This window comes from Halichoerus grypus, chromosome 1, assembly GCF_964656455.1.
Source record: "Halichoerus grypus chromosome 1, mHalGry1.hap1.1, whole genome shotgun sequence".
Taxonomy (NCBI): domain Eukaryota; kingdom Metazoa; phylum Chordata; class Mammalia; order Carnivora; family Phocidae; genus Halichoerus; species Halichoerus grypus.
The window spans coordinates 211,398,267-211,463,555 of record NC_135712.1 but is presented as its reverse complement, the minus strand read 5'-3'; the positions used below and the strand labels follow the sequence as shown (position 1 = coordinate 211,463,555).

General features: G+C 40.6%; 2 protein-coding genes and 1 long non-coding RNA gene across 3 annotated transcripts in view; 1 reads left to right on the top strand and 2 right to left on the bottom strand.

Moving 5' to 3' along the window:
• Positions 1–8,037: 8,037 nt before the first annotated feature.
• On the top strand, positions 8,038–15,709 carry LOC144380112 (uncharacterized). The gene is made up of 3 exons (XR_013443929.1): positions 8,038–10,594; positions 11,027–11,077; positions 15,460–15,709. It is a non-coding gene; the product is annotated as an uncharacterized LOC144380112 (long non-coding RNA).
• A 15,904-nt stretch (positions 15,710–31,613) lies between these two features.
• LOC118518961 (methyl-CpG-binding domain protein 3-like 2B) lies at positions 31,614–36,497 on the bottom strand. Its single transcript, XM_078059546.1, has 3 exons — positions 36,490–36,497; positions 33,817–33,949; positions 31,614–32,198 (listed from the first exon to the last, which is right to left on the bottom strand). Exons 1-3 carry the CDS (start codon positions 36,495–36,497, stop codon positions 31,614–31,616), a joined length of 726 nt encoding a protein of 241 aa, XP_077915672.1.
• Positions 36,498–65,016: 28,519 nt separating this feature from the next.
• OR2Z1 (olfactory receptor family 2 subfamily Z member 1) overlaps positions 65,017–65,289 on the bottom strand; it is a 938-nt gene continuing 665 nt past the window's right edge. The window contains 1 exon segment of the mRNA XM_036066094.2: positions 65,017–65,289. This exon segment is cut by the window's right edge and continues 443 nt beyond it. Coding sequence (XP_035921987.2) covers positions 65,017–65,289 — 273 coding nt within the window.

Here is a 65,289-nt window from a genome sequence, read left to right as displayed (position 1 = left end):
CTTTCCATCTCATCAAAAATGATACTGTTCCTTACAGACAGCTGGAGAATCTTCTGGCATCTTGTCGATATTCAAGGAGTGAAGACAAAGCTGATGCAGTAGCTGCTTTACTGGTCCCTCCACATCTGCTCTGATGTCTGTCATCAGCGTGGCATCCAGCCAGTGGGAACTGCCATCCTGATTTGCCCAGGACTAAAGAGTTTTCCCAGATGTGGGAACGTTGGTGCTAAAACTGGGACAGCCCCAGGCAAACTGGGATTGTGGATCACCTTAACTTACTTGATTATGAAGTCAGATCAGGTTCCTCCACTATTCAGAATCTTAGTTCCTATAATCACAATCCAGAGTCCTCTTGGAGTGTATCCACAAATCAGGCACTTCCCCACCCTTACTTCTGGGGTTCCACCTCCTGCTATTTTCCTTCTAGCTTCCTTCTACTTCTCTCTCCAGTTGAACAGCTCTCCTGGTCCTCCTCAACCAGAACAGGCCCACTCCTGCCTCAGAAGTGGCAGGGAGTTTGCTGTTCCCACTCAGAGTGCTCTTTACCCCTAATATCTGGATGACTTGCATACACTGCAAGTCTCTTTTCTCACACCACCTTGACAATGAAGCTATCCCCATCTCTATCACCTTTCCCTGCTTTATCATCCTCGATGTACTCAGCACTGTTGCACAGACGTTTACTTATTTGGATTATTTCTTGTGTTGTCACTGGAGTGTCTATACCACATGGGCAGGGGTTTTTGTCTGTTTTATTCACACTGTAATCTTGCTGTTTAGAATAACATCCAGCACATAGTAAGTGCTCGATAAATATTCTTGTTTTATGATGAACTTGCTGATTAGTCCTTCCTGTTCCTGGTTTAGTTCTTACACTCTCTGCTACTGTCTGTCTTGATCATTGTTTCTCATCCCCACACCTCTTTATATTTACGCTATATTTATGCATACACACAGATATACACTCAGATATGTATATATACGCTCGCCTATGTCTACAATTAGAAGACAGCATTAATCTCTACAACTAGTGTGTCAGCTTTCTTCCATGATACCTTTGCCTTTGGAGTAGAAGGTGCACCCCACATGCCACATAACTTTGTCCCTACTGGCCATCACTGATTGCAACAGTGTGGTCACCCAGGAGGGGTCAATTCATTCACTTGTCCTATAACCCATCAGATTTTCTCTCTTAAGCATTTGAACTAAGAGACCGGAATGGACCTGGCAGCTGTTCAAGAAAACATATTATTCAAACTCCTAGAGAAAAAGTCATTTAAGGACACTTGTTAGAGAACAGTAAGGCCGGCTTTATCCAAGAGGGGGAGCATCATGATGGGTATAGGGACCAGTGCAATAGGGTCTTGTAGTAAGGGAGGAGATTGGACTCAGTTCTGATTCCAACAGTGACAACTGGAGATTTATATCCAAGGAGCAGGGTAGGAGTCAGGGATATAAAATCACTAAGAGGAAATATCAGAACCAGGGGAATTCTTACTGAAGGCAAGCCAGTGTGGTAAGATATGGAGGGTGATCAGATACCAAGGGTGGGGGATTTTTGCTAAACTGATTTAGCAGGATTCTTACTCAAACTGGAATCTACAAGGATAGAGAGGAAAGTCCAAGGTTGAACCTAGTCCAGCAGAGTCCAAGGAGAGAGTCTTTGTCAGAGGTCCCATTGGGATGGCCATAAAGGACCCTGTTCACCAGCTAGAGAAAGTCAGTCTGCAGAGTGAAGAGGACAGACTGAACCAAGTTGTAGGAAGAAGGAGCAATAATTATGTGATTCTATAGCACAGAGGTTAATGGCTAGAGCTGAGGGTCAAAGGGACCCAAGTGGGGCTTGGGCACATGGCTCAACCTTCCCAACCCCCACCGTCCTGCCACAATGTGTGAGATATCTAGGTTCTTGCTGCTCCTCTTGGAATAGCACAGAGTTTCCTCAATATTGCTGTGAACTCTAAATTTACTATCTAGGAAATAGACAAGAAATTTAATCTCTACCCCAAATATGACATTGACTTTCTTTAGCTCATTGGGAGAATCATCCATTCTCCAGCCAGAAGTAGAAGCTGGCAGCATGGTGTCTCTAATGGGGAACTGGGCTGGGGAACAGGTGAGGTCAGACAGGGCAGTTCTAAGAAGTGAGCCCTTAGAGGCTAAGGAATGAGAAATAAGACAGCTGATATTTCTATGTCTGCTTGCAACAAGCAGGGTTAGGGTCAGGGTAAGGGAGAGGCTAAGAAAATCCACTTCAAAGTAATTTCTACATGGCAGAAATACCATAAAAAACGGGAAGAAAAGCACTTCTCCATCTCACAGATCAAATCCTAAAAGTCTGAAGTGTGGAACTGAAATGTTCCTATTTTACTATTATATGTTAACTCATTCCTTCATTTACTTACACTAAGTTGCACACGTTAATATTTAATATCTAGTTCTGTGGGTTTTTTTTTTAAAGATTTTTATTTATTTATTTAACAGAGATAGAAAGAGAGCACAAGTAGGCAGAGCGGCAGACAGAGGGAGAGGGAGAAGCAGGCTCTCCGCCAAGCAGGGAGCCCGATGTGGGGCTCGATCCCAGGACCCTGGGATCATGACCTGAGCTGAAGGCAACCGCTTAACTGACTGAGCCACTCAGGCGCCCCTAGTTCTGTGGTTTTGATTCTATTTATTTTCTCCCCCCACAACAAGTTTTAGAGATCAACAAAGTATGACTGACAAATAAATTTGTATGTATTGAAGGTGTACAATGCGATATTTTGATAGACGCAGACACTGTGAAATAATCACACAGTTAAGCTGATTAACACACCCATCCCCTCCCATAGTTACCATTTTTATTTTTGATGAGAACACTGAAGATGCACTGTCAGCATATTTCAGGATTACAAACCTGTATTGTTAGCTCTAGTCCCCATGCTGTACACCAGATCCCCCGAATTCATTCATCTTATACAACTGAAAGTTCACATCCTTTGACCAGTATCTCCCCATTTCTCCCTGCCCCCAGCTCCTGGCAATCACCATTCTACTCACTGCTGCTATACACTCAGCTTTCTTAGATTCCACATGTAAGTGAGATCATGCCATATGTGTCCTTCTGTGTCTGGCTTATTTCACTTAATATCACATCCTCCAGATTGATCCATGTTGTTGCAAATGTCAACATGTCTTTCTTCTTTCAGGCTGAATAATATATGTATCTATATATTTCTGGCATATCTTGTTTATCCATTCATGCTCTGATAGACACTTAGAATGTTTCCATATCTTGGCTATTGTAAGGAAAGCTGCAGTGCACAAGGGAACGCAGATATGTTTTATTTTTTTTAAGTTAATAAAATAAAATTTTATTTTATTATGTTAGTCACCATACAGTACACCATTAGTTTTTGATGTAGTGTTCCATGATTCATTGTTTTTGTGTAACACCCAGTGTTCTATGCAATACATGCCCTCCTTAATACCCATCGCTGGGCTAACCCATTTCTCCCACCCCCCACCCCTCTAAAACCCTCAGTTTCTCAGAGTCCATAGTCTCTCATGGCTCGTCTCCCCCTCCGATTTCCCCCCCTTCATTTTTCCCTTCCTTCTCCTAATGTCCTCCATGCTATTCCTTATGTTCCACAAATAAGTGAAACCATATGATAATTGACTTTCTCTGCTTGACTTATTTCACTTAACATAATCTCCTCCAGTCCCATCCATGTTGATGTAAAAGTTGGGTATTCATCCTTTCTGAGGGCTGAGTAATATTCCATTGTATATATGGACCACATCTTCTTTATCCATTCATCTGTTGAAGGGCATCTCAGCTCTTTCCACAGTTTGGCTACTGCAGACATTGCTATGAACACTGGGGTGCATAGGGCCCTTCTTTTCACTACATCTGTGTCTTTGGGGTAAATACCCAGGAGTGCAATTGCTGGGTCATACGGTAGCTCTATTTTTAATTTTTTGAGGCACCTCTGCACTGTTTCCCAAAGTGGCTGTACCAGCTTGCATTCCCACCAACAGCGTAAGAGGGTTCCCCTTTCTCCACAACCTCTCCAACATTTGTTGTTTCTTGCCTTGTCAATTTTTGCCATTATAATTGGTGTAAGGTGGTATCTCAGTGTGGTTTTGACTTGAATTTCCCTGATGGCTAATGATGATGAACATTTTTGCATGTGTCTATTAGCCATTTGTATGTCTTCTTTGGAGAAGTGTCTGTTCATGTCTTCTGCCCATTTTTTGACTTGATATTTGTTTTTTTGGGTGTTGAGTTTGAGAAGTTCTGATTCCATATAAATTTTAGGATTGTTTGTTCCAGCACTTTGAAAAATGTCATTGGAATTTTGATCAGGATGGCGTTGAAGGTATAGGTTGCTCTTTGTGGCACAGACATTTTAACAATGTTTATTCTGATCCATGAGCATGGAATGTTTTTCCATCTTTTTGTGTCTTCTTCAATTTCTTTCATGAGTGTTCTGTAGTTCCTAGAGTATAGATCCTTTACCTCTTTGGTTAGGTTTATTCTGAGGTATCTTATGGAAAGAATTAATAAGATCAATAAACCACTGGCCAGACATATCCAAAAGAAAAGAGAAAGGACCCAAATTAATAAAATTATGAATGAAAGGGGAGAGATCACGACTAACACCATGGAAATAGAAACAATTATTAGAAATTATTATCAACAACTATATGCCAATAAATTAAGCAACCTGGAAGAAATGGATGCCTTCCTGGAAACCTATAAACTAGCAAGATTGAAACAGGAAATAAATTGGCAACCTGAATAGGCCAATAACCAGTAACGTGATTGAAGCAGTGATCAAAAACCTCCCAAAAAACAAGAGTCCAGGGCCTGATGGATTCCCTGGGGAATTCCACCAAACATTCAAAGAAGAAATAATACCTATTCTTCTGAAGCTGTTTCAAAAAAATAGAAACAGAAAGAAAGCTTCCAAACTCATTCTATGAGGCCAGTATTACCTTGATCCCCAAACCACGCAAAGACCCCATCAAAAAGGAGAATTTCAGACTGATATCCCTGACGAATATGGATTCCAAAATCCTCAACAAAATCCTAGCTAATAGGATCCAACGGTACATTAAAAGGATCATCCACCACGACCAAGTGGGATTTATCCCTGGGATGCAAGGGTGGTTCAACATTCAAAAATCAATCAATGTGATAGAACACATTAATAAGAGAGAGAAGAACCATATGGTCCTCTCAATTGATGGAGAAAAAGCATTTGACAAAATACAGCATCCTTTCCTGATTTAAACTCTTCAGAGTATAGGGATAGAGGGAACATTCCTCAAGTTCATAAAATCCATCTATGAAAAACCCACAGTGCATATCATCCTCAATGGGGAAAAGCTTCCCTTAAGATCAGGAACGTGACAAGGATGCCCACTCTCGCCACTATTGTTCAACATAGTATTAGAAGTCCTAGCAACAGCAATTAGACAACAAAAAGAAATAAAATGTATTCAAATTGGCAAAGAAGAAGTCAAACTTTCTCTCTTCGCAGATAACATACTTTATGTGGAAAATCCAAAAGATTCCACCCCCAAATTACTAGAACTCATACAGCAATTCAGTAATGTGGCAGGATACAAAATCAATGCACAGAAATCAGTTGTTTTCCTATACACTAACAATGTAACTATAGAAAGAGAAATTAGAGAACTGATTCTATTTACAATAGCACCAAAAACCATAAGATACCTTGGAATAAACCTAACCAAACAGATACCTTTTAAAATGTTGTCAAGCATGCAGCATTGGCTGGGTGGTTGATGGCTTGGCTGATTAGAGCCCCAAATTCAGCGGTGTCTTACTTCCTTGGTCCTTATTTCTGTGTCCAATGAGTTACTAAGTGACCTGAGAATTCTACGGTAAGCATGATGTGGATATCTATGGCCTATAGAGGTTTGTATTCATGATGTTGCCTTTAATTAGACTTTGACTTGACCCGTGGAAATTACACCAACAGATTGTGGTCCTCTTGAAACTGCCAAGACTCCTTGAGAAATAGGAAATAAGACTCTACAATTCCCTCCCTGTTATCAGTTATCAGTTAGAAGCTGGGGGAGCTATGGCCAAGAGGACAAACTTTCTTCTGTGTGTTGAGTGTTCAACATCTTATTTTCTGGTTCTAGAACACCTATAGTATTCAGTTGAGCTGGTGGAGGGCTGGCCTGAGGGGCATCTCTTGAGAGGGGCATGTCTGGATTTCAAAGTGTGTGTTAACTTAGATAGAGCCAATATTTCAATGGTTTTTATTTGCTTTCAGATACCATGTCTAATGTCCTTGGAAGTAAAAACAACATTGAAAGTAGTGGTTGGTTTTCTGACTTTAAAAAAGAAGAAAGAAAGTAGTGGTTCTCAACTGGGGGCCATTTGGTGTCCCCACAGGGGACACTTAGTATTGTTTGCAGACAGTTTCGGTGGTTGTGACTTGAGTGAGGGTGTTCCTGGAATTTAGTGGGTGGAGGCCAGGGGTGCCACCCCGCACCCTCCAGTACATGGGCCAGCCCTTGCGATGAGGAATTATCCAAGCTAAAATGTCAATACTGCTAAGACTGAGCAACCCTACCTAAAGGAAGGTGTAAGTATTTTTTTTTTAATTTTAATGGCATGAGCTAAAACAACAACAACAAAAATGCACCAAATTGGTAAAACAAACAAACAAACAAACTCAAGGAGAGATTCATTGGCAGCAAACTCAAAACCTCCATGAAATTTTTGACCATTGGTGTAGTTGATTTTTTTCTTAAGTTCCAGTATGGAGTATCTCCTTTCTCTGGACTTGTCAGCATGTACATATGAACATCTGAAGTTGACAGAGGATTTGGAATTTGGGGAAAGTTTGGGGCCAGTCCATGAGGCTCTTCAGGGAGTCCTGGGTCACGTAAATAGAGTCTAAAGAGAATTGATTTCTCTGTCCTGTTGAAAGAATCTATCCCAAATGGACAGTGAGGGAATCTTACCAATGCACATTCTCTCCTCTCTCTCTGGCACAAAACAGGACACTTTCTGGCCCCCGGGACTGTTGGTGTAATGAATATAGTGTTAATTAAAGGGGTGAGATCTCACAAACCAACGTTGTGAAGGAGTGCTTAACGAAAACAGTGAGTGGCAGTGTAGCCTAGTCAGAGGTTGAGCTTTGTTGCTTCCCCATTGTGTTATCTTGGGCAAGTTCCGGAACCACTATGACCTTCAGATTCCTGTGCTGTAAAATGGGGCTGAGAAGAGACTCTGCTTCTTGAGAATGTCAGGGGAAATCCATGAGATGGCTGTATCTGGAAGGTGGTTATCAGGGGTTAATGCTTACTCAACACTAGGTATCACTCTTGGTGATACTGTTTCCCTGTGCACCTGCTCTGCTGTAGCTTTCAGCATAAATACCACTATACTATCTTTAAATTTAATTTTTAAAAACTTTATTGGGATATAATTGGCACATAACATTGTGTAAGGTTGAGGTGTACCCCATGTTGATTTGGTACATTTATATATGGCAGTATGATGACCAACTTAGCTTTAGCTAACATCTTGTGGCATCTCATAAGCGCCATTTCTTGTTTGTCAGAGGAACCAATGAGATCTAGTCTGTCAGCATTCTTTTTTTTTATTTTATTTTATTTTATTATGTTCTGTTAGTCACCATACAGTACATCATTAGTTTTTGATGTAGTGTCCCATGATTCATTGTTTGTTTATAACACCCAGTGCTCCATGCAATACATGCCCTCCTTAATACCCATCACCAGGCTAACCCATCCCTCCACCCCTTCCCCTCTAAAACCCTCAGTTTGTTTTTCAGAGTCCATAGTCTCTCATGGTTCATCCCCCCTTCATTTTTCCCTTCCTTCTCTTAATGTCCTCCATGCTATTCCTTATGTTCCACAAATAAGTGAAACCATATGATAATTGACTTTCTCTGCTTGACTTATTTCACTTAGCATAATCTCCTCCAGTCCCATCCATGTTGATGTAAAAGTTGGGTATTCATCCTTTCTGATGGATGAGTAATATTAAAAATAACCTGTCAGCAGTCTTAAGGTTTATATTATGGTTCTGTTGTCTATCATCACTATGCTGTGCATTTGATCTCCAGGACTTACCTGTCTACTAGTTCCAAGTTAGTTCCCTTAAACAACATCTCCCCAGGTCTGCCCCCATCCACCCAGCCTCTGATAACCACCATTCTACTGTCTGTTTTTATGAGGTCAGCTTCAGAACCATGAGGGCGCCTGGGTGGCTCAGTTGGTTAAGCGACTGCCTTCGGCTCAGGTCATGATCCTGGAGTCCCGGGATCGAGTCCCACATCAGGCTCCCTGCTCAGCGGGGAGTCTGCTTCTCCCTCTGACCCTCCCCCCTCTCATGTACTCTCTCTCATTCTCACTCTCTCAAATAAATAAATAAATCTTTAAAAAAAAAAAAAAAACAGAACCATGATTAAATTGGATGGGTATGAAACAGGCTTCAACAGAGAGGTTGAATTCAGGATAACATAGTCTCAGATTCAGGAGAGGACACACTAAGGGGAACCCTCTTAGACTGTTGGTGGGAATGCAAGTTGGTACAGCCACTTTGGAAAACAGTGTGGGGGTTCCTCAAGAAGTTAAAAATAGAGCTACCCTATGACCCAGCAATTGCACTCCTGGGTATTTACCCCAAAGACATGGATGTAGTGAAAAGAAGGGGCACATGCACCCCAATGTTCATAGCAGCAATGTCCTCAATAGCCAAACTGTGGAAGGAGGCAAGATGCCCTTCAACAGACAAATGGATAAAGAATATGTGGTAAATATATACAATGGAATATTACTCAACCATTAGAAAGGATGAATACCCACCATTTCCATCGACATGGATGGGACTGGAGGGGATTATGCTAAGTGAAATAAGTTAAGCAGAGAAAAAAATTATCATATGTTTCACTCATATGTGGAACATAAGGAATAGCATGGAGGACATTAGGAGAAGGAAGGGAAAACTGAAGAGGGGGAAATCAGAGGGGGAGACAAACCATGAGAGACTATGGACTCCGGGAAACAAACTGAGGGTTTCAGAGGGGAGGGGTGGAGGATGGGTTAGCCCGGTAATGGGTATTGAGGAGGGCACATGTTGCAAGGAACACTGGGCGTTATCCGCAAACAATGAATCATGGAACACTACATCAAAAACTAATGATGTGATGTATGGTGATTAACATAACATAATAAAATTAAATTAAAAAAATAAACAAAAACTAATGAACTGCTGTATGATGACTAATATAACATAACAAAAAAAGAAGTTATGTATGAGCTGCTTGAAAGAAAATTGGGAATTTAAAAAAAAAAAAAAAAAAGGAGGGGACACTTGCTTCTTCAACCTCCATGGAGCCTCACCCTTGCTGATGGGTCCACATGTTCCACCTTCCCCTCTGCTCTATTTTTTCTTCTCCTCTTTCCTCTTCCTCTTAAAATCTAAGCCAGAGTTACAGGGCAAGGTGAGCTGGGAGGAAAGTGTTAGGGAGTGGTCAATCTGTTCCAGTTCCATTGGGGGAAGGCACTCCAGATCTGCAGGAACCACACCCATCACTGACCACCTGGGTCCACCTTCCTTTCAGGAACATTGAGCTGGCCCCTACCTGCTGGGCTGTAGGGGAGGAGGCTATTCCCCTTATACTGACTGTAGAGTTGATATTGGTTCACAACTCTCCCTCTTGGGAAGATCCTAGCTGTGATCTGAAATTGGCCCCATTGCTCCAGGGCAGGGAGAGACTGAAGAAGGAGGCAGGCCACTCCAGGTTGGGAGGTGGCAGGTTTAATAAGGAAAGGGAACTTGCATATAGGGTTTGTCTTGGGCAACAGCAAGACAAATGGATCCCCACACCCATCCACCAAATCTTGTAAGTCTGCATATAGAGAGGAGGGGCTTGACTGGGTTTAGTCACTTATACACCACATCACTATCTCAAGGTGATGTCCTTGGAGCAGCCTCTGGGAGCAGGAAAGGTAAGGAGAACCTGCTTTGCAAGGACAGGTGAGGGGGTGAGGGGGTGAGGAGCCTCTGAGTGTCTGAGTCCTGCTCATAGGTCAATTGGTGGTTATGTCTTTTCGATGACCTTCCTCAGCAGTTGGGTTGGCAGACTTGGGAAATAGAACCATCTGGGTTCCAACGGTTTCATCAGAACAACCAGAATGACTCATACAAAAAAGATAAGGTGGGGTTTTCACTGCTAGGGCAATCAAGCTCTTTGCTAAAGGAGCAGAACTTTGTCTTCAAAATAATCAGGTGGTCACCCTGATTAAAATTCATGAGTGTCACCAAAAAGGTAGGATTTCTGTATTGATGGGGCTGGTGGTGGTGGTGGTGAGGCATATGATAATTTTCTCAAAGGCTGAATACTCTCACAGCTTCTATTCTCCAGTATCATTTTATATTCTCTGAAAAGACACAGTAGTACTTCTTAAGTCACTATATAAGTAACCCATCTTTACTCTAGGAAAACAGAAAATACAGATGAGCAAAATTGAAAACTACCTGGAAATGACCACTCTTCACATCCTGGTCTATGTCTCGCCACACTTTTTCCTTCCAGTATGTATGAGTAATAAACATTTATTTTGTGTTGGTCTTTTCAAATCAGCCTCCTGCCACACCAGCTTAAACCTGATATAAGTGTTTAGCAGCTTCCAAAGAAGAGACCATTTTATTAAGTTTGCTAGCATTTATCAGTTTTATAAAATTGATTAAAACCTTAATGAAATGTATCCACATGTTGTAAGGAGAAAGGGAACTTTATCTAAGTGAATAAACTATTCTGCTGGTAGGAGTGGTATCTATGGAAATGACAAATTTACTTATGTTTAACACGCTGCCCTTCTTTGTAATCAAGACAGTATGTTCTATGTTGTAAATCAAGTACTGTCCCTGGGAGAAACAAGCAGGTTGCCAGGGATATTCAGAAGCCCACTGAAGGATTTAAGGAAGATTCCTGAAATGTTAATTCCTTCCTTTTATTTTTCTCAGGGCTTTCTTGCTTGGTCTTTGTCGTGAGGACACAAGATTCATCAGGCTATGGTATGTTGGCACTTGAAACCAAAAGCAAGTTCTTTTTTTTTTTAAAGAGTTTATTTATTTATTTATTTATTTGAGAGTGGGAGAGAAACAGCATGAGAAGGGAGAGGGTCAGAGGGAGAAGCAGGCTCCCCACTGAGCTGGGAGCCCAATGTGGGACTTGATCCCAGGACTCCGGGATCATGACTTGAGCCGAAGGCAGTTGCTTAACCAACTGAACCACCCAGGCGCCCCCAAAAGCAAGCTCTTTTTAATAAAATCACTGCCCAGTGTATCTGGATGGGAATGCCCAGCGCAACAGGGCACAGTCCATCAGGATGTGGTCTTTCTCCCGTGGCCTCAACAGACAGCTCTAAAGTCTGGCATCATTTTTTTTTTTTTTTTTTTTTAGAGAGAGAGAGAGCATCAACAGGGGGAGGGACAAAAGGAGAGGGACAAGCAGACTCCCTGCTGAGCAGGGAGCCCAATGCAGGGCTTGATCCCAAGATCCTGAGATCATGACCCGATCCGAAGGCAGACGCTTAACTGACTGAGCCACCCAGCTGCCCCCAGTCTGGCATCATTTCTAAGAGCTCTGTGACTTTTTTTTTTTAAAGAATTTTATTTATTTATTTGACAGAGAGAGACAAAGCGAGAGAGGGAACACAAGCAGGGGGAGTGGGAGAGGGAGAAGCAGGCTTCCCGCCGAGCAGGGAGCCCGATGCGGGGCTCAATCCCAGGGCCCTGGGATCATGACCTGAGCCGAAGGCAGATGCTTAACGACTGAGCCACCCAGGCGCCCCCAGCTCTGCGACTTTTGATTAATTCGGATGAGCTACATTGATTACCATTTTTGTAGGTCCAGAGTGGCCAAATACTGTCAATTTTGTGTGGTTCTATTCACTGTTATACTACAACTTTTGTACTGTGTTCATATGGAAGACTATGCCCAGATTCATATGAAGGTGGAATGAGAAGGCAGTTTTCCATTTTGCCTGACACTTTCAAAAGTCCACCATGCCTCTCTGATACAAACCTGCTTTTTTCTGGTATCATTCCATTGCTTCCATCAGACTCCCAGAAGCATCCTTGTTCTCTTCCTCTCTTTCCCACAATCCCCCAAGTCCAGTTGTCTTCCTCCTTACCCTATCATTTAGGCAGAGTCCCCATGCTTTGCAACGGGACCAGTGCTGTCCAATCGAAACAGAATGCAAATCAAACCCACATACCTTACTATTTTATAGTAGCCACAATTAAAAAGGTCTTACCACTCACTAGTTGGGCTGGGCATACTTTTTCCAGGCTGGAGGGATTGAAAACTATCACCCCTTCATCTGCTGCTGCCATCCGCAAAAGCAGAGTGTCCCAGATGCTACTCCTTGGCAGCCAAGCTTGCCTCCATCTCCAGAACCTTTTCTCTCATCCTAGGATGAAAAGTGATGGTCCCAAAGCACGCCTTATTTCTTGTGACAAAATCAGTTGCTTCTCAGGGTGCCTGAAGGTAGAAATGATCATTGCTTCAGATCATAGTTTCTGGAGCCAGACTGCCTGGCTGTGAATCCTGGCTTGATAACTTACTAGCTATGTGACCTTAGGCAAGTTAATCTCTCTGTGCCTCATTTCCTAATCTATAAAATGGAGATTTTACTATAGATCATAGTACCCACCTCATGGAGTTGCTCTTAAGTTGGTATTATGATCCGGAAAGGGCAGAAACAGTCCTGGCACACAGCAAATGCCATATAAGGGTTTGAGAAGATTTCTCCCATCCTTTCTAGGTGAACCACACTCAACTACCCAAATGGGGTCTTGCTTCTCTTGGTCCAGACGAACACTAAAAAAATCTTATGTTGGCCCATTTCTTCGCTCCTTCTCTCCCTCCCTACCCTCCTTCCTTCTTTCTTGGTAACTTTTTGTTTTATATAATTTCAAACACAGAAAAATTGGAAGATTACTTTCAGATCTTCCCTCCCTCCCCCGCTTCACCAATTGTTAAAGCACCAATTGCTTTATCATATAAGTATATAATATATATTATATACAATAAACATTATATATTATATATAAACACACAGTCATCCATTTGTGTATATATAATAAACATTATATATTATATATAAACACATAGAAACATTCATCCATTTGTGTATATAATACATATACATAGGACATACATACATTTACATATTGCATGTATGATACATAGTACAATAATTTCATACATGCATTGTGTATATGTGTATATATGTGTATATACATATATAACACAAACACATATTTTTTTCTAAACTACTTGAGAAGAAGCTGAAGACATCATACTCCTGCACTCCTTAATACTTCAGTATGCATTTTCTAAGAACAAGGACATGCTCTCAAATAATCACAGACTAATTAAGAAAATCAATGCAACTGACCCATTAGTTATGGGGTAGGTTCCATTGTCATTTTAAAGATGAGGACAAGGAGGCTTGGAGACTTTTCAGAAATCAACTGAAGTCCCAGCTAAGTAAGTGGTACAACAGTAAAGGTATTTTATTCCCCTACAGTGCAAAGGTTAGCGGGAAGGGACAACTAATTACAGTGTATTAAGACTGCAATGTCGGGGCGCCTGGGTGGCTCAGTTGTTAAGCATCTGCCTTCGGCTCAGGTCATGATCCCAGAGGCCTGGGATCGAGCCCTGCATCGGGCTCCCTGCTCTGCGGGGAGCCTGCTTCTCCCTCTCCCACTCCCCCTGCTTGTGTTCCCTCTCTCGCTGTGTCTCTCTCTGTCAAAATAAAATAAAATAAAATAAGACTGCAATGTCATCACTTTAGTTTGAGCTGCAAACACTTATTGGTAGGGGCCAAAATAGGAAGAATGTGGAATTCAGACAGGATAATGTCTCCTAATAAAACATGGCATGATGGTTTTTGTCAGTCAACTTTTTATTTTGGACATTTAAATCTATAGAAATATTGTAACAATAGTAAAAATGATCGCCCTATACTCTTCACCTGGATTCATCAACTGCTAAGATACTGCTAGATTTCCTTCTGGTTTCCTAGCTACCTATCTAAACCCACAAATATATATTAGCAAAAATAATTATATGTAGCTATCAGTGAAAATTGATAAAAGGAAACCTCACTAACATAGGGTCTGGAGGTTCAGCAAAGGGAGCTCTCCTGCCCTAGCACTTGTGGTCAATTACAAACCCAAGAGGAAGAGATGGACCTTGCAAGCCAATACTACTTCACTCAGCCAGCAGGAGGAAGAAAGTCTCCTCTGCCCTGCTTCCCTCCCTCATACCCTCAACAGACTGAACAATGAGAAATAGTCACAGCTCAGCCAATGAGAGACAGTCACAGCTCAGCCAATGAGAAGCCACTATACTTCAAACTCCCAGTTTACTCCAATGGACTTTTTGTGTAGAATAGCCCCGCCTCTTTCCTCTTTCCTCTAGAAAACAGCAGTCTTCTCCCTTGTTCAGTGGACAGAGGACTTGCCTTGTGTGTCCCAGGTTGCAATTCTCTTCCGTTCCAAATAAACCCATTTTTGCCGGGAAAATAACTGGCACTTTTACTTTTAAAGTTAACATATCTATATACAATATAGATATATCTTCAACTTAGTTAATTGTCACATTGAGATTATATAATGGTTATAAATATTCGTATACATATCTATATGTATTTATTTTTCGCTAATCCATTGAAAAATAAATTGTGGATATCATGCCCCTAAATCCCTTAGCATTTATCTACTAAGAACATGGAGATGCTCTTACATAAGACAAGGTCAATTTAGGAGATTTGTCATTGATGCAATTCTATTATTTAATTTAAGCCCATTGTCAAATTTTCAATTGTTCCAGTAATGCATTTTTTTTCAAATTTAGGATTTATTCTTCAATCACGTAGGCATTATATTTAATTATTATGTTTCTTTAATCTCCTTTAGTCTAGAACAGTTACTTTCAGCCTTTCTTTTTCTTTCATGACATTGACATTTTTGTTGAGGTGAAGCAGTTAGGTTAGAGCATGTGCCTCAATTGAGTTTATCTGAGAATTCCCCATTATTAGGTCTGGTTATGCATGTGGGGCAGGGAAAGGGCGCATATGGTATTCTATCTTTCTTTGTGCATGAACTTGGAGGTAGCAGATGGCAGAGATGGTAAGTAGTTTGTCTAATATATCAATAACAGAATTCCACTGATTTAACCAACTTATTTACTAACTCCAAGATACTTTTAAAGTGCATCTAAGAAAAGTCCTAGAAGAAAGAAGTTTTTTTAACTCACTAGTAAGTGAGTAAAGTCATTTGTTGACATTTTAAGAGACAGGATTTCAAGTGGGATTAGATTGATTAAATATTGAATAAAAAACAGAACCCACAGAGCTGCCTTCTTCTTCTCTCTCTCCCTACAGATCCATGTGCAGCCCATCCCTGTCATGCTTCTGCTTCCTGTCTTCGAGAAACAAAAATACTACTGTTATTGCATAGAAGGGTATGTCTCAACCACAAGAGAAAAAAACTTTCACAGACTGGAACATCAAATGCACAGGTGATTCTGGGCTTGTAGAAAGAGTGGCATTACTGCAAGAGTATGCATATCTTGGAAGAGAAGCTGGCCATAGGCTTCTCAGAGGGGAAGAACTTCAGTGTCCTGCCTGAAGATCATGTCTCTTTTCTCTGTAGCATCATTCATGTGAGAGATGGGTAAGAATTTGAGGTCCAGGAGAAATTGACTTGTGTTCCATCTCAATTCTAATTAAGTATCTGTGCAACTCTAACTAAGTAATCTGTGCAGATTAAAGCAGTTTTTGCTTTAATCCTCAGTCTCAAGTGTATAACCTGTAAAATAGGAGTAATCATCATATCTTCTGCAGATCAGGGAATTCAGGTCAGAGGAATATGTGTTTGTTTAAAGGAGTCAATCTAAGTGAAATAAGTCAAGCAGAGAAAGTCAATTATCATATGGTTTCACTTATTTGTGGAACATAAGGAATAGCATGGAGGACATTAGGAGAAGGAAGGGAAAAATGAAGGGAGGGAAATCGGAGGGAGAGATGAACCATGAGAGACTATGGACTCTGAGAAACAAATAGGGTTTTAGAGGGGAGGGGGGAGGGGGGATTGGTTAGCCTGGTGATGGGTATTAAGGAGGGCATGTACTGCAGGGAACACTGGGTGTTATACGAAAACAATGGATCGTGGATCACCACATCAAAAACTAATGATGTATTGTATGGTGACTAACATAACATAATAAATTTTTTTTAAAAATTCTACTACAAAAAAAAAAGGATTCAATCCCAAAATTAATGAAATGCCCAGTTTAAAAAAAATAAGTCCTCCTATGCATCTAGTGTCATGCTGGGCACTTTATTTATTTAAACCAAAAAAAAAAAACAACTCTCTAGGTCCACCCACCTTGTCACAAATGGTGGGATTTCATTCTTTTTTATGGCTGAGTAATATTTCACATCTGAATTTTATATCTATATTTATAGATAGATAGATGATAGATAGATAGATAGGTAGATGATAGATAGATAAATCTTGTTTATCCATTTATCTATCAATGGACACTCAGTTTGCTTCCATATCTTAGTTATTATAAATAATGCTGCAATGAACATAGGAGTGCATGTAAACAAATAAACAAACAAAACAAAACACATACCAACTACCCATGACATGGATGTCTCTTTTAAGTTGGAAGTTAGCAAACTTTTTCTGCAGAGGGCTATCCAGTAAATATTTCAGACTTTGCAGGCCATATGGTCTCTGTTGCAACTATTTAACCCTGTCTTTATCATGTGACTGCAGCCATAGACATAAATGAATAGATGTGGCTGTGTACCAATAAAATTTTACAAAAACAGGCAGTGGGCCAGCCCAGGGCCACAGTTTGCAACCTTGGCCTAAGTAATAAGAATACTTGCTATCCCCCCAAATTCCCTAATACTTACAGTAGGAAATAGTCATATTTATTTGAAAAGGAAAATGTTTTGCTGGATTTGCGTTCAAGTATATCTCAACATATTTTCTAATATAAATCTGAGAGAAGCCACTTATGTGAGCCACACAAGTAATTTCAAATTTTCTAGTAGCTACATTTAAAAAAATAAAAACAGGAAATTAATTTTAATAATATACTTTAACAACATATGTGAAGTATTAATCATTTCAAGCTGTAATCAATATAAAAAGCATTAATGAGACCACTTATATGCTCTTTTTCATATTGTCTTTGATTTCCAGAATGCATTTTATGCTTACAGTACATTTTAATTCAGACTAGCCATAGCCTCAGGTGACTGGTTGTTCCTGTTTTGGAAAATGGATTTCTTGGACCTGACTCTCAGTTTTGTGACATTTTAAAAAAGTCTAGCTCTTTCCATTTGGTAATCCAGAATGAGATGGAAGGATAATGATTTACAATAATTTTCTCTCAGAAATTCATAGATACTCTGAATGGGAGAAGATATTTGCAAATGACATTACAGTTAAAGGGCTGATATCCAAGATCTTTAAAGAACTTCTCAAACTCAACACTCAAAAAACTAATAACCCAGTCAAAAAATAGACAGAAGACATGAACAGAAACTTCTCCAAAAGGACATACAAATGGCTAACAAACACATGAAAAATGCTCAACATCACTAGCCATCAGGGAAATACAAATTAAAACCACAATGAGATACCACCTTACACCAGTTAGAATGGCAAAAATTAACAAAACAGGAAACAACAAATGTTGTGAGGATGTGGAGAAAGAGGACCCCCTCTTACACTGTTGGTGGGAATGCAAGCTGTTACAGCCACTTTGGAAAACAGTGTGGAGGTTCCTCAAGATGTTAAGAATAGAGCTACCCTATGACCCAGCAATTGCACTACTAGGTATTTACCCCAAAGATACAGATGTAGTGAAGGGGCACGTGCACCCCTATGTTCATAGCAGCAGTGTCCACAATAGCCAAACTGAGGAAGGAGCCGAGATGCCCTTCAACAGATGAATGGATAAAGATGTGGTACATATACACAATGGAATATTATTCAGCCTTCAGAAATGATGAATACCCACCATTTGCATTGACATGTATGGAACTGGAGGGGATTATGCTAAGTGAAATAAGTCAAGCAGAGAAAAACAATTATCATATGGTTTCACTCATATGTGGAACATAAGCAATAGCATGGAGGATCATAGAGGAAGGGAGGGAAATCCAAAGGGGGAGAAATCAGAGAGAGAGATGAACCATGGGAGACTATGGACCCCAAGAAAAAATCTGAGGGTTTCAGAGGGGAAGAGGTTGGAGGGAGCGGGTAACAGGGTAATGGATATTGAGGAGGGCATGTGTTGTGATGAGCACTGGATGTTATACTTAACTAATGAATCACAGAACACTACATCAAAAACTAATTATGTGCAATACAGTGGCTAACTGAACATAATAAAAATAAATAAAATAAAAAAATAAAAATAAAATGTTCTTATAGTAAAAAAAAGAAATTCATAGATATTTCATAGATATCTCTTCCTTATTTTTAATATATAGCATTCTCAGTTTGATTCTTTTTTTTTTTAAATAATAACTGGTCCCCCCCCCCCCCTTTCTGGTAGTTTGTAGGATATCCTCTTTTTCCTTGGAGCTAGGATATCTCATTATATTTTTAACATTTTTGTATATTTTTTTCTTATGTAGATATGTATACACATATCTAATATATAGAGAGAAATTTTATTCTCTTCTCCCTTACAAAATCTCTGCTTGGGGGTATCTATATTCAGTGTTGTTACTTGGCATGTTCTAGCTTCTGTTGATCTAAAAATTGTTCCTTTTCACTGCAGGGAAATAGTTGATTGGATTGCATTATTCCTGGTCATCCTGATGAAATTCCTTTCGGATAGGTACTGACCATCCTGGATATCTCCTAACTCTTTACCTTTCCCTCTAAATCCGAGAAGAGTTCCTCAACTTACTTTTCCTAATAATTTGGCCTTTTGCATGTCCATTCTGTTACCGAGCATTGTCATTAAAATTTCAGAAAACTCAGCTTTAATTTCTCAGAAACTTTTTTGGTTATTTTTCTTTTATTGTGCCATTTCCATAGCAGCTTCTTCTTTCTTTTACTTGTTATATTTATTGAGATGAAGAGCCTTGTCAAAGGCAAAGACAGTGGTTAGATATAACACATGTAATCAACATACTATATACATAAGCTAAATTTAAAAAAGAAGAGAAAGGAAAATATGAAAATATCTAAGATTAAACCTCTCTGTAACTGCACAATATTATATCTTTGGTATGATTCCTACTCGTCCTTTCAAATCAACATATAAAGTCATACATAACTTATATAAGTATTAATCAAATTCACTGTTATAACTCTGTGTCTCAGACAAAAGATTAAAATACTTATTGGCATGCTAACAGACTGTTCCTATAATATATTGCTCCCCACGACATGAATTCTAATAACAATGAATAATATAATATATGTAATGTACATAATAATATAATAGAGTAATAATATATTCTAATATATATTATAGATAATATAATAATTAATATAGTTATAATATTAAAATCTGAAATGTTTGATAATAATTAAAAAACAAAATATCTTGCCTTAATTAAAATATTCCCTAAAATACCAGGGAGAGAAAGGCTGCTTTATTTTTTGTTGTTAAAAATTTGCCCCCAGGGGCGCCTGGGTGGCTCAGTTGGTTGGGCGACTGCCTTCGGCTCAGGTCATGATCCTGGAGTCCCAGGATCGAGTCCCACGTCGGGCTCTCTGCTCAGCGGGGAGTCTGCTTCTGCCTCTGACCCTCCCCCCTCTCATGTGCTCTCTCTCTCTCTCATTCTGTCTCAAATAAATAAATAAAATCTTTAAAAAAAAAAAATTTGCCCCCAGTCATATGGAGATATAATTGACATATAGTTCCGTATAAGTTTAAGGTGAAGAATGACTTGAAGAAAGCCTATTCTTATGATATGAAACAAATGAGTTCTTGAATCTTTCTGGAGATCATTTCTGAGGATTTTAAGTTCTCCCCTCTTTCCTGTATTAACTGTGTACCTTAGCCCAGATTTTGCTAGAAAACAGAACCCAAGGCACAACATGTATTCAGGCTTTAAGGGGTTGTGTGTGAAATCCTGGGCAGCAAGAGTGAGGGAAGAAGGGGATGTGAAGCAGGGAAGGAGGGAGAGCAAATTCAAGATGATGCATCCCTGTGCTGGGCACTGCCATGTAAGACAATGTGGGTGGTGGTGGTCATGCAAGACTTTCCAGAAAGGCCACTTATAACTGTGTTGGGACAGTCCCTTGGCAGGAGGAGAGAAGGAGAAAAAGAGAGAGGCCAGCTCCTTCTCATCTTGTTTCTCCCCTTGGTCAAACTTTGCCTCATTGGACTTTTCCTGACTTCTAGGTTGATTTGCCTATCTGGGGAAGGCAGATCCTACATCCACAGCACAGCAGTTCATCTGAGTCCAGGGAGGAGATCCCAGAGTCTCCATGTGTATGATGAGGTCAGATCTGGGTGCTGGAGCTGCTATGATGCCCACCACGCCAGTGGACCCTCAGCTGGGGGAGGTCAAGTCAGTCTGTGCTATTAGGAGACAAGGCACCTGAGGTGTCTCAGGGGACCTTGGGACCTGTGAGTGGGCAAAAATGATGCTGGCCATAAACTGGGTCCAGAACAATTTGCTGTCATTGCTTCCTGTCTTGCTTTTCCTTCAGCTGTCTTAAAACATTTCTTCAATGCCATGGGGTCCATGGCTGTACCTACATAGTTATTAAAGCCACTTAATACAGATGCCTGATGCAGGTGTTCTTAGGATTGTGGACTTGTAGTGACAGAAAATGATGACCACTGATCCATGTACAAGTACCAGATCGGAACAGAATACCAGGCAGGTAGGTTTCCTTTAGGTTGTGGACACGAGGAACAGGTAAGCAGAACATAGTCCCCTCTGGCTCTGGAATTAGAGACATCCTGGGTGAGAATCAGTTTCACCAGGCTGTGTGCATCAGCACCTTCTCGCATCAGCATCCCTGAAACGAACCCTCTGCTTTATTTAAACAGCTAAATTTATCTGCTTTGTCTACATGGCAGGTGGTACAGTTTGGTGATATGAATGGTCAAGTTGGAACTGGTGTCCCCAGCTGGCCACTCCTACTCTAACTACTAACTCGGAGTGTGGATCCCAGTGCAGTTCTCCATTGAGAAGCTTCCTGTTTAGGTTAGTAGGAGAGGTCTAGTGCCTGTGGTTTTCAGAGTTCTCCCATTCTGGTTTCTCTCAGCGCTCAGGCTCATTTGCACCGTATCTTACAGAAATTCCTTAGAACTCTCTGGTCTGTTGATGGCACTCTTCAGAATTTGGGGCACTATCTGCATTTGTCTTTATTTTAACAATTCTTATTTGGGTTTTTTTGCCCACAGGGGTTAAGTGAAGAAAGGGGAGGTAAATGTGCATTCTTAGCTAGCTCTTTTGAATGAAAAATCCTATTCTCAATGAGGCTGAGAACCCTGGGTTGACAATCACACAGTGCAAGGCAAGACAGAACCCAGGAGGGCTGACCTCCCACCTGTGGCTAGCCTCCCATCCTGGCTCACCCTGGGGCCATCTCTTCAGTGGGCTGGATTCACCCACACTATGCACACTCATTTCTTGCTCTGTCACTGCTTATCACTTACGCCAAACCAGTCCAGAGTATGAGTCCACTGTAGTCAAAAATAGCTACCATTTACTGACTGTTTATTACTGTGTGTCCAGAAATGTATTCACTACATCAAAAACTAATGATGTATTGTATGGTGACTAACATAACATAATAAAATAAAATTAAAAAAAAACTTTATATGCATTAATTCATCCAATGCTCATACCAGCCATGAATTAGACATGATTATCATGATTCTCATTTTACTGGTGAGGAAACCAAGGCTCAAAGGGGTTAAGAAATTTGCTCAAAGTCACTCAGAGAGTACACAGCAGAATCAAAACACAAACCCAGTTCTCTGCAAGGCAAAGCCTGGGCCCTGCTTTTACATTACACCAGTGGGTTTTACCCTGGGGGTGGTTCTGTCTCTTAAGGGACACATGGCTGTGTCTGGAGACAGTTTTGATGGTCACAACTGGGGGGTGCTACTGGCATCTACTGGTAGAAGCTAGTGCTACTGCTCAACCTCCTACAGTGCATAGGGTGGCCTTCCCCCACCCCCACATCAAAGAATCAGTGCCAATGTGCAGAAAATTACACTAGAATCATACATTACCATAAGCAGGGACTCAAAACCACCCAATGTTTTGTTGTGAGTTAATAGCTTCTCAAGCATTCTCAGGGGAAAATTCCAGATAGCTTGTAAACTTACCATGGTCTGGGTTTATGATTTCATTCTCGAGTGAGGCATGTTCAGGGGCTGTTGCAACCTTGGCAATGGCACATGGATGTCTTTGTGGGATTCTCATGTGGATGACCATGCCTACAGTCTCCTAATACTAACACATGCATACCCACAACACCATTTGTAAAACAGAAATTATCACTGATACAATGAAACTTATACTTTATTTTATTTTATTAATTTGAATTCAATAAGCCAACATGTAGTACATCACTACTTTCAGATGTACAGTTAGTTCAACAATTCATCAGTTGAATATAACACCCAGTGCTCACCACATCACGTGCCCGCCTTAATGGCCATCACCCAGTTACCCCATCCCTCCACCCACCTCCCCTCCAGCAACCCTCAGTTAGTTTCCTATAGTTAGGAGTCTTTCATGGATTTTCTCCCTCTCTGATGACTTCCCATTCAGTTTTCCCTCCCTTCCCCTATGATCCTCCACACTGTTTCTTACATTCCACATATGAGTGAAACCATATAATTGTCTTTCTCTGATTGACTTATTTTTTTTGCTCAGCACAATACCCTCCAATTCCATCCATGTCGATGTAAATGGTAATATTTCATTTTTATGGCTTAGTAGTATTCCACTGGGTGTATATACCTTCTCTTCTTTATTTATTCATCTGTTGATGGACATCTTGGCTCTTTCCATAGTTGGCTTATTGTGGACGTTATTGCTACTAACATTGAGGTATAAGTGCCCCTTTGGATCACTACATTTGTATCATTGGGGTAAAAACCCAGTAGTGCAATTCCTGGGTTGTAGGGTAGCTCTATTTTTAACTTTTTGAGGAACCTCCATACTGTTTTCCAGGATGGCTGTACCAGCTTGCATGTCCACCAACAGTGTAAGGGTGTTCCCCTTTCTCCACATCCTCACCAACATTTGTTGTTTCTGACTTGTTAATTTTAACCATTCTGACTGGTGTGAGATGAACGATGAGAGATGATGGACTCTGAAAAACAAACTGAGGGTTCTAGAGGGGAGGGGGTGGGGGGATGGGTTAGCCTGGTGATGGGTATTAAAGAGGGCATGTTCTACATGGAACACTGGGTGTTACATGCAAACGACGAATCATGGATCACTACATCAAAAACTAATGATGTAATGTATGGTGATTAACATAACATAATAATAATTTAAAAAAAGATCAGGAACACGTCAAGGATGCCCACTCTCACCACTATTGTTCAACATAGTACTAGAAGTCCTAGCAACAGCAATCAGACAACAAAAAGAAATAAAACATATTGAAATTGGCAAAGAAGAAGTCAAACTCTCTCTTTTCGCAGATGACATGATACTTTATGTGGAAAACCCAAAAGACTCCACCCCCCAAATTACCAGAACTCATACAGCAATTCAGTAATGTGGCAGGATACAAAATCAACGCACAGAAATCAGTTGCTTTCTTATACACTAACAATGCAACTGTAGAAAGAGAAATTAGAGAAACGATTCCATTTACAATAGCACCAAAAACCATAAGATACCTTGGAATAAACCTAACCAAAGAGGTAAAAGATTTATACTCTAGGAACTACAGAACATTCATGAAAGAAATTGAAGAAGACACAAAAAGATGGAAAAACTTTCCATGCTCATGGATTCGAAGAATAAACATTGTTAAAATGTCTATGCTAGAATAGGGAAGGAAAGATGGCGGAGGGGTAGGGGACCCTATTTCAACTGGTCCCCGGAACTGAGCTGGATATCTACCAGACCACTCTGAGCACCCACGAAACCAGCCTGAGATGTAAGAAGATCTGGATCTCTAAAAACAGAATATCGCAGGCGGTTGGTTTTGAGGTAGGAAGTGGGGAGCCCTGATTCCGCGAGCAGATATCAGAGGATAAACGGCAGCGGGAGGGTGCCTGGCCATGGGGATCCTACACCGCAGGTGAGCGACAGCCTCACGCGCTGGGGACGGGACACAGACTTGCAGACTGATACTGGCGGGGAAAGGACTTTAGGGCAGCCCCCGGGGCAGAAACCCAGAGCAGTGGGGTCGCACGTGAGAACTGGGAGTGGCTGGCGGTTTTAGAAACACAAAGGGCAGAGACCTGCTCCGACCTGGAGGCAGGACTGGGGGCGCTGCAGAGGGGTGCACAACCCAGGACGCTGCAGTTTATAGCAGCACAGACAGAAATGGAGACGGTGTGGTCTGGAGAGCTCACTGAAGAACAGACTGCAGTCTCTGCTCTGAGGCAGAGGGTTGGAAATGGTCTCTTCTGCTCTGACTCACGGAAGAGACACGGAAAGCCACCAGGGAAAGCCGCCAGAGAACAAAAGCCCCAAAAACTGATTCCTGCTGAGCCCATGCCCCGCCACAGGGGGGCAGGGCAACTCCGCCCAAACAGGGTTGCCTGAGTAACAGCATGGCAGGCCCCTCCCCCAGAAGACAGGCTGGGAAAATAAAGAGGTCAGCAACCCTAAGGTCCCAAGAAAACAGGTTCATCTTGTTTGGGTTCTAGTCAATAATTTGGACTCTATACATTCCCTCAAACACCCATCAACAGAATGACTAGGAGGAGGAGCCCCCAAAATAGAAAAGACTCAAAAATCATGACTTATGCTGCAGATTTACAAATGGATGCAGATATAACCAAGATGTTGGAGATGGAATTCAGGCTAGCAATTGTGAAGACAATGGCTAGAATGGAGAAATCAATTAATGGCAACATAGAGTCTCTAAGGGCAGAAATGAAAGCTGAATTGGCAGAACTTAAAATGCTATCAATGAGATCTAATCCAATCTAGATAATCTAACAGCTAGGGTAAGTGAGGTAGAAGAACGAATAAGCGACCTGGAAGACAATATAATAGATAAAAAGGGAAAAGAGGAGGCCAGGGAAAAACAACTCAGAATCCATGAAAATAGAATCAGAGAAATAAGTGACACCATGAAGCATTCCAATGTCAGAATAATTGGAATCGGAGGGAGTGGAGAGAGAGAGAGGACTAGAAGATGTATTTGAGCAAATCATAGCTGAGAACTTCCCTAATCTGGGGAATGAAACAAACATTCGCATCCTAGAGGCGGAGAGGACCCCTCCCAAGATCAAGGAAAACAGGCCAACACCCTGGCATGTAATAATAAAACTTGCAAATCTTAGAACCAAGGAAACCATCTTAAGGAGAGTTAGGGAGAAGAGATTCCTTATGTACAGAGGGAGGAAGATCAGAATAACGTCAGACCTATCCACAGAGACCTGGCAAGCCAGAAGGGCCTGGCAAGACATATTCAGGGTACTAAATGAGAAGAACATGCAGCCAAGAATACTTTATCCAGCAAGGCTTTCATTTAGAATGGATGGAGAGATGCAGAGCTTCCACGACCGGCAGAAACTGAAAGAATATGTGACCACTAAGTCGGCCCTGCGAGAAATATTAAGGGGGGTTCTAAAAAGGAGAAAGACACTACATCAAAAACTAATGATGTATTGTATGGTGACTAACATAACATAATAAAATTTAAAAAAAAAGTCAACCTTAAAAAAAATAAAAATAAAAAATAAATAAAAAGGAGAAAGACCCCAAGAGTCATATACAACAGAAATTTACAGAGACAATCTATAAAAACAACGTCTTCACAGGCAACATGATGACAATTAATTCATATCTTTCAATAATCACTCTCAACGTGAATGGCCAAAATGTTCCCATAAAACGGCACAGGGTTGCGGATTGGATAAAAAGACAGGACCCATCCATATGCTGCCTACAAGAGACTCATTTTGAACCTAAAGATACATCCAGACTGAAAGTGAAGGGATGGAGATCCATCTTCCATGCCAGCGGACCTCAAAAGAAAGCTGGGGTAGCAATTCTTATATCAGACAAATTAGATTTTAAACTAAAGTCTGTAATTAGAGACACAGAAGGACACTATGTCATTCTTAAAGGGTCTATCCAACAAGAAGATCTAACAATTTTGAATATCTATGCCCCCAACATGGGAGCAGCCATCTACATAAGCCAACTGTTAACCAAAATAAAGAGTCATATTGATAACAACACGTTAATTATAGGAGACCTCAATACTCCACTCTCAGCAATAGACAGATCATCTAAGCAGAAAATCAACAAGGAAACAAGAGCTTTGAATGATACACTGGACCAGATGGACCTCATAGATATTTACAGAACATTCCACCCTAAAACAACAGAATACTCATTCTTCTCAAGCGCACATGGAACTTTCTCCAGAATAGACCACATACTGGGTCACAAATCAGGTCTCAACCGATACCAAAAGATTGAGATTATTCCCTACATATTCTCTGACCACAATGCTTTAAAACTGGAACTCAATCACAAGAAAAAATTTGGCAGAAATTCAAACACTTGGAAGCTAAAGACCACTCTGCTCAAGAATGTTTGGGTCAACCAGGAAATCAAAGAAGAACTCAAACAATTTATGGAAATCAATGAGAACGAACACACATCGGTCCAAAACCTATGGGATACTGCAAAGGTAGTCCTAAGGGGGAAATACATAGCCATCGAAGCCTCACTCAAAAAAATAGAAAAATCCTGAATTCACCAACTAACTCTACACCTTAAAGAACTAGAGAAAAAGCAACAAACAATGCCTAAGCCACACATTAGAAGAGAAATAATTAAAATTAGAGCAGAAATCAATGAATTAGAAACCAGAAACACAGTAGATCAGATCAACGAAACTAGAAGTTGGTTCTTTGAAAGAATTAATAAGATCGATAAATCACTGGCCAGACTTATCCAAAAGAAAAGAGAAAGGACCCAAATTAATAAAATTATGAATGAAAGGGGAGAGATCACGACTAACACCAAGGAAATAGAAACAATTATTAGAAATTATTATTAACAACTATATGCCAATAAACTGAGCAATCTGGATGAAATGGAGGCCTTCCTGGAAACCTATAAGCTGCCAAGACTGAAACAGGAAGAAATTGACAACCTGAATAGGCCAATAACCAGTAACAAGATTGAAGCAGTGATCAAAAACCTCCCAAAAAACAAGAGTCCAGGACCTGATGGATTCCCTGGGCAATTCTACCAAACATTCAAAGAAGAAATAATACCTATTCTACTGAAGCTGTTTCAAAAAATAGAAACAGAAGGAAAACTTCCAAACTCATTCTATGAGGCCAGCATTACCTTAATCCCCAAACCAGGCAAAGACCCCATCAAAAAGGAGAATTTCAGACCAATATCCCTGATGAATATGGATTCCAAAATCCTCAACAAAATCCTAGCTAATAGGATCCAACAATACATTAAAAGGATCATCCACCATGACCAAGTGGGATTTATCCCCGGGATGCAAGGGTGGTTCAACATTCACAAATCAATCAATGTGATAGAACACATTAATAAGAGGAGGGAGAAGAACCATATGGTCCTCTCAATTGATGCAGAAAAAGCATTTGACAACATACAACATCCTTTCCTGATTAAAACTCTTCAGAGTATAGGGATAGAGGGAACATTCCCCAAGTTCATAAAATCCATCTATGAAAAACCCACAGCGAATATCATCCTCAATGGGGAAAAGCTGAGAGCCTTTCCTTTAAGATCAGGAACACGTCAAGGATGCCCACTCTCGCCACTATTGTTCAACATAGTACTAGAAGTCCTAGCAACAGCAATCAGACAACAAAAAGAAATAAAATGTATTCAAATTGGCAAAGAAGAAGTCAAACTCTCTCTTTTCGCAGATGACATGATACTTTATGTGGAAAACCCAAAAGACTCCACCCGCAAATTACTAGAACTCATACAGCAATTCAGTAATGTGGCAGGATACAAAATCAATGCACAGAAATCAGTTGCTTTCTTATACACTAACAACGCAACTGTAGAAAGAGAAATTAGAGAAACGATTCCATTTACAATAGCACCAAAAACCATAAGATACCTCAGAATAAACCTAACCAAAAAGGTAAAGGATCTATACTCTAGGAACTACAGAACACTCATGAAAGAAATTGAAGAAGACACAAAAAGATGGAAAAATATTCCATGCTCATGGATTGGAAGAATAAACATTGTGAAAATGTCTATGCTACCCAGAGCAATCTATACCTTCAATGCCATCCCAATCAAAATTCCAATGACATTTTTCAAAGTGCTGGAACAAACAATCCTAAAATTTGTATGGAATCAGAAAAGACTCCGAATCGCCAAGGAGATGTTGAAAAAGAAAAACAAAACGGGGGGCATCACGTTGCCTGATTTCAAGCTGTATTACAAAGCAGTGATCACCAAGACAGCATGGTACTGGCACAAAAACAGACATATAGACCAATGGAACAGAATAGAGAACCCAGATATGGACCCTCAACTCTATGGTCAAATAATCTTCGACAAAGCAGGAAAAAACATGCAATGGAAAAAAGACAGTCTCTTCAATAAATGGTGCTGGGAAAATTGGACAGCCACATGCAGAAGAATGAAACTCGACCATTCTCTAACACCATACACAAAGATAAACTCAAAATGGATGAAAGGCCACAATGTAAGACAGGAATCCATCAAAATCCTAGAGGAGAACATAGGCAGTAACCTCTCTGACATCGGCCACAGCAACTTCTTTCAAGATACATCTCCAAAGGCTAGTGAAACAAAAGCAAAAATGAACTTTTGGGACTTCATCAAGATAAAAAGCTTCTGCACAGCAAAGGAAACAGTCAACAAAACAAAGAGGCAACCCATGGAATGGGAGAAGATATTTGCAAATGACACTACAGATAAAGGGCTGGTATCCAAGATCTATAAAGAACTTCTCAAACTCAACACCCAAAAAACAAAGAATCAAGTCAAAAAATGGGCAGAAGATATGAAAAGACACTTCTCTGAAGAAGACATACAAATGGCTAACAGACACATGAAAACATGTTCATCATCATTAGCCATCAGGGAAATTCAAATCAAAACCACATTGAGATACCACCTTCCACCAGTTAGAATGGCAAAAATGGACAGGGAAAGAAACAACAAATGTTGGAGAGGTTGTGGAGAAAGGGGAACCCTCTTACACTGTTGGTGGGAATGCAAGTTGGTACAGCCACTTTGGAAAAGTGTGGAGGTGCCTCAAAAAATTAAAAATAGAGCTACCCTATGACCCAGCAATTGCACTCCTGGGTATTTACCCCAAAGACACAGATGTAGTGAAAAGAAGGGCCATATGCACCCCAATGTTCCTAGCAGCATGTCCACAATAGCCAAACTGTGGAAAGAGCCGAGATGCCCTTCAACAGATGAATGGATAAAGAAGATGTGGTCCATATATACAATGGAATATTACTCAGCCATCAGAAAGGATGAATACCCAACTTTTACATCAACATGGATGGGACTGGAGGAGATTATGCTAAGTGAAATAAGTCAAGCAGAGAAAGTCAATTATCATATGGTTTCACTTAATTGGGGGAACATAAGGAATAGCATGGAGGACATTAGGAGAAGGAAGGGAAAAATGGCGGGGGGGAATTGGAGAGGGAGAGATGAACCATGAGAGACTACGGACTCTGAGAAACAAATAGGGTTCTAGAGGGGAGGGGTGAGGGGGGATTGGTTAGCCCAGTGATGGGTATTAAGGAGGGCACGTACTGCATGGAGCACTGGGTGTTATACGAAAATAGATCGTGGATCACCACATCAAAAACTAAGGATGTATTGTATGGTGACTAACATAACATAATAAAATTTTTACAAAAAGATAAAACAATTTAACAGAAAATAAAAATAGGAAAGATTCAATGAGGGTAGAAATCAGCTATGTTAATGGAACTTAACTAGATTAGGTCCAGACATAGATACTTGCAGAATACAAATGAGGGGGACAGGTCTTGTCCTGTCCACCCCCACACCCACCCCTACTATGCTGTCCTCCCAGATGGCCTCAAACCCAGGCAACCGCTCTTACACTGTGACCTCACTCAACTCCACCTTCCAAAATGCCAGGTCTGGCAGGTAAGAGCCCTGTGTACTGGGCTCCACCTTGTGTTCCATAAAGTGCTCTGTGCCTGGATCGACTGGACCAGAGAGGGCCATGGGATGTCCTACCCCAGGACACTGAGAGTTTGGAATATGCAGACTAGCTCACACTGAAGAGTCAGGCCTGCCCCCGTTCTGGGGTGGAATCAGCCTCCAACAAAGCTGCTGGCTCTGGGAGAGAGCTTTCACTAAGTTAAATCCAGAGCCTGTTGTAAGAGGCATGAGGTACAGCTGTCTGAGGCATAGCTGTCCACCTCCACTCACTCTCTTTGTTTTTCAGGCTTTGACCCTCTGAAATCAGGCTTCCTTCCCCACCTCAGCTAAAACTACTCTCCCAAAAGTTTAAGAAGTCCAGAAAATACCAGGTCCTTCCAGAACCACATCACTTCTTTTCCTTCCTGAACCTAGTGAGACAGTCTCCCCCTCTGACTTCTACAGAAGTGACACCTTTATTCCATCAATTATTTGTTCACCATAAATCACTACAATGTTTACTGAATAAATTGTTTATAAGCAAAATGAATTGTTTATTGAATAATTCCAATGTGTCCTATGCTGTGAGGTGGACAAGTTTCATTCAGGGTGAAGGCAGTGAGCTTGCTGGCAAGGATTCTTTCTTTCTTTCTTTTTTCTTTAAATTCAATTAGCCAAGGTATAGTAAGTACATCATTGGTTTTTGATATAATGTTCAATGATTCATCAGTTCAGTATAACACGCAGTGCTCATCAATTCAAGTGGCCTCCTTAATACCCATCACCTTGTTACCCTATCCCCCCACCCCCTCCCTTTCCACAGCCCTCAGTTTGTTTCCCGGAGTCAAGAGTCTCATATGGTTATCTCCCTCACTGATTTCTTCCCATTCAGTTTTCCCCCCATCCCTATTGTCCTCTGCATTATTCCTTATGTTTCACATATGAGTGAAACCATATGATAATTGTTTCTCTGACTGACTTATTTCAAATGAAATCCAATCTCTTACCCACAAAACCACCACTCTATACTCTTTCACGCCTTTGTCTCTCAAAAGAGTTTAATGAAGTACAATTTTGATATAACAAAGCACAGAGCAAGAAACAGATTGACATCTCGACAGGAAGTGAAACTGGGGGCTGTCTCACAGTGAAGCACCCCACTGGATCCTTCCACACAACCTTTTCCTACTTTTCCTCTAGTTGTCAGAATGTTCAGAATGTCGCTCTTGGCTTCTGGCTCTCTCCACCTCCCTGGCAAGCCTGTCTGCCCTCAAGGCCTCAGCCAGTCTCTCTCTTGCTTTTTTCACTTTCCGAGTCTGTCTCCGGATATCTCCAGGTGTTACTGGCTGTCTGCAGATGGGTGGTGGGAGATAGAGACCCACTCCTGGGAACATCCCTGCCCAAACTGAAGATGGTACCGTGCTGGGCCCAGGGCCACTAGGTAGAGACCCTGCACCCGCACTGCCTGGTGCAATCACGTGTGAGGTATTTATGAAGTCCAAAGTACTTAAAATTTGTCCTTCACTGCTGCAGGCCTGGAGTCCCTGCAGTCTCCTGTACACAGAGATTTGCTGGGGCTTCTCCAAGGCCCTGTCCCGTTGACTGTACCTGACCTCGTTGCCAGGATGGGAAGTTATGCTCGTGACTGGCCTCTTAAAAATGCAGCTGGTCAGCCTTATAGGAGGTGCAGCTCTTTCATGATATCTTTTCTTGGCCTTGGCTAAATGGACTTGTCTTTTCTTCTCTATGGTCTGGGACATCATGTTTCTTTTGAGCTTGCCCTTTGAAAACAAAATGAAATGTGATATTTGAATAAAATGGGGGATGAGGACCACCAGCCACAAAGAATGTTCTCAGCTCATATGAATATTCCACCCTCCTCTCTCCATGGAGAAATGTGTCTTAAATTGCACAGTGCATCACAATCACCCAGAGGGTTGTTAAAACTCAGATTTCTGGGCCTCAAGCCAAGTAGGTCTGGGGTGGGGCCAAGAATCTGCCTTTCTAAGGGTTCTCAGGTGATGCTGATGCTGCTGGCACTGAGAACCAGTTCTGGAACACCATCAAGCAGATATAAGTCAAGGACAGAAAGCTTGAGGTCATTACCCAGTGCCAACTCCAGACCCTTTCCCCTCCACCATCTTCCCTGGAGGATGTTTCCCTCCTCCCACCCTTGTCGATGTCAACCACACACATGCTGGTACCCCCTGACCCACCATCATTTAGACACAAGGATCATAGGTCTCTTTGTATCCCAAGACTTCAGGTTTTCAGTATCTCCTTACTATGCTTTAGGACACACTACCTCCTGGTTTTCCTAGCTTTCATGCCTCATCTCCAGTGAGATCATGTCCCTCCCCACCCTGAGATACTTACTAGCTTTCACTTGCACACCCAAATCCCATCTTCACTCAACTATCCTCCTGTTCATAAATAATTTACCCCAAAGACACAGATGTAGTGAAAAGAAGGGCCATATGCACCCCAATGTTCCTAGCAGCAATGTCCACAATAGCCAAACTGTGGAAAGAGCCGAGATGCCTTTCAACAGATGAATGGATAAAGAAGATGTGGTCCATATATACAATGGAATATTACTCAGCCATCAGAAAAGATGAATACCCAACTTTTACATCAACATGGATGGGACTGGAGGAGATTATGCTAAGTGAAATAAGTCAAGCAGAGAAAGTCAATTATCATATGGTTTCACTTATTTGTGGAACATAAGGAATAGCATGGAGGACATTAGGAGAAGGAAGGGAAAAATGCGGGGGGGGGGCGGATTTGGAGGGAGAGATGAACCATGAGAGACTATGGACTCTGAGAAACAAACAGGGTTTTAGAGGGGAGGGAGGAGGGGGGATTGGTTAGCCTGGTGATGGGTATTAAGGAGGGCACGTACTGCATGGAGCACTGGGTGTTATACGAAAACAATGGATCATGGATCACCACATCAAAAACGAATGATGTATTGTATGGTGACTAACATAACATAATAAAATTTTTAAAAAATAATAACTCAGATATTTATTTGCAATATATTTATATACAAATATTCCCATAACACAGATCCCTTTTTTTTTTTCTTTTTTTTTTTTTTTGCACAAAGACCTCCATTGTAAACCATTTTCCAAGGTTCTGGTACAAAACATTCTCCCTGATACTCTTCATTCTCTTCTCCTTGTTAATGTCAGCTCCTCTTTCTGACTTAACACAACAAAGAGATGCTTCTTAGAAATCAATCCTGCTCTCACATTTGTTCATCCACACCCCTGTCTAGGCCATCCATCCATTTCCTGGACTTCAAATACCATTAGTCCATAGAGCTAGAAATGCCCATAGAATCAGCACAGATCTGACTCCAACCCTGATACCCAATGCCATCCTCCCACTCACCTCTTCAGTGATAATATTGATGACTCCAATCACAGTGACCAGATCCCAAGTTGAACCAACCAATTCCCCAAATAATTCACTGCTATCAAAGTGTCCCCAAACCCACTTGCTAGTACTAATGTCTTGTTTAAACCTGAGTGGCAATTGAGATACCACCCTACACCAGTTAGAATGGCAAAAATTGACAAGGCAAGAAACAACAAATGTTGGAGAGGTTGTGGAGAAAGGGGAACCCTCTTACACTGTTGGTGTGAATGCAAGTTGGTACAGCCACTTTGGAAAACAGTGTGAAGGTTCCTCAAAAAATTAAAAATAGAGCTACCCTATGACCCAGCAATTGCACTCCTGGGTATTTACCCCAAAGACACAGATGTAGCGAAAAGAAGGGACACATGAACCCCAATGTTTATAGCAGCAATGTCCACAGTTTGGCTACTGGAGCCAAGATGCCCTTCAACAGACCAATGGATAAAGATGTGGTCCATGTATACAATGGAATAATACTCAGCCATCAGAAAGGATGAATACCCAACTTTTGCATCAACGTGGATGGGACTGGAGGAGATTATGCTAAGTGAAATAAGTCAAGCAGAGAAAGTCAATTATCATATGGTTTCACTTATTTGGGGGAACATAAGGAATAGCATGGAGGACATTAGGAGAAAGAAGGAAAAAATGAAGGGGGGGAAATTGGAGGAGGAGATGAACCATGAGAGACTATGGACTCCAAGAAACAAACAGGGTTTTAGAGGGGAGGGGGCTGGGGTGATGGGTTAACCTGGTGATGGGTATTAAGGAGGGCACGTATTGCATGGAGCACTGGGTGTTATATGCAAACAATGAATCATGGAACACTACATCAAAAACTAATGATATACTGTATGGTGACTAACATAACATAATAAAATAAAATAAATTTTTTAAAAAAATAAAATAAACCTGAGTGGCATTCTGGCCACCCTACCACTTCACACTCTTATAACAATGAATCCTGAATCCATCTAATAAACTCAACACCAAAAAACAAAAAATCCAGTCAAGAAATGGGCAGAAGACATAAACAGACATTTCTCCAAAGAAGACATACAAATGGCCAAGAGATACATGGAAAAATGCTCAACATCATTCAGCATCAGGGAAATATAAATCAAAACCACAATGAGATACCACCTCACACTAGTCAGAATGGCTAAAGTTAACAAATCAGGAAACAGATGTTGGTGAGGATTCAGAGAAAGGGGAACCCTCTTACACTGTTGGTGGGAATGCAAACTGGTGCAGCCACTCTGGAAAACAGTATGGAGGTTCCTCAAAAAGTTAAAAATAGAACTACCCTATGACCCAGCAATTGCACTACTAGGTATTTATCCAAAAGATATAAACATAGTGATTCGAAGGGGCACATGCACCCCAATGTTTATAGCAGCAATGTCCACAGTAGCCAAAATATGGAAAGAGCCCAGATGTCCATCAACAGATGAATGGATAAAGATGATATAATGGAATATTACTCAGCCATCAAAAAGAATGAAATCTTGTCATTTGCAACAATGTGGATAGAACTAAAGGGCATTATTCTAAGCAAAATAAGTCAGCCAGAGAAAGACAAATACCATATGATTTCACTCATATGTGGAATTTAAGAAACAAAACAGATGAACATGGGAGAAAGGAAGGAAAAATAAAATAAGATAAAAACAGAGAGAGAGGCAAACCATAAGAGACTCTTAACTCTAGGAAACAAACAGGGTTGCTGGAGGGATGGTGGGTGGGGGGATGGGGTAATTGCATGATGGGCATTAAGGAGGGCACTTGATGTAATGAACACTGGGTGTTATATGCAACTGATGAATCACTGAATTCTACCCCTGAAACTAATAATATACTATATATTAACTAAATTGAATTTAAATAAAATTTTTTAAAATCAAATAAATAAGACTCTCAACTTCTGAATAATTGTTGAGCACCTTTCAGTTTCCCTACAAAATACCATTTCTCCAGTGACCTTTCCTGATCCAGCCATCAGAATTACATTTTCTGTAATTTTAATTTTTTCAATGTTCACTACTACATGTATTTCTTTCATATTGTTTTTCTTTTTTTAAGATTTTATTTATTTATTTGAGAGAGAGAGAGAAGGAGCAGGGGAAGGGGGAGGGAGAAGCAGGCTCCCTGCTGAGCAGGGAGCCCAATGCAGGGCTCGATCCCAGGACCCTGAGATCATGACCTGAGCAGAAGGCAGACGTACAACCGAGCCACCCAGGTGCCTCTCATATTGTTTTTCTATAAATTGGATATTCAGTGAAGAGAAGACTAATGTGAACTTTAATGTTTTACACCCAGTATCCACTTGTTTTGCCTTAAAAGGTGCTCAGTTATATTTATTGAAAGAAATTATTCAAACTCAAAAAAATACTTTCTAGATTTTTCAAATAAATTCACTCAACCATAATTATACAATGACATAATCTCTACGGTGGCAGACTGCACTAAATTATCACTGCCTGAGTTTTTTTTTTTTTATCCTTTCTCCCTGGAATTCATTATAGCATTCCCTTTATTCACAGTTTCAGTCAACCAAGGTCAACTGTGGTCTGAGGTCCAGACGGAATGGTTAGGGATGTAGCCTAACCCTACATCAGAGTGCTTCTGTCATTCACTTCACTTCACCTCATCATGTAGGCATTTTGTCATCTTACATCATCACAAGAAGGGGGAGTACAGTACAGTAGGATATTTTGAGAGAGACTACATTTACATAACCTTATTATATTGTTAAAATTATTCTACTTATTGTTGTTAATTTCTTGCTGTACCCAATTGATAAATTAAACTGTATCATAAGTATGTATGTATAGGAAAAAAACATATATAGGATATATATAGGGTTCAATACTATCCATGGTTTCAGGTATCCACTGAGGGTCTTGGAACATGTTCCTCGGGGATATGGGAGGAGTACTATAGAAGACTCTAATCACAATAAGCTGTCTAAAATGCAAACCTAATCAATGTGCCTTTCTTTTTAAACCAATCATTTCTCTTTTTTTAATTTTATTTTATTATGTTAGTCACCATACAATACATCATTAGTTTTTGATGTAGTGATCCACGATTCATTGTTTTTGTATAACACCCAGTGCTCCATGCAGTACGTGCACTCCTTAATACCCATCACCGGGCTAACCCACTCCCCCACCCCCCTCCCCTCTAGAACCCTCAGTTTGTTTCTCAGAGTCCATAGTCTCTCATGGTTCATCTCTCCCTCTGATCATTTCTATCTTTTTTTAGAGGGAAGCCATAAACCTCATATCATTCCTGTTGTCCTGCCATAATTATCTTTTAAAGCTTTATTCATTTATTTTAGAGAGAGAGAGAGGGAGAGAGAGGCAGACTCCCTGCTGAACACGCAGGGAGCCCGACACAGGGCTTGATCCCAGGACCCTGGGATCATGACCTGAGTCAAAGGCAGACACCTAACCAACTGAGCCACCCAGGCACCCCTCCTGCCATAATTATTAATACCAACACTTTCAATACTCAAGAGGTCCCAGTGTGGAGGGAAAATTATTTGATCCTCCCATTTATAGAGCACCTATTTTATGCCAAGTTGTGCACTAAAACCCATGATCCAGAATTTAACTTAACAAAGTCACTGCCCCTATTTATTTTAATCTTGGTGAGAGGAAAGAGTTAATACAAAGAGTAATGAATGTCTAATATCATGTCAGGTATAATTAACAGCTGTGATAAATAGTAAGGTTGATACAGAGAGAAAGAGGGAGGGATGGAGGAAGATAGTAGGGAGGGATAACAGGACAAAGAAATTAACTACAATTATTGATGATGAGATTAGGGAAGGACTAACTGAGGACATATTTGAGCAAAGAATTGAATTAAAAAAAAAAAAAAGACCAAGCACATTGTGGGTAAAGAATTTTCCAGAGAGGGGAAGGATTTAAACAGTGCAGGACCAAAGGCTACATCCACTTCCTAGTGATATTGTTGGTTGAAACAAAACAACAAAACAAAAACATCTAGCCTATTAGCCCAAGAAAATTTCCATATGTAAAATAGTACAACACCTTGAACATTACTTAAAAAACATTAACACCTAAGAAACAGCTTTCAGTAAGATATCTCCTCATTTTTAAAGCTCCTGTCTGCTCACTTAGAAGAAGCTTCACAGAAGGGTAAGTATATTAATGGGCACTGGTGCCATCATTATGCGCTCCACACTCACCAGAGTAGGCTGGTTTGGAGAACAGGTGGATGCAGGTCCTTCCATGGCTGCAGTTGTGCTTCCCCTAGTCCTGATGTGAGAGCCCGTGGCTTGCTAGAAAATGTGAGACTTCTGCTTCTGATTCCCCTTTTATGGAGGAAGGGAGTGGATAACCCAATCAGCCGATAATCCAGAAGATCCTGTCTTTATATCAATGGGATTTGAGCAATTCCTAAATCTTTATACAAAGACACAAAAATTGGGGCACCTGGCTGGCTCAGTCAGAGGAGCCTGTGACTCCATCTTGAGGTTGTGAATTTGAACCCTACATTGGGTGTAGAGATTACTTAAATAAATAAACTTTAAAAAAACACACACAAAAATGTGGGGCTTTTGACATGGTTAGATATTGTTGTAGATGAAATCGTTGAATACATTTTTATGTAAGATACATCTGGGTTTTTTAAAAGATTTTATTTATTATTTATTTCGCAGAGAGAGAGAGTACAAGCAGGGGGTTTGGCAAGCAGAGGGAGAGGGAGAAGCAGGCTCTGCTGAGCAGGGAGCCCAATGCAGGGCTCTATCCCAGGACCCTGGGATCGTGACCTGAGCCGAAGGCAGATGCTTAACCAACTGAGCCACCCAGGTGCCCTGTAAGGTACATTTCTATCTGCAGTTTCTATCCACATTTTAATGTTTCCTGTTTCTCCCACTATGGATACATTTCATAAAAATAGAAATGGAAGTTTCTATGTATAAAAATTTTCATACATCTTATGTTTTATTAGGAAAAAATTAGAAACTAACTGCTTCTTACTAATGGAATGTCCAAAATATTTATTAACAATCCTATGGAATGTATCACAAAAACATTAAAAGTAAATTGATATTTTGTGCATTTATATTTCATTTAATTGCCAGTAAATCTGAGAGTACTTCAGCCATCTTATGCTTTCTCTACCGTTTGACCTAAATAGTTAATGTTCCTTTACTCTCTTCATTTTACTGACTTTGATTTAACTCTTTTATTTTGGACTTTTTTTTTTTTTTTTTGAGACAGAGAGAGAGTGTGTGTGAGCACACAAGAAGGGGGGAGGGGCAAGGGGCAGAGGGAGAAGCAGGATCCCCTTTGAGCAGGGAGCCTGATGGGGGACCCCTGGGACTATGACCTGAGCTGAAGATGCTTAACAACTGAGCCACCCAGGCACCCCTAACTCTTTTATTATTCTACTGTTCCCTCAATAGACTTATCAGTTACAATCATATACAAATCTTCATGTAGTTAATGAGGGACACCTGGGTGGCTCAGTTGTTAAGGGTCTGACTCTTAATTTCAGCTCAGTCTTGATCTCAGGGTGGGGAGTTCAAGCCCTGCCTTGCACTCCACACTTGTTGTGGGGCCTACTTAATGAGTCCTTTACTTAATGTAGTCTAATACAACTACTTTTTCCACCTTCCCCAAATGCTAATACCTTCAAACACTTCCAACTACATTTTTAACCTTTCTGACTCTGCTTTGCTGTCCTCATGCATTTCAATTCTACGTATATTTTAATCTCCAAGAGAGATTTCTAGAATTGCCTCATAAAACAAAATTCATTTGTAATTGTAAATTTTCCTTTCCTTCTCTTCATTCCTTCCTGCATTCTTGATTTTCAATCTGGGAGTCTATTCCTTTGGATTGAAGAAATCACTCTAGTATTTGCTTTCTAGATCAAGTCTGCTAACAATGAAATGTTTCATTTTAAGTTGTTCTTAAGATATCTTTATTGTGGGCAGTAGCGCTGCTGGGTATAGAATTCTGGTTTTGATATGACATTTCTTCTAGCATTTTTTTTTTCGGTACTAACAGGTGGTTTGGTTTTTTTTAATTTTTTAAATTTTATTATGTTATGTTAGTCAACCTACAATACATCATTCGTTTTTGATGTGGTGATCCACAGTCCATTGTTTTCATATAACACCCAGTGCTCCATGCACTACGTGCCCTCCTTAATACCCATCACTGGGCTAACCCATTCCCCCTCCCCCCCAAAACCCTGTTTGTTTCTCAGAGTTCATAGTCTCTCATGGTTCATCTCTCCCTCCGATATCCCCCTCTTCATTTTTCCCTTCCTTCTACTAATGTCCTCCATTCTATTCCTTATGTTCCACAAATAAGTGAAACCATATGACAATTGACTTTCTCTGCTTGACTTATTTCACTTAGCGTGATCTCCTCCAGTCCCATCCATGTTGATGTAAAAGTTGGGTATTCATCCTTTCTGATGGCTGAGTAATATTCCATTGTATATATGGACCACATCTTCTTTATCCATTCATCTGTTGAAGGGCATCTTGGCTCTTTCCACAATTTGGCTATTGTGGACATTGCTGCTAGGAACATTGGGGTGCATATGGCCCTTCTTTTCACTACATCTGTGTCTTTGGGGTAAATACCCAGGAGTGCAATTGCTGGGTCATAGGGTAGCTCTATTTTTAATTTTTTGAGGAACCTCCACACTGTTTCCAAAGTGGCTGTACCAGTTGCATTCCCACCAACAGTGTAAGAGGGTTCCCCTTTCTCCACAACCTCTCCAACATTTGTTGTTTCTTGCCCTGTCCATTTTTGCCATTCTAACTGGTGGAAGGTGGTATCTCAATGTGGTTTTGATTTGAATTTCCCTGATGGCTAATGATGATGAACATTTTTTCATGTGTCTGTTAGCCATTTGTATGTCTTCTTTGGAAAAATGTCTTTTCATATCTTCTGCCCATTTTTTGACTTGATTCTTTGTTTTTTGGGTGTTGAGTTTGAGAAGTTCTTTATAGATCTTGGATACCAGCCCTTTATCTGTAGTGTCATTTGCAAATATCTTCTCCCATTCCATGGGTTGCCTCTTTGTTTTGTTGACTGTTTCCTTTGCTGTGCAGAAGCTTTTTATCTTGATGAAATCCCAAAAGTTCATTTTTGCTTTTGTTTCACTAGCCTTTGGAGATGTATCTTGAAAGAAGTTGCTGTGGCCAATGTCAAAGAGGTTACTGCCTATGTTCTCAAACTCAACACCCAAAAAACAAATAATAAGTCAAAAAGTGGGCAGAAGATATGAAAAGACACTTCTCTGAAGAAGACATACAAATGGCTAAGAGACACATGAAAAAATGTTCATCATCATTAGCCATCAGGGAAATCCAAATCAAAACCACACTGAGATACCACCTTACACCAGTCAGAATGGCAAAAATGAACAGGGCAAGAAACAACAAATGTTGGAGAGGTTGTGGAGAAAGGGGAACCCTCTTACACTGTTGGTGGGAATGCAAGTTGGTACAGCCACTTTGGAAAACAGTGTGGAGGTTCCTCAAAAATTTAAAAATAGAGCTACCCTATGACCCAGCAATTGTACTCCTGGGTATTTACCCCAAAGACACAGATGTAGTGAAAAGAAGGGCCATATGCACCCCAGTGTTCATAGCAGCAATATCCGCAATAGCCAAACTGTGGAAAGAGCCGAGATGCCCTTCAACAGATGAATGGATAAAGAAGATGTGGTCCATATATACAATGGAATATTACTCAGCCATCAGAAAAGATGAATACCCAACTTCTACATCAACATGGATGGGACTGGAGGAGATTATGCTAAGTGAAATAAGTCAAGCAGAGGAAAGTCAATTATCATATGGTTTCACTTATTTGTGGAACATAAGGAATAACATGGAGGACATTAGGAGAAGGAAGGGAAAAATGGGGGGGGGGGAATTGGAGGGAGAGATGAACCATGAGAGACTATGGACCTGAGAAACAAACAGGGTTTTAGAGGGGAGGGGGGAGGGGGGATTGGTTAGCCTGGTGATGGGTATTAAGGAGGGCACGTACTGCATGGAGCACTGGGTGTTACACAAAAACAATGAATCATGGATCACTACATCAAAAACTAATGATGTATTGTATGGTGACTAACATAACATAATAAAATTTTTTTTAAAAAGACCAAAAAAAATAATAAAATAAAATAATAAAATAAAAAGATAGCAGAGGAGTTTCACAATGAGGAGAAGTGTTTTCCTTTTGATACAAGAAAACTCAAATTGATAGGAAAAAATTATAACTTGGATCATAATAAGCTCATGAGAAGCCACTGTTCATTAAAATTCACCAGTAAGGGGCGCCTGGGTGGCTCAGTTGGTTAAGTGTCTGCCTTGGACTCAGGTCATGATCTCGGGGTCCTGGAATCGAGCCCCACAGTGGGCTCCCTGCTCCGTGGGGAGCCTGCTTCTTCCTCTGCCTCTGCCCCTCCCCTCTGCTTGTGCTCTCTCTCTCTCAAATAAATAAATAAATAAATAAAATCTTTAAATAAAATAAAATAAAATTCACCAGTAAGACAGAGGGGGTGGACAACCTGGGTGAGAGAAGAAACTGACATCACACACATCTAGTAAAGTACACCAAGCCAAATTATGTAAAGAATTCTGTCAAATAAAAAATAAAACTGAAAACCCACTAGAAAAGTGACTCAAAATTCTAAAATAGGCACACCATAAAAAAGGATAAACAAATACTCAGTTAACATGTTTAAAAAAAATGTTTAACCTCTTTTGTTTCTGGGAAATGCTAATAAAAGTCACAATGAGATACTATAAAAGAGACAGTAGCTGAAATGAAAGGACAGCATGAGTCCCGCCTGCTGCCCAAGCTATGGAGCAGTCAGATCATTTCTGCATGGCCAGTGAGAATCTAAATTGGTAGAACCAGCATCTGGTAGAACTATAGGAAAACAGCCCCAGAACTGTAAACCTGGGTGCACAACTGACAAGTTTTAGTCTGGTCTCAAGGACTGGAGTCTAAACAGCTCCTTGCTAGAAACAAATCAAATGTGCATCCTCAGGGAATGGATGGATATACGCTGTGGCATCTGCACCCAATGGAACTCAACCCCGCGATAAGAATTCACAAATAACTACAGAGAAGAGTAAGAATGGATCTCACAAATGTGATGTGGAGCCACACACCCATGGGAACAGCCCCAGGACAGCGAGCTGCCGGTGGTGATTGACAGCTGCTCCAGGACTACACAGGAAAGCCCCTGGGTTCTTACAGAGTGATGGGTGGGACACTGGAGCCCAACATCCAGACCCCAGGGACTTCCAGGAGCTGTCGTTCCAGGTGGTTGTCAGAGTAACTGCAGCACGCTGGTGGTCGCTCCCAAGGTTGGTTGGGGAGGGTGACTTGACTGGCAGCTCCCCCACGTCCCCGACTCCCCTTTGAGCCTCCCCTGGAGGCCGAGGACTCAGCTTTTCTCCCCCCGGAGGCTGCAGAGTCCCAGCATGCACGTGATCACCTCCAACTGCCCTGGGAGGTGAAGTCCCGGTCCTGGCACCACCGGCAGTCCCGGCGCAGCTCAGGCTCAGCAACTGGGTCCTGGTGGTTGTCCCTGCACCCATCCTGAGCTCACAGAGTGTCACCAGTTCTCTGCCCAGGCCTGGTGGCTCCATCCCTCCAGGCCAATGCACGTGGGGAATCAACATTGGAGAAGGATCCGTCTCAGCCCAGAGAGCAGAGCACATGCGCGTCCCCCTTGCAGATGAGGAGGGCGAGGCTCCCCGGGGCCACCAGCTCCAACCCCCGTCGGCACCCTCAGCCAACCCATCCCGGGGATTGACCCCTCTAGCCTCATTACATTGGTCCTCAAGCCTCTCTCCAGCTGCCATCAGCTTCCCATGCCCAGTCGGAGGATGCACCCCTCCGGAGGTCTGGGGTCCTGGCCCAGCTCCACATTCAGACCTCTGCCTCCCTCTCCGAGTCCAGAGCCCAGAACCTGCCTTGTGGCCTATTGCAGACCACCCTTCCAGGCCTGGAGGTGACTCTTCTAAGGGGATTGTCCCCAAGCACCCACCCCTCTGTCAAGAATTGGCACACGCCATTCAGGAACGGTGGACACCTGCTTCTTCTAAGGCGGTCTGCATGAACCCACCTCACCTGCACTTAAGAACATCACAAATGGAGATGCTGGGGGCTCTCACCCAAACCTTTGCTCTGCAATGGATGCCGATGCGAGATGAGAGAGACAACCTAGAGTTTGGAGAGAAAATATTGCAAATCTCATTTATCACAAAGGACTAATACACAAAATAGAGAAAATCTCCTAATAGCCCTTGGTTGCAGGGGGGAGGGAGACCCAGAGGGAAAATAGGGGAAAGACTTCAATAGACATTACACAAAGAAAAGCAGTCGAAAGCTGTCCAACATCCCACCCGAGGGCAATGCAAATGAAATCCACTGTGAGATACCAGAACCCAGCTCCTAGGGTGGCTGCAATGAACATTGGGACCCTAAAGTGGACTGGGGAAGATAAAGCAGCTGGAAATCTGGCCCATTCCTTGTGGGAATGCAATATGGGACAACCACTTGGGGAAAATGATGTGTAATTACTTCTGCATTAATCATACACTTACCTTCGCCCCAGCTTTCACACGCTGAGCTATTTACTTGAGAGAAATGAAAAGATATGTTCATAAAAGCACTGAATGCCAAGGGTTATAGCAGCTGCATTCACAATGGCCAAAAGCTGGATGTGACTCCAGTGTCCTTCAAACTGAATGGATATCCAAATGATGACCCATCCCTCACAGGGGATGCTACTCAGCATTAAAGGGGATGGGATTTTTTAATTTGATTCCAAGTTTATGGTAAAATTATTATAAATATTAATATTTGATTTAGTTATTTGGAAGATTATAAATCTACTTTGGGAAATTTAGCTCTGTGAGTCTTATAACAGTAAATCTTTTGTATCTGCATACGGATCAAGTATATTTGATCAAATTTAACTTTGGAACTGAATACACTGTAATTGTGAACACACACTGGATTTCAAAGCTCTGAACAAAGACAAGTTATAACATATCTTACTCATTGCTTTAGTGTGGATTATAATTCAAGTGATAACATTGGATTTCTTGAGTTAAATAAAATGTTTCAAAACTGCAGTTGATCGATTAGTGTTTATTTTGGTAAATGTGTTTGCTCAAAAATTGGAAATGATATGGCAGTTGTTACATGTCTATTGGGTTTGGCTGGATGAAGCCAATGATAGCTAAGCCCACAAGAGTGGACAGGGTTGATTTCCCAAAGGAAAGGAAGCTCCACCAGCCCCTGGAGAATGTAATCCACCCGCTTTGATAGTATGTGTGTGCATATACACACAAACTTAAAAATGTAGCAGGGTTATATTCATATCTCACACACACACACACACACAACTTCTTACACAAAAGCACATTCACAAATCCAATCTAAATTGGCCTGAGATCAACCCCAAATTTCCATCAGAATTTCTCAAATGTCAAGAGGCTGCTAATCTAAGAAGTCCTCATAGCTGCTCTCAGAAAAGGAAGTCAGAAGCCAGATTATTTCAACAATTTGGTGGGAATCAAAACCAGAAAGTCTGTCAAGATGTCTTGTGCATTTCCTTCTGCTTCTCTTAGGAATTCAATACTTATGGATAACATTCCCTATAATATTCTTTTTATAAATAATTTTTCTGTGTAAAGATACCATTTCTATTTACAATGTAAAAATGTATAATAAACAAATAAAAATAAGTATTTCTTGAAATGAATGAATAGGGTAGAGCCGGCAGTGAATATCAGTTATGCAATACTTAGAGAATGGGGGTTCAGTCACGGAACAGGTCACATTGGAGGAATTCTAACAGCTTTAGGCTGATTCTGATTATATCCACCTCATTGATTGAGTTATCCTCAACCTTTCCCCTCTTCCTGGCCCATCCTGTTATTTAGTACCAGGGCTAAACAATCACATTGGACAATGCTAACAAATCCACTGGTTCTTCTCCATGTGACAACACATGGGGGATTCCCCCAAGACCTCACTCTGTTTCTGCACTCTTCTCCCTTCACAAGGCCACAGGAACATCTCCAAAACTCAACCTCTGTGAGTGCCCACCTTCAATGTCCATGGTGTTTGCACACTTGCCTCCAGGGAGTCTCCAGGGTTGGCTCTTAACAAGGGTTTGAACAGAACTTGGACATGCAGCCTGGGACATCCACCTGCATGTGCTCATGGACTCTCATGATGCAAGATGGAGACACGGGTAAGAAAAGAAGGGGCTAGTGCAGGTCAAGTTTCCCTGTGTCAATACATTCTGGGGTAGTTGCTATAGAATCTAAAATCCTAAATCCAAACCTGGTCTTCAAGGCCATAATGAAAATACATTTGTAAAGTAGGACAAGGGGATACTTTATTTGGGAGTTTGTTCACTGTGAATATTTAGGTATGTGAGAGTTGCACTGGTGCCATTTATACCCCTGCTTAAAAACCTGACAATCTCTTAGGAAGGAGCCCAGGAAGAATAAAAAGAGGTAGAACAAGGAATTCTACTTCCTGTAGAAGCCTTGTAGAATAATAGTATTTTTAAAATATTGTGCACATGTATACTTTCCAAAAATAAAGTTTGAATTTCTAAAGCCCAGGATTTTCCAAACAGGAGAATTAGTTAGTGAAATAAACACCCAAGGGTCTCCTCCCCTCCTCTGACTGTTGCATCTGAGCCTCTTGGCAGTATCTCCTTGTCTTATCTTCCAAGACTTGAGCTCATGCAGGGTTCTGTCTTTAGCCCACAGCTCCTCTCCGTGCTCTGGAAAAGACTCAGCTGCCCCTGACAATCATCTCCACTCCCACACCAAGAATCCCATCCCTCCCCCAGAAGATCCTAGAAATTCTAAGCTTTGGCCTCAAACCACTAAAAAGGCTCCTGACAACTTAAATAAGTTGGTTTAACCCATTTCCTCATCTCCAAGATACATGGTTAATGCAGATTAAAATATTTGTAATGCATACAACAATGTAGTCCATCCATTTACTCATCATTGTTATGGAGTCTTTCTACATGTATGCTCCATGCAGAGTGCTAGTCACAAGTCTCAGGAGCTTACAATGTAGGAAGAATATATTCAAATTTATTTGTGATATATGGATATAGACCTTGTGATATGCCATGTGTTCCAAGCATTTTCAAATATCAACGCCTTTAATACCCTAAATAATCTTATACTCCATCGACTCTTACTATCACCAATTGACAGAGGGAGAATTGAGGCAAAAACAAAATACAAAGCTGACCCTAATTCCCATATCTAGTAAGTGGTGGAGCTAGAATTTGAATATAAGCCATTTAACTCTTTATTCCATGCTTTTAGGTATGACATTTTCTCTCTAAGTCTTCACAGTATGAAATACTTTCATTTTAAGTAGTTATATATTTCTTCAAGTTAATCATTTTCATGGTATATGGAAAATGTCATTACTTTACATGTAACTGAAAAACAAAACACCCAGATAATAAAAGCTATCACATGTACAACCCAAGTTTAATTCTACTAAAATCTCTTGTTTCTGATATTTAATACAGAGAATATTCTCAAATATTTCATTCCAGCCTGAGAGGGCCAGGAAATCCCACTGGCACATTCTAATAAGCCAAGGACAGGCTGAGAATGGGCCTCAGGGAAAAGGGTGACCTCGGGAGTTACCATTGAATCACAGTATTGGTGTGAGGGTCCTGGCGGAAAGTGGGATTTAGGATCTATAGTGTTTCAATCTGGGTGCTAATTTTCTAGGTGTGTTTTGGGGGCTGGTGCTGAAGTACAGGAAAAAAGGATGGGTCACTGTATCTTTGGGGAAATGGGATGAAAGAGACAGAGACAAAGAGGAAATGGCAATTTCCCTCCACAAGGTTTTGAGGTGAGGGGAATCCAGCCTAAAAGACACAGTCTTGTGCCTGGAGTAACTGAAAGGGGTTGCATCTTCTTTGATCAAAACATAGAGCCCATCTTCATGGACCTGCTTCATCTTAAAACGATAAAGGAAGAAGGAAATGCTTTACTGCTCTTGCTCAACTGTGGTATCGGTGAGGGTAATGACTGTGTCTGGCTCATCTTTTCAGCCCCAGCACTGAAGAGACTTTGGAACAAAATAAGCATCCTCTGGGACTAGCTGATTTAACTGAAAGGGAAAATGAAGTGGTTGGGTTTTTAAAGTCTAGAATAGAGTGCAGAAAGAGAAGACCTGTAGGGACCACTGGCCATTCTGGGGGATGGCCAAGCTCCTCATGTCCGTACATACTTGTTTGGGCACATACAGAATCCAAGGTGAAGTCTGTCCTTTGGATAAGCAGAATTTCAAGGAGGTAGGTGTATGGTCCCTGGTGCTTAATAAAGTCAAACTTTGTCCAGTGTCTGGACATGTTGTCAATAAGAAATTAAATTCTAGCTGCCCCAAAATCATTAACTAGGCCTTAACAGAATTGAAATCAATATCTTGAAAAGTTATTCTGTTCATCGCAGCATTATTCACAATAACCAAGATATGGAAACAACTTAAATGTCCTCCTATGGATGAGTGCATAAAGAAGATGTGGTATATATATACAATGGAATATTATTTAGCCATAAAAAAGAATGTAAACCTGCCATTTGTGACAACATGGATGAAACTGGAGGGCATTTTGCTAAGTGAAATAAGCCAGACAGAGAAAGATAAATACTGAATGATATCACTTAAATGTGAAATCTTTTTTTTTAAGTCGATTTTATAGAAACAGAGAATGGAATAGTGGTTCCCAGGGGCTGGGGGTGGGGAAATGAGATTTTGGCCAAAGGGTACAAACTTTGGGAATGATGAATAATTTCTAGGAATCTGATATACAGCATGGAGACTACAGTTAACAATACTGTATTAAATACTGTGAAGTTACTAAGAGAGTAAATCTTTAATGTTTTCACCACACATTAAAAAAGGTAATTGGGGGGGGGGGGAGGAGAAAGATGGCAGAGGAGTAGGAGACCTAAATTTCGTCTGGTCCCAGGAATTCAGCTAGATAGGGGTCAAACCATTCTGAACACCTACGAACTCAACAGGAGATTGAAGAAAAGAATAACAGCAACTCTCTGAACAGAAAAGCGACCACTTTCTGGAAGGTAGGACGTGCGGAGAAGTGAATCTGAGGCAATATTCAGGAAGATAGACGGCGGGAGAGGGGGCTTCCATCTGCCGCTACTGGCAAGTGATGGAGCAGCGGAGCACAAAATCGGAACTTTTAGAAGTCAGCTCTGCTGAGTGATGTCGCTCCAGTGGCTAAGCGGAGGCTGGACTCTCTCTGGGACAGTGTGGTCTCAGGACCCTCGGGGTCACAGAAAGACCAGGGGTGCCTGAGTGTGGCAGAGCTCCCAGGTATCTGAACGGGGAAGCCAGCTGCAGAGACGGAGCCGACGAGTGGGCTCTCAGCCCGGGGTTGCCATAAACTGTGATCCACGGGACAGTCGGGACACTGCTTTTCCAGCAGGGACCCAACAAGTGGCAGATCCAGGGAGACTCCCTTTCCTCCCCCAGGAGGAGCGGTGCGGGAGTGCACCGCAGGGATCTGCTGGGTTTGGAGACTGCAAACGGGGTTGGGTGCCAGAGATAGAAATGCTCAGTCACAGGACCGGTGAGCACAGAGTACAGCCAGAGACTGGGAGATGGGAGTGATTGACTGCTTTTCTCTGGGGGCTCACTGAGGAGTGGGGCCCCAAGTTCCTGGCTCCTCTGGGTCGGACATTGGGAGGCTGCCATTTTCACTCTCATCCTCCAAAGTTGTGTGGAAAGCTTCCAGGGAACAAAAGCTCCCGAGAGCAAACCCAAACAGATTACTTAGCCCGGACCCCAGCAAGGATGGGGCAATTCCACCTTCAGCAAAGACATTTGGGAACCATGGCAACAGGCCCCTCCCCCAGAAGATCGGCAAGAACATCCAGCCAAGACCAAGTTTACCAATCAATGAGAATGACAGAACTCCAGCACTAGGGGAATACTGCAAATAGAATTCATGGCTTTTTCCCATGATTCTTTAGTCTTTCAAAGTTAATTTTTTTTAATTTTCTTTTTCTTTTCTTTTTTTTTTTAATTTTTCTTTTTCCCTTTTTCAACCAACATATTATCAATCCCTTTTTTAAAAATATTTTTTATTTTTCATTTTTAGAGTCATATTCTATCCCTTCATAGTAGTTAACCTTATTTTTGGTATATATATGTATACATATATACATATATATATGTTGTTCTCTCCTTAAAATTTTGAGATACAGTTTCTTCTAACAGACCAAAATATACCCTAAATCTCTAGTGTACAGCTTTGTTCTAGTCTCCTGCCTGATCACATTCTCTCTTTTTTTTTTTAAATCCTTTTCTTTCTTTTTTCAACCAACTTCTTATCTTATCAATTCCTTTAATAAAATCTTTTATAATTTTCATCTTTACAGTCATATTCCATCCCTTCATCGTATTAACCCTTATTTTTGTACATATATAAGTTTTTCTTTCTTTAAAATTTTGGGAGGCACTTTCTTCTAACAAACCAAAATACACCCAAAATCTAGTGTGTGGCACTGATCTATGCACCAGCCTGATCATATTTGATCATATTCTGTTTTTTTTGTTGCTGTTGTTTGTCTGTTTGTTTGTTTGTTTTTACCTTTTTCTTTTTCTTTTTTCTTTCTTTCCCTTTCTTTTCCCCTGGTTTCAGGTCTCTTCTGATTTGTTTAGTGTATATTTTTCTGGGGACATTGTTACCCTGTTAGCATTTTGTTCTCTCATTCATTATTCTCTTCTGGACAAAATGACAAGATGGAAAAAATCACCTCAAGAAGAAGAACAAGAGGCAGTACCAACTGCCAGGGACCTAATCAATACGGACATTAGTAAGATGTCAGAACTAGAGTTCAGAATGATGATTTTAAAGATACAAGCTGGGTTTGATAAAAGCATGGAAGATATTAGAGAAACTCTTTCTGGAGAAATAAAAGATCTAACCAAGTCGAAAACAAAAAGGCTATTAATGAGGTGCAATAAAAAATGGAGGCTCTAAACTGCTAGGATAAATGAGGCAGAAGAGAGAATTCGTGATGTAGAAGACCAAATGATGGAAAATAAAGAAGCTGAGAAAAAGAGAGATAAGCAACTACTGGATCACAAGGGCAGAATTCGAGAGATAAGTGAGACCATAAGATGAAACAATATTAGAATAATTGGGCTCCCAGAAGAAGAAGAAAGAGAGAGAAGGGCAGAAGGTATATTGGAGCAAATTATAGCAGAGAACTTCCCTAATTTGGGGAAGGAAACAGGCATCAAAATCCAGGAGGCACAAAGAACCCCCCTCAAAATCAATAAAAATAGGTCAACACCCTGACATCCAATAGTAAAACTTACAAGTCTCAGAGGAAAAGAGAAAATCCTGAAAGCAGCTCGGGAGAAGAGATCTGTAACCTACAATGTTAGAAACATTAGATTGGCAACAGACCTATCCACAGAGACCTGGCAGGCCAGAAAGGACTGGCATGATATATTCAGAGCACTAGAGGAGAAAAATATGCAGCCAAGAATACTATATCCAGCTAGGCTGGCACTGAAAATAGAAGGAGAGATAAAAAGCTTCCAGGACAAACAAAAACTAAAGAAATTTGCAAACACGAAACCAGCCCTACAAGAAATATTGAAAGGGGTCCTCTAAGCAAAGAGAGAGCCTAAAAGAAACATAGACCAGAAAGGAACACAGACAATATACAGTAACAGTCACCTTACAGGCAATACAGTGGCACTAAATTCATATCTTTCAGTAGTTACCCTGAATGTAAATGGACTAAATGCTCCAACCAAAAGACACAGGGTATCAGATTGGATAAAAAAACAAGACCCACTGACATGCTGTCTCCAAGAGACTCATTTTAGACCCAAAGACACCCCCAGATTGAAAGTGAGGGGGTGGAAAACCATTTACCATGCAAATGGACACCAAAAGAAAGCTGGGGCGGCAATCCTTATATCAGACAAATTAGATTTTAAACCAAAGACTGTAATAAGAGATGAGGAAGGACACTATATCCTACTTAAAGGGTCTATCCAACAGGAAGATCTAACAATTGTAAATATCTGCGCCCCTAACATGGGAGCAGCCAATTATATAAGCCAATTAATAACAAAAGCAAAGAAACACATCAACACAAAACAATAATAGTGGGGGCCTTTAACACCCCCATCACTGAAATGGACAGATCAAGATCATGTAAGCAAAAGATCAACAAGGAAATAAAGATTTTAAATGACACACTGGACCAAATGGACTTCACAGATATATTCAGAACATTCCATCCCAAAGCAACAGAATACACATTCTTCTCTAGTGCCCATGAAACAGTCTCCAGAATAGATCACATCCTAGGTCACAAATCAGGTCTCAACTGGTACCAAAAGATTGGGATCATTCCCTGCATCTTTTCAGACCACAATGCTTTGAAACTAGAACTCAATCACAAGAGGAAAGTCAAAAAGAACTCAAATACATGGAGACTAAAGAGCATCCTACTAAAGAATGAATGGGTCACCCAGGAAATTAAAGAAGCATTAATAAAATTCATGGAAACCAATGAAAATGAAAACACAACTGTTCAAAATCTTTGGGATGCAGCAAAGGCAGTCCTAAGAGGAAAGTATATAGCAATACAAGCCTTTCTCAAGAAACAAGAAAGGTCTCAAATACACAACCTAACCCTACACCTAAAGGAGCTGGAGACAGAACAGCAAATAAAGCCTAAACCCAGCAGGAGAAGAGAAATAATAAAGATCAGAGCAGAAATCAATGAAATAGAAACCAAAAGAACAGTAGAACAGATTAATGAAACTACGAGCTGGTTCTTTGAAAGAATGAACAAGATTGATAAACCCCTGGCCAGACTTATCAAAAAGAAAAGAGAAATGACCCAAATAAATAAAATCATGAATGAAAGAGGAGAGATCACAACTAACACCAAAGAAATACAAACAACTATAAGAACATATTATGAGCAACTATATGCCAGCAAATTAGATAATCTGGAAGAAATGGATGCATTCCTAGAGATGTATCAATGACCAAAACTGAACCAGGAAGAAATAGAAAACCTGAACAGACCTATAACCACTAAGGAAATTGAAGCAGTCATCAAAAATCTCCCAAAAAAAAAAGCCCAGAGCCAGATGGCTTCCCAGGGGAATTCTACCAACATTTAAAGAAGAATTAATACCTATTATTCTGAAACTGTTCCAAAAAATAGAAATGGAAGGAAAACTTCCAAACTCGTTGTATGAGGCCACCATTACCTTGATCCCAAAACCAGACAAACACCCCATCAAAAAGGAGAATTACAGACCAATATCTTTGATGAACATGGATGCAAAAATTCTCACCAAAATACTAGCCAATAGGATCCAACAGTACATTAATAGGATCATTCACCACGACCAAGTGGGATTTATTCCTGGGCTGCAAGTTTGGTTCAACATCCACAAATCAATCAATGTGATAAATACATTAATAAAAGAAAGAACAAGAACCATATAATCCTCTCAATAGATGCAGAAAAAGCACTGGACAAAGTACAGCATCCTTTCTTGATCAAAACTCTTCAGAGTATAGGGATAGAGGGTACATACCTCAATATCACAAAAGCCATCTATGAAAAACCCACAGCAAATATCATTCTCAATGGGGAAAAACTGAGAGCTTTCCCCCTAAGGTCAGGCACACGGCAGGGATGTCCACTATCACCACTGCTATTCAACATAGTATTAGAAGTCCTAGCCACAGCAATCAGACAACAAAAAGAAATCAAAGGCATCCAAATCAGCAAAGAAGTCAAACTCTCACTCTTTGCAGATAATATGATACTTTATGTGGAAAACCCAAATGACTCCACCCCAAAACTGCTAGAACTCATACAGGAATTCAGTAACGTGGCAGGATATAAAATCAATCCACAGAAATCAGTGGCATTCCTATACACCAACAACAAGACAGAAGAAAGAGAAATGAAGGAGTCGATCCCATTTACAGTTGCACCCAAAACCATAAGATACCTAGGAACAAATCTAACCAAAGAGGCAAAGGATCTGTACTCAGAAAACTATAAAATACTCGTGAAAGAAATTGAGGAAGACACAAAGAAATAGAAAAACGTTCCATGCTCATGGATTGGAAGAACAAATATTGTGAAGATGTCAATGCTACCTAGAGCAACCTACACATTCAGTGCAATCCCTATCAAAATACCATCCACTTTTTTCAAGGAAATGGAACAAATAATCCTAAAATTTGTATGGAACCAGAAAAGACCCCGAATAGCCAGAGGAATGTTGAAAAAGAAAAGCAAAGCTGGCAGCATCACAATTCCAGACTTCAAGCTCTATTACAAAGCTGTAATCAAGACAGTATGGTACTGGCAAAAAACAGACACATAGATCAATGGAACAGAATAGAGACCCCAGAAATGGACCCTCAACTCTATGGTCAGCTAATCTTCAACAAAGCAGGAAAGAATGTCCAATGGAAAAAAGACAGTCTCTTCAACAAATGGTGTTGGGAAAATTGGACAGCCACATGCAGAAGAATGAAACTGGACCATTTCCTTACACCACACACAAAAATAGACTCCAAATGGTTGAAAGACCTCAATGTGAGACAGGAGTCCATCAAAATCCTAAAGGAGAACACAGGCAGCAACCTCTTCGACCTCAGCCGCAGCAACTTCTTCCTAGAAACATCACCAAAGGCAAGGGAACCAAGAGCAAAAATGAACTATTGGGACTTCATCAAGATAAAAAGCTTTTGCACAGCAAAAGAAACAGTCAACAAAACCAAAAGACAACCGACAGAATGGGAGAAGATATTTGCAAATGACATATCAGATAAAGGGCTAGTATCCAAAATCTATAAAGAACTTATTAAACTCAACACCCAAAGAACAAATGATCTAATCAAGAAATGGGCAGAAGACATAAACAGACATTTTTCCAAAGAAGACATCCAAATAGCCAACAGACACATGAAAACGTGCTCAACATCGCTAGGCATCAGGGAAATCCAAATCAAAACCTCTGACACACCACCTCCCACCAGTCAGAATGGCTAAAATTAACAAGTCAGGAAACGACAGATGTTGGCGGGGATGCGGAGAAAGGGGAACCCTCCTACACTGCTGGTGGGAATGCAAGCTGGTGCAGCCACTCTGGAAAACAGTATGGAGGTTCCTCAAAAAGTTGAAAATAGAGCTAACATATGATCCAGCAATTGCACTACCTGGTATTTACCCCAAAGATACCAACGTAGGGATCCAAAGGGGTACACGCACTCCGATGTTTATAGCAGCAATGTCCACAATAGCCAAACTATGGAAAGAGCCAAGATGTCCATCGACAGATGAATGGATAAAGAAGATGTGGTATATATATACAATGGAATATTATGCAGCCATCAAAAAAACCCAAAAAACCAAAATCTTGCCATTTGCAATGACGTGGATGGAAATGGAGGGTATTATGCTGAGCAAAATAAGTCAATCAGAGAAAGACATGTATCGTATGACCTCACTGATATGAGGAATTCTTAATCTCAGGAAACAAACTGAGGGTTGCTGGAGTGGTGGGGGGTGGGAGGGATGGGGTGGCTGGGTGATAGACATTGGGGAGGGTATGTGCTATGGTGAGCACTGTGAATTGTGTAAGACTGTTGAATCACAGACCTGTACCTCTGAAACAAATAATACATTATATGTTAAAAAAAAAAAAAGAAGAAGAAGAAGAAGATAGTAGGAGTCGAAGAATGAAGGGGGGGAAATCAGAGGGGGAGACGAACCATGAGAGACTATGGACTCTGAGAAACAAACTGAGGGTTCTAGAGGGGAGGGGGTTGGGGGGATGGGTTAGCCTGGTGATGAGTATTAAAGAGGGCATGTACTGCATGGAGCACTGGGTGCTATATGCAAACAATTAATCATGGAACACTACATCAAAAACTAATGATGTAATGTATGGTGATTAATATAACATAATAAAAAAAAAGGTAATTAGGGCACCTGGGTGGCTCAGATGGTTGAGTGTCTGCCTTCAGCTCAGGTCATGATCCTGGGGTCCTGGGATCAAGTCCTGCATCGGGATCCCTCCCCCTTGGGGAGCCTGCTTCTCCCTCTGCCTCTCTCTCTCTCTCTGTGTCTCTCATGAATAAATGGATAAAATCTTTAAAAAAGAGAGAGATTTCATTTTTTAAAAAAGGTAATCATGTGGGGTGATGTAGTTGTTCACTAACCCTATTTTGGTAATCATTTTGCAGTGTATATTTATATCAAATCAACATACTGTATACCTTAAACTTACACACTGCTGTATGTCAATTATATCTCAATAAAGCTGAAAAAAACCAAGAGGTACTAATACAACTGGATATCTACATTTAAAAGGATGAAGTTAGATCCCCTACTTCACACCTTATACAAACATTTACTTACATCTTAGATATGACAACAAAAGCACAAGCACCAAAAAAAAAAAAAAAAAAAAAGATAAATAGAACTTCATCAAAAATGAAAACTTTGGGGCACCTGGGTGTCTCAGTCGGTTAAGTGACTGCCTTCAGCTCAAGTCATGATCTCAGGGTCCTGGGATCAAGCCCCAGGGAGTCTGCTTCTCCCTCTGCCTCCCCCCTCCCAGCTCCTGTTCACTCTCTCTCTCTCTCAAATAAGTAAAATCTTTTTTAAAAAATTGAAAACTTTTGTGCAAAGGATACTATCAAGAATGTGAAAAGAGGAGGAGGGGGGAAAGATGGCAGAGGAGTAGGGGACCCTATTCCAACTGGTCCCCGGAATTGAGCTGAATATCTACCAGACCACTCTGAACACCCGCAAAATCAGCCTGAGATGTAAGAAGATAGATCTAGATCTCTACAAACAGAATATCGCAGGTTGTTGGATAGGGCACAGACTCACGGACCGGTAGCAACGGGGAAAGGACTTTAAGGCAGCCCCACTGAAACTGGAGCGGCGGGGCCACGCATGCGAACTGGGGGCGGCTGGTGGTTTTAGAAGCACAAAGGGCAGAGACGAACCCCGACCTGGAGGCGAGGACTGGGAGAGTTGCTGAGGGGTGCACAACCCAGGACACTGCAGTTTATAGCAGCACAGACAGAAACGGGGATAGTGTAGCCTGGAGAGCTCACTGAAGAACAGACTGTGATATCTCTGCTCTGAGGCAGAGGGTTGGAAACAGTATCTTCTGCTCTGACTCTCAGAAGAGATGCGGAAAGCCACCAGGAAAAGCCGCCAGAGAACAAAAGCCCCAAAAAACTGGTTTTCACTGAGTCCATCCCCCACCACAGGGGGCAGGGCAACTCTGCCCAAACAAGGTTGCCTGAGTAACAGCACGGCAGGCCCCTCCCCAGAAGACAGGCTGGGAAAACAAGGGGCCAGCAACCCTAAGGTCCTTACAAAACAGGTGCATCTTGCTTGGATTGTGGTCAATCATTTGGATTCTATACATTCCCTCAACCACCTCTCAACAGAATGACTAGGAGGAGGAACCCCCAAAATAGGAAAGACTCAGAGACTATGACTTATGCCACAGATTTACAAATGGATTCAGATATAACCAAGATGTCAGAGATGGAATTCAGGCTAGCAATTGTGAAGACAATAGCTAGAATGGAGAAATCAATTAATGGCAACATAGAGTCTCTAAGGGCAAAAATGAAAGCTGAGTTGGCAGAACTTAAAAATGCTATCAGTGAGATCCTATCTAATCTAGATAATCTAACAGCTAGGGTAAGCGAGGCAGAAGAATGAATTAGTGACCTAGAAGACCAATTAATAGACAAAAAGGGAAAAGAGGAGACCAGGGAAAAACAACTCAGAATCCATGAAAATAGAATCAGAGAAATAAGTGACACCATGAAACGTTCCAATGTCAGAATGGTTGGAATCCCTGAGGAGGTGGAGCTAGAGAAAGGACTAGAAGATATATTTGAGCAAATCGTAGCTGAGAACCTCCTTAATCTGGGGAATGAAACAAACATTCATGTCCTAGAGGCAGAGAGGACCCCTCCCAAGGTCAAGGAAAACAGGCCAACACCCTGGCATGTAATAGTAAAACTCACAAATCTTAGAACCAAGGAAACCATCCTAAGGGCAGTTAGGGAGAAGAGATTCCTTACGTACAGAGGGAGAAACATCAGAATAACATCAGGCCTATCCACAAAGACCTGGCAAGCAAGAAAGGCCTGGCAAGACATATTCAGGGTACTAAATGAGAAGAACATGTAGCCAAGAATACTTTATCCTGCAAGGCTGTCATTTAGAATGGATGGAGAGATGCAGAACTTCCAAGACCAGCAGAAACTGAAAGAATATGTGACCACTAAGCTGATCTGCAAGAATTATTAAGGGGGGTTCTATAAAAGGAGAAAGACCCCAAGAGTGATACAGAAAAGAAATTTACAGGGACAATCTATAAAAACAAGGTCTTCACAGGCAACATGATGACAATAAATTCATATCTTTCAATAATCACTCTCAACGTGAACGGCCTAAATGTTCCCATAAAATGGCACAGGGTTGCAGATTGGACAAAAAGACAGGACCCATCCATATGCTGTCTACAAGAGACTCATTTTGAACCTAAAGATACATCCAGACTGAAAGTGAAGGGATGGGATCCATCTTCCATGCCAGTGGACCTCAAAAGAAAGCTGGGGTAGCAATTCTTATATCAGACAAATTAGATTTTATTTTTTGTTTTTGTTTTTTTTTAATTTTTGAATTTTATTATGTTATGTTTGTCACCATACAATACATCATTAGTTTTTGATGTAGTGATTTTAAACTAAAGACTGTAGCTAGAGACACAGAAGGACACTTTATCATTCTTAAAGGGTCTATCCAACAAGAAGATCTAACAATTGTAAATATCTATGCCCCCCAACATGGGAGCAGCCATCTACATAAGCGAACTGTTAACCAAAATAAAGAATCATATTGATAACAATACGTTAATTGTAGGAGACCTCAATACTCCACTCTCAGCAATAGACAGATCATCTAAGCAGAAAATCAACAAAGAAACAAGAGCTTTGAATGACACACTGGACCAGATGGACCTCATAGATATTTACAGAACATTCCACCCTAAAACAACAGAATACTCATTCTTCTCGAATGCACATAGAACTTTCTCCAGAATAGACCACATACTGGGTCAAAAATCAGGTCTCAACCAATACCAAAAGATTGAGATTATTCCCTGCATATTCTCAGACCACAATGCTTTAAAACTGGAACTCAGTCACAAGGAAAAATTTGGCAAGAAATTCAAACACTTGGAAGCTAACGACCACTCTGCTCAAGAATGTTTGGGTCAACCAGGAAATCAAAGAAGAACTCAAACAATTTATGGAAATCAATGAGAATGAACATACATCGGTCCAAAACCTAAGGGATACTGCAAAGGGTCCTAGCCATCCAAGCCTCACTCAAAAAAAATAGAAAAATCCCTAATTCACCAATTAACTCTACACCTTAAAGAACTAGAGAAAAAGCAACAAACAATGCCTAAGCCACCATTAGAAGAGACATAATTAAGATTAGAGCAGAGATCATACAATTAGAAACCAGAAACACAGTAGATCAGATCAACGAAACTAGAAGCTGGTTCTTTGAAGAATTAATAAGATCTATAAGTGGGCAGGACTTGTCCAAAAGAAAAGAGAAAGGACCCAAATTAATAAAATTATGAATGAAAGGGGAGAGATCACGACTAACATCAAGGAAATAGAAACAATTATTAGAAATTATTATCAACAACTATATGCCAATAAACTGAGTAATCTGGATGAAATGGATGCCTTCCTGGAAACCTATAAACTGCCAAGACTGAAACAGGAAGAAATTGACAACCTGAATAGGCCAATAACCAGTAACAAGATTGAAGCAGTGATCAAAAACCTCCCAAAAAACAAGAGTCCAGGGCCTGATGGATTCCCTGGGCAATTCTACCAAACATTCAAAGAAAAAATAATACCATTCTCCTGAAGCTGTTTCCAAAAATAGAAACAGAAGGAAAGCTTCCAGACTCATTCTATGAGGCCAGTATTACCTTAATCCCCAAACCAGGCAATGACCCCATCAAAAAGGAGAATTTCAGACTGATATCCTTGATGAATATGAATTCCAAAATCCTCAACAAAATCCTAGCTAATAGGATCCAACAATACATTAAAAGGATCATCCACCACGACCAAGTGGGATTTATCCCTGGGATGCAAGGGTGGTTCAACATTCACAAATCAATCAATGTGATAGAACACATTAATAAGAGGAGGGAGAAGAACCATATGGTCCTCTCAACTGATGCACAAAAAGCATTTGACAAAATACAGCATCCTTTCCTGATTAAAACTCTTCAGAGAATAAGGATAGAGGGAATATTCCTCAAGTTCATAAAATTCATCTATGAAAAACCCACAGCGAATACCATACTCAATGGGGAAAGCTGAGACCTTTTCCCTCAAGATCAGGAAACGTCAAGCATGCCCACTCTCGCCACTATTGTTCAACATAGTACTAGAAGTCCTAGCAACAGCAATCAGACAACAAAAAGAAATAAAATGTATTCAAATTGGCAAAGAAGTCAAACTCTCTCTTTTCACAGATGACATGATACTTTATGTGGAAAACCCAAAAGACTCCACCCCTATATTACTAGAACTCATACAGCAATTCAGTAATGTGGCAGGATACAAAATCAATGCACAGAAATCAGTTGCATTCTTATACACTAACGACGTAACTGTAGAAAGAGAAATTAGAGAAACGATTTCATTTACAATAGCACCAAAAACCATAAGATACCTCGGAATAAACCTAACCAAAGAGGTAAAGGATCTATACTCTAGGAACTACAGAACACTCATGAAAGAAATTGAAGAAGACACAAAAAGATGGAGAAACATTCCAGGCTCATGGATCGGAACAATAAAGATTGTTAAAATGTCTATGCTACCCAGAGCAATCTATACCTTCAACGCCATCCCGATCAAAATTCCAATGACATTTTTCAAAGTGCTGGAACAAACAATCCTAAAATTTGTATGGAATCAGAAAAGACCCCGAATCGCCAAGGAAATGTTGAAAAAGAAAAACAAAGCTGGGGGCATCATGTTGCCTGATTTCAAGCTGTATTACAAAGCAGTGATCACCAAGACAGCATGGTACTGGCACAAAAACAGACATATAGACCAATGGAACAGAATACAAAGCCCACATATGGACCCTCAACTCTATGGTCAAATAATCTTCGACAAAGCAGGAAAAAATATGCAATGGAAAAAAGACAGTCTCTTCAATAAATGGTGCTGGGAAAATTGGACAACCACATGCAGAAGAATGAAACTCGACCATTCTCTAACACCATACACAAAGATAAACTCAAAATGGATGAAAGACCTCAATGTGAGACAGGATCCATCAAAATCCTAGAGGAGAACATAGGCAATAACCTCTTTGACATCACCCACAGCAACTTCTTTCAAGATACATCTCCAAAGGCTAGTGAAACAAAAGCAAAAAATGACTCTTGGGATTTCATCAAGATAAAAAGCTTCTGCACAGCAAAGGAAACAGTCAACAAAACTAAGAGGCAACCCACAGAATGGGAGAAGATATTTGCAAATGACACTACAGATAAAGGGCTGGTATCCAAGATCTATAAAGAACTTCTCAAACTCAACACCCAAAAAACAAAGAATCAAGTCAAAAAATGGGCAGAAGACATGAACAGACACTTCTCCAAAGAAGACATACAAATGACTAACAGACACATGAAAAAATGTTCATCATCATTAGCCATCAGGGAAATTCAAATCAAAACCACATTGAGATACCACCTTACACCAGTTAGAATGGCAAAAATGGACAGGGCAAGAAACAACAAATGTTGGAGAGGTTGTGGAGAAAGGGGAACCCTCTTACACTGTTGGTGGGAATGCAAGTTGGTACAGCCACTTTGGAAAACAGTGTGGAGATGCCTCAGAAAATTAAAAATAGAGCCACCTTATGACCCAGCAATTGCACTCCTGGGTATTTACCCCAAAGACACAGATGTAGTGAAAAGAAGGGCCATATGCATCCCAATGTTCCTAGCAGCAATGTCCGCAATAGCCAAGCTGTGGAAAGAGCCGAGATGCCCTTCAACAGATGAATGGATAAAGAAGATATGGTCCATATATACAATGGAATATTACTCAGCCATCAGAAAGGATGAATACCCAACTTTTACATCAATGTGGATCGGACCGGAGGAGATTGTGCTAAGTAAAATAAGTCAAGCAGAGAAAGTCAATTATCATATGGTTTCACTTATTTTTGGAACATAAGGAATAGCATGGAGGACATTAGGAGAAGGAAGGGGAAAATGAAGGGGGGGAAATCAGAGGGAGAGATGAACCATGAGAGACTATGGACTCTGAGAAACAAACTGAAGATTTTAGAGGAGAGGGTGGTGGGGGGATTGGTTAACCCAGTGATGGGTATTAAGGAGGCCACGTACTGCATGGAACACCAGTGTTATACAAAAACAATGAATCATGGATCACTACATCAAAAACTAATGATGTATTGTATGGTGACTAACATAACATAATAAAATAAAATTAAAAAAAAAAGAGTGTGTAAAGACAACCTGTAAAATGGAAGAAGCTATTTGTAAACTATATATTTGATAAGGGTCTAATATCAGAATATATAAAGAACTCTTACAACTCAACCACAAAAATCAAACAACCCAATTTAAAAATGGGCAAAAGATTTGAACAAACATTTCTCCAAAAAAGGTGTGTGTGTGTGTCTGTGTGTGTGTCTGTGTGTGTGAGAGACAGAGCACATGAAAAATATTCAGCATCATTAGTCATTAAGGAAATGCAAATTTAAACCACAATGAGATACATTTCATATCCACTAGGATGGCTATAATTTTAAAAATGGAAAATAAGTGTTGGCTAGGATGCAAATAAATTGGAATCCTTGTGGGAATCTTACAATGGTGCAACCACTGTGAAAAGTAGTTTGGTGGTTCATCAAAAAGTTAAACACAAAAGTACCATATAACCCAGCAATTCAGCTCCTAAGTATCTCCCAAAAAGCATTAAAAACAGATATTTAAACAAAAGCATGTACATGAATGTTCATAGCAGCACTATTCACACTGCCAAAAGGTGGAAGCAGCCCAAGTATCTATCAATGGGTGGATGGATAAACCAAATCTAGTACATCCATACAGTGAAATATTATTCAGCCATAAAAATTAAGTGCTAATACATTCTACAACATGGATGAATCTTGAAAACATTGTACCAAGTAAAAGAAATTAGACACAAAAGTTACATAATGCATGAGTTCATTTATATGAAATATTTCAAATAGGTAAATGCATAGAGACAGAAAGGAGATTAGTGCTTGCCAGAGTGTAGGGGAAATGGAAAATGGGGAGTAACTACTTAATGGGTATGGTATATACGCATTATACCATATAGTATGGTATATACTCAAAGGTATATACCTTTTGAGATGATGAAAATGTTTTGGAAATAGATAGAGGCAATGGTTTTGCAATATTGTGAATGTATTAAACACCACTTTAAAGTGGCTACTTTTATATTACGTGAGTTTTACTTGAATAAAAAAGTCAGATTGTCAGATTGGATAAAAAGCAAGACCCAGTTATATGCTACTGCCTACAATAAATGTACTTTAAATATAAATATATAAACAGGTAAAATTATGGAATAAAATATGCCATACTAATACTAGTCAAAAGAAAGCAATAAAAGCTGTATCAACAAAAGAGAAAATATATTTAAGAGATAGTATGATGTATCCATACAGTAGAATACTACTTGATTAAAGAGAATAAGTTCTAAGTACCTGCAACAAGAATGAATCTCAAAATAATATTGCTGAGTGAAAGAAGTTGTACAAAAACAGTATATACTCTGCACTTCCATTTGTATAAAACTCTAGAAAATGCAACTAATCTATGGTAATAGAAAATGGATTGGTGACTCCTTGAAGAGGATGGGATGAAGGAGTGACAAACAAGCAGAAGGAAACTTTTGGGAGTGATGTGTACTTTCACTGTCTTAAGATTGGTTATCGTTGTAGAGACATATACATAAGCTAAAACTCATCAAATTTTATACTTCAAATATGTACTGTTTGTTGAATGTCAATTTTACCTCAATAAAGCTGTTAAAAGATGTGTTAAGTTGAATCTTGCCTCATGGCTGGATAGGAAATTAAAATAAGCACCACTCCCCGCAAAATATTAAGTGCTTATTAACAAAATTGCCAGACCCTGGTCAACAGTGAGCATCTTAATAAAACTCAAAGATAACAAATATTTTATAAATACTGTTCAATTTTACCCCCATCGTCATTCAAAGCAGTAACCCATATTTTCAAGAATCTGGTAGTTTTCCAGACATTGTCTGGGCCAACCACTATCCCAGCACACATCCACACACACACTAAACCCACAACAGTGAGGAGGTCACTGCTTAGTAGTCAAACAGCACAGTGGTTTGGGGGCTGTCTTTGGCCTCAGAGTACCATGGGTTCAAGCCCCAGCTCTACCACTTTCTGGAAGTGTGACCATTCATAAGTTATTTTCCTTTTTGAGTCTTGTTTATTTCTTATACATAAACATCATAATAGTCCCTACATCTCCAAAGCTGTGGTGAGGACAAAATAACATTCACTTAGCAGGTAAAATGGTCAACAAGTGCTCATTATTACTAGTATAATTATCAATTCAACAAGATTTCAACTTTACAAAGCAGGGCCTTCCATTCATGTGAATAGTACTAAAGAATAGAGAAAAATATACTAAAAGTGACAGGGACTGCTACCCTTGCTTTCCACAAGTCCATGGGAGAAAACACTAACCCAACTAGTCAAGGGATCTGAAGAAGCTGGACAGACACTTAGCCTTGAATATAAGGCCTTAATAACTGCACCACAAATTGGTGCTTTGGGGAAATGGAGGGAATGAAGGATCACTAGGATCACGCCAGCAACCCCCTGTGTGGTCATCACTTTGGCCTGAGCCCAGCTCTGCTGAGCACTTTGGCCAAAGCCATCTGCACCTCCCGGTTCCTCAGACTGTAGATAAGGGGGTTGAGAGTAGGGGTGACAAGGCTGTAGAATAGGGAGACCACGTTGTCCTGGGGTGGGCTATGGTAAGCACCCGGCACCATGTATATGAACACAGCTACACCATAAAAGAGTCCCATCACTGTGATGTGCGAGGAACAGGTGGTGAAGGCCTTGTTTCGGGTCTCCTCTGAGCGCATGTGTATAATGGC

What these genes read in the sequence shown, in the direction of transcription:
- LOC118518961 (XM_078059546.1), bottom strand. An exon ending in TCAATATTATCACTGAAGAG is followed by an intron (nt 32,199 to 33,816) that starts GTGAGTGGGAGG and finishes TTGTTTTCAAAG; the next exon opens with GGCAAGCTCAAAAGAAACAT.